General features: G+C 32.7%; 9 protein-coding genes and 2 pseudogenes across 9 annotated transcripts in view; 3 read left to right on the forward strand and 8 right to left on the reverse strand.

Moving 5' to 3' along the window:
* Window positions 1-1,959, forward strand: part of LOC108805897 (protein DETOXIFICATION 37) — a 3,543-nt gene extending 1,584 nt beyond the window's left edge. The window contains exons 3-7 of the mRNA XM_018577884.2: window positions 719-775; window positions 864-1,102; window positions 1,202-1,320; window positions 1,421-1,507; window positions 1,628-1,959. Coding sequence (XP_018433386.1) covers window positions 719-775; window positions 864-1,102; window positions 1,202-1,320; window positions 1,421-1,507; window positions 1,628-1,693 — 568 coding nt within the window. The 3' untranslated portion in view covers window positions 1,694-1,959. The remainder of the gene's footprint in view (window positions 1-718; window positions 776-863; window positions 1,103-1,201; window positions 1,321-1,420; window positions 1,508-1,627) is intronic.
* Window positions 1,960-9,911: 7,952 nt separating this feature from the next.
* Window positions 9,912-11,531, forward strand: LOC108805674 (pentatricopeptide repeat-containing protein At1g61870, mitochondrial). The gene has a single exon (XM_056989568.1). The coding sequence runs from the start codon at window positions 10,039-10,041 to the stop codon at window positions 11,269-11,271; it is 1,233 nt and encodes a 410-aa protein (XP_056845548.1). The 5' UTR covers window positions 9,912-10,038; the 3' UTR covers window positions 11,272-11,531.
* A 138-nt stretch (window positions 11,532-11,669) lies between these two features.
* LOC108807765 (probable serine/threonine-protein kinase PBL23) lies at window positions 11,670-13,756 on the forward strand. Its single transcript, XM_056989569.1, has 5 exons — window positions 11,670-12,164; window positions 12,250-12,431; window positions 12,511-12,700; window positions 12,796-13,187; window positions 13,284-13,756. Exons 1-5 carry the CDS (start codon window positions 12,020-12,022, stop codon window positions 13,566-13,568), a joined length of 1,194 nt encoding a protein of 397 aa, XP_056845549.1. The 5' UTR covers window positions 11,670-12,019; the 3' UTR covers window positions 13,569-13,756.
* A 1,859-nt stretch (window positions 13,757-15,615) lies between these two features.
* On the reverse strand, window positions 15,616-19,462 carry LOC108810030 (beta-glucosidase 45-like). The gene is made up of 12 exons (XM_018582160.2): window positions 19,290-19,462; window positions 19,092-19,161; window positions 18,705-18,763; window positions 18,538-18,613; window positions 17,517-17,591; window positions 17,332-17,419; window positions 16,995-17,247; window positions 16,788-16,903; window positions 16,433-16,691; window positions 16,253-16,355; window positions 16,057-16,165; window positions 15,616-15,904 (listed from the first exon to the last, which is right to left on the reverse strand). Exons 1-12 carry the CDS (start codon window positions 19,449-19,451, stop codon window positions 15,718-15,720), a joined length of 1,557 nt encoding a protein of 518 aa, XP_018437662.1. The 5' UTR covers window positions 19,452-19,462; the 3' UTR covers window positions 15,616-15,717.
* A 1,585-nt stretch (window positions 19,463-21,047) lies between these two features.
* LOC108806846 (beta-glucosidase 46) lies at window positions 21,048-32,244 on the reverse strand. Its single transcript, XM_018579046.2, has 13 exons — window positions 31,864-32,244; window positions 30,808-30,892; window positions 30,653-30,722; window positions 30,110-30,168; window positions 29,783-29,858; window positions 29,248-29,322; window positions 28,821-28,908; window positions 28,494-28,746; window positions 28,301-28,416; window positions 27,927-28,185; window positions 27,716-27,818; window positions 27,531-27,639; window positions 21,048-21,360 (listed from the first exon to the last, which is right to left on the reverse strand). Exons 1-13 carry the CDS (start codon window positions 32,124-32,126, stop codon window positions 21,162-21,164), a joined length of 1,755 nt encoding a protein of 584 aa, XP_018434548.1. The 5' UTR covers window positions 32,127-32,244; the 3' UTR covers window positions 21,048-21,161.
* A 1,897-nt stretch (window positions 32,245-34,141) lies between these two features.
* LOC130495500 (uncharacterized) lies at window positions 34,142-34,720 on the reverse strand. The gene has a single exon (XM_056986905.1). It carries the CDS (start codon window positions 34,718-34,720, stop codon window positions 34,142-34,144), a length of 579 nt encoding a protein of 192 aa, XP_056842885.1.
* A 374-nt stretch (window positions 34,721-35,094) lies between these two features.
* LOC108807766 (glutathione S-transferase T3-like) lies at window positions 35,095-35,769 on the reverse strand. The gene has a single exon (XM_018580012.2). It carries the CDS (start codon window positions 35,767-35,769, stop codon window positions 35,095-35,097), a length of 675 nt encoding a protein of 224 aa, XP_018435514.1.
* A 6,037-nt stretch (window positions 35,770-41,806) lies between these two features.
* Window positions 41,807-43,720, reverse strand: LOC108813685 (glucose-6-phosphate/phosphate translocator 2, chloroplastic). Its single transcript, XM_018586315.2, has 5 exons — window positions 43,119-43,720; window positions 42,783-43,008; window positions 42,478-42,700; window positions 42,176-42,389; window positions 41,807-42,083 (listed from the first exon to the last, which is right to left on the reverse strand). Exons 1-5 carry the CDS (start codon window positions 43,614-43,616, stop codon window positions 42,072-42,074), a joined length of 1,173 nt encoding a protein of 390 aa, XP_018441817.1. The 5' UTR covers window positions 43,617-43,720; the 3' UTR covers window positions 41,807-42,071.
* Window positions 43,721-53,114: 9,394 nt separating this feature from the next.
* Window positions 53,115-54,576, reverse strand: LOC108809691 (CRIB domain-containing protein RIC9). Its single transcript, XM_018581850.2, has 4 exons — window positions 54,256-54,576; window positions 53,842-53,939; window positions 53,667-53,727; window positions 53,115-53,475 (listed from the first exon to the last, which is right to left on the reverse strand). The coding sequence occupies exons 1-4, from the start codon at window positions 54,314-54,316 to the stop codon at window positions 53,312-53,314; spliced, it is 384 nt and encodes a 127-aa protein (XP_018437352.1). The 5' UTR covers window positions 54,317-54,576; the 3' UTR covers window positions 53,115-53,311.
* Window positions 54,577-69,269: 14,693 nt separating this feature from the next.
* On the reverse strand, window positions 69,270-70,432 carry LOC130496005 (probable dolichyl-diphosphooligosaccharide--protein glycosyltransferase subunit 3B; annotated as a pseudogene).
* A 700-nt stretch (window positions 70,433-71,132) lies between these two features.
* Window positions 71,133-71,166, reverse strand: part of LOC130497026 (chaperone protein dnaJ 50-like) — a 2,221-nt pseudogene continuing 2,187 nt past the window's right edge.

Genomic DNA, 71,166 nt, shown 5'->3' on the forward strand with positions numbered 1-71,166 from the left:
AATTCACTATTTTAATAACTTTAAATCAAATCATAATGTAACAATTTTTTTCATTTTTTATAAACTTAGCATTATTAATTAATAAAATTTATAAACTCCAAAAGTTATTTACAATTTTTTAGAAAAACATTTGTTTTTAGAAATGGAAAGAGTAGCATGTAGCAACAACTACGTTCTTAAATACAATGTTTCAGCTAAAACACGAATATTAAAGAAAGTTATTTTAAAAAAAATCCGCTGTAGCATATCGGTCAATTTCAACTAAGTCAAAAAGTTATCTAAAAATACAAACATCGGATATTGAAACATTTTTAAAACATCTTACATTTAAGAAAGGACGGATTACTGGTCAAGTGGATACTATTTAAATTATTTCCAAGTTCAGAAATTAACAATGAATCTAAACATAGGATAGGACATATAATTGGCCGCATTAAGGTGAGAAGTTGTAAATTGTAAATATGTAACCCTTGAGTTATTTTAAGTGCTCTATCGTCTATTTTCCTATGTGTGAGTCGAGAAAGACAACTCTCGTCACCACGTCATCTTCTTTTCAGTAAAGTCTAGACAAATCTCTTTAAGCTTTTGTCTCCACTTTTGTCGTTTTCTATTGAGTTTCCAACTCTACGTCGTTTCCGGTGAAGAAAGAAGCGGCATGCACTTTGCACAAACCAATTATAAATTTTACTCATCAATTTTTTTATAATTCTTTTTGCAGCATGTCAATTTCTGCAGTCTCGTTCATGGTTTCCGTTGGATTCAACGCAGCTGCAAGGTTTGTAACAAATAATTAGTCCGTTCATAAAAATATAAATAAATATTGTTTCATGTGGTTGCTAATAACAAAACGTTTTATTGGTTAGTGTGAGAGTAAGCAATGAATTAGGAGCTGGAAACCCAAGGGCTGCTGCCTTCTCCACGGTAGTGACAACAAGTGTATCATTCTTACTAGCGGTTTTCGAAGCCATCGTGGTCATGTCTTGGCGTAATGTCCTCAGCTACATGTTTACTGATAGTCCTATCGTAGCCGAGGCTGTTGCGGATTTATCCCCCTTTTTAGCCATCACTATTGTCCTCAACGGAATCCAGCCTGTTTTGTCAGGTAAAAAGAAACGCACAATTACATCAAATCAAGTTCTGTTTTCTATATACAACATTAATTTGAAGAGTTTACTAATTATTTTGATACAAATATTTTTAGGTGTGGCTGTTGGATGTGGCTGGCAAGCATTTGTGGCGTACGTTAACATTGGATGTTACTACGTGGTGGGGATTCCGATCGGTTTCGTACTTGGTTTCACCTATGATATGGGAGCAAAGGTAAATAAGTCAAAAACGCTTTTAAATTTATAGGCATAAATGTACATACTAAATCATAGATGGAGATAATAAATGAGTATGTAATGATTGATTGGTGCAGGGTATATGGACGGGGATGATTGGTGGAACATTAATGCAAACCATAATCTTAGTGGTTGTTACCTTGAGAACTGATTGGGATAAAGAGGTAATTTTTTTTTGAACAACATTTTATATGCTTTATGTGAAAAAGTTTAGGCAAAGATATCGAGTATGATTTAGGATTAGATATGGTACTTAAAAGCATTAATCTTTTTAAAACAATTAGGTGGAGAAAGCTTCGAGCCGATTGGACCAGTGGGAAGAGAGCCGTGAACGGCTTCTGAAGCAATAGAAAGAAGCAACAAGAATTTTCGTATAAAAGGTTTTGGGAATTTGAGGTCAAGCTGAAATCAATTTTTTTTGTTTCCCAAAATCTGTGGCCGAGTATCACATTCCAATTGATAAATCACTAATTTTTCAATCGAGAAATGAATGTTGTTTTGTTGTTGATTAATGACTCGAATGTGTATCGGCATTTCACATGAAAACCAGTCCTTACATTGGCTGTTCCTGAGAGTTTAATTTATTTTTAAAAAAATCAGCGAGGATTCTATGAAACTGTGATAAGGGAAAGCCGGCTTGATAGCTTGTCTTGAAGGCTTAGATAAGTTGTAGAGAATCAGATTCAAGGCCGATATTATTACAAATTCAATTCCAAATCATGACAATCAATTTGATTAAAACTGCTCTTAACGGGAGTTAGGTGTTAGGACCTGAAGATGGTTCAATCGTTTTCTGACATTAAAATGGAAAAAAAGAAAAGAAATGGTCCTATGAGTCTATGACTCCTATCCCTTCACCAAGGTGGAAGTTCTTGGCAAATAAATTCTTGTCAATTTTGGGTTTAACCGGTAACCACTAGAGAAACATTAAGAACGCGTAGGGAAAAAATGCAGAGGAAAAAATTAAAGGAATGAAAAAAAAACTATTCTTTATCAATTTCAGTGGTGAACAAATTTGTTCACTATTCCTTTGGAATAAAAATGAAAATCAATTCTTTATAAATGGTAAAATTAATTAGGAATAGTGAATAATGCATTATTTTTTGTATTTCTTGGTCACGGTTGAACTCTTTGAATCTTTTGAGATTCCACTTTTATTGGTTTGTTGATTTTAACAATCTTTGTAAAATCTATTGTTATTGGTTCGAGAATTTTTCAAAATTCATTAAATTTTTGTTGTTATTTAAAAAAATTAGTTATTGTTTATTCTTTAATTCTAAATAATATATTTTTACTGTGACATAAATTCTCTCTATTTTTACTCATAAGACATAACTTTCAAAATATCATGGTGTATATATGAGATTTATAAAATATATACTGTAGAAAAGTCAAGAAAACAAAATAATCATTCTTGCCAAATATATTTGTCCCTTTCAATCCAAATTATAACTCATTATATATATAATTAATTTATGAAATTAAAATTTTGTTTTGAAATTCTAAAATTATTTTTGAAAATATTTTTAAATTGTTAAAATTGAAGAATTTATTAATTAATTTTAAATTTTATTTCAAAATTTATTTTCTTAACCATATATTAAATTTACGAAACGACTGATAGAAAACAAACATCATAAATTCATGAAGTAGTCAAAATTTTATTTTGAAATTCTAAAATTTTTTGAAACTATTATTAAAAAAATATTTGTAAATAAGTATTTATTTATGTTCAAAATTAATTTTAAATTTTAGAATTTCTTAACCATATATTAATTTTACAAAATGAATGATAGAAAACAAGTAACATAAAGTCAAGAAGTATTAATTTACAAAATCATGATCAAATTTTGTAAATTAATGTATATATATTTTCTTAATCCAAATAGCTTTTAAAATCCATCAACTTTTACAAACTCTACACAAATTTAACTCCTAATAACCCCTTCCCCCTAAATTCAATGAATCCAACCATCATTGCAATGCTTCTGAATTTCAGGTATATCTCGTGTAATCATACTGATAATGATAACTTTTACTTTCATTCAATTTAAAAACTATTTGGTGGTTGTTTGCCTTATCTATAATTTTTTTTACAAAATAAGATTTAAAAATACCAGCTAAAAAATCATCTTTACCAACCAAAAGCTAGAAAAGGTACATTGATAGAAGTCATTTCTTATTTCATAATGGAGTAATGAACAAACAAAAATTAGATTATTCCACTTATGAAATAAATTTCATTATGGAGTAGGAAATAGAGTGGAGTTTGAGAATTTTTTACTCTATAATCACTTTTATTCTATTTTGAAAGAGAAAATGAAGTGGGGTTAGAAATGCCCTTAGAGGAAGTAGACCACTCATCAATAAATTGTTACATTGAAGCAAGCCTATCAAATCTTAACAGATTGTAAAATTTAGACCACCCATCAATAGATTCTTCCATTGAATCCAGCTCTGCACGATGTCTCAAAAACTCATGACAATTTTTATGCGGGTGAAGTTAATCTTCGTGTTTCATAAACCAGCTTTCATTTCTATATTTAAAGACAAAATAAATCTTTTGATAACATTTAGCGGGTTAGCCCCCACACACTTTCATATCATTTCCCTCTATGCAGACCGAAACAAAAAACCATAAATAGGATTTGAAGCCTTTCATAAACAAAAATCTTATCAGAGAGCCTAACAGAGGGCCAAAGCCTGACAATCAATTTTATTAAATCTGATATTAACATGAGTTAGGTGTTAGGAGTATGACCAATTGAAAATGGTCCATTCGTTCCTAACAAAAAAGGAGAAAAAAAATGAAGGTTACATTCCTTTAGTTAAATTTAGTGAATCCAACCATCATCACAATGATTTATGTGCTTCTGATTTTCAGTTACTTTTTTGGAATACCAGGAAGTTCGAGACCGAAACCTATAATCTTACCAAAACCAAAATCATACCATATAATATTAGTTTTGTCCCAGTAGTCATTTTAACTGGAGATTTCTAACCGTTAGGGTCTTTTCTGGTTGATAGTGATACTTTTACCAAGTTCGAAAAGCTATACTGAAACAAACCTATCAATCATGTATAATATAGATCAAGAAAGTAGCCACTCAAAGAAAGTAGCCACTCAATAAATAAAGGGTTTGTCAATAAATAAATGGGATTTAAAGTTAAGAAAAAGTAGCCACTCGTAAATATTTCTCAAAAACATAACATTTTTTCTTATGCGGCCGAAAATAATCTTCGTAATTCATAATACACCTCTAGTCCCCATGTAAAGACAACAAAATTCTTTTATACTAACATTTAGCCCCCCCAGACCCACCACACTTCCATATCATTTTCCGTAGGTTAAACCAACCAAACCCCATAAACAGGATTTGAAGTTTTTCATAAACAAAATGATTTATTATGCATCTGTTAAGTGTATAACTTTTCACATGAAAACCAGTCCTTACATTGGCTGTTCTTAAGATTTTAATTTATTTTAAAACAATCAGCGAGAATTCTATTAAACTCTGATAATTTTGAACTCGTATCTCTTTTTAGCAAAAAAAAACAAACTCTGATAAGTGAAAGTCTTCTTGATGGCTTAGTTGAGCTGTGGGGAATCAGATTCAAGGCAGATATTATTAAAATTCAATTCCAGATCCTGACAATCAATTTGATTAAAACTGCTATTAACGGGAAGTCGCTGTTCGGACCAACTAAAGATGATCCGATCGTTTCCGACATTAAAGTGAAAAAAACGAAGAAGATATACTTTTATAGGAATCTTCACATTTTTATAAATTTTATACATATCAAGTTAATTAAATTTTAATAGTATTTTATTTTGTTAATTAAAATTACTTTTTAATTTAATTTAATTTTTTAAACTTTTTGGCTAAATTGAAATTTTTATAAATAGTAATATTTTTAATAATTGTTTATTTAATTTAACATAGTTAATATATATACAAAGGAATATTTACATAGTTATTTGTATGTTTTTACTTTGATGCTGATTTCTATTTTGATTTCAAAGGATATATTTTATAGGAATCTATACATTTCTACAAATTGTATACATATCTAGTTACTTAATTTTTCATAATTTATTTTGTTAGTTTACTTAATTTGGAATTTTATTTTGTTTCAAAAGACAAAATTTGGAAATACTAATACTTTTATAAATAGTATATTAAAATTGTAATGTGGCATATTATGATTAGTTGTTTTAACTCATATGTGGACACTCATAATGACTTATAGCCACAAATTTTATATAATATATAAAATGTTTTTACAATTTTTATTATTATATAATTTTAAATTATTTTTCAAAATTTGTTTTTATTATCTAAGTGTATATATATTTTAATAATTGTACATATTTAAACACATGTAACAATATTAGAAGAAAAATTACTATCAAATCATCTTTTGCAATTATCTTTTATTTAGGATTTTAAAAATGGAAAATTATTATTAATATTACAATATTAGAAGAAAAATTACTATCAAATCATCTTTTGCAATTATCTTTTCTTTGGATTTTAAAAATGGAAACATTATTATTAATAATTTTGATAATTACTTTTTAAAATTCTTTTTTTGTTATTATTTTATTATATATTTTTAGTTATGAGATAAATTAACACATGTCACAATCTTAAATATATAATTACCATGTGTAGCAATCATGTTAATTAGTAAATTTGAAGAACCACACTTTATATAATGAACTAGATATGAGTCTGTGCGTTACAATGGGTTTTGTTTGATGTTTTAGTCTAATAAAGAATATAAAATAATAAATCATTTTATTATAGTTTATGATTGTTTTTGCATATATTGTGTGAGATTATTTAATAATTAAAACTCGTTTTCACACATAAATTCAAGTTAATATTTGCATTTTATAGTTATGATACATAGATGACTTGTTATCAACTTTGTACCTAGGGGTAGAGAAAATACTATACTTAAAGTGTAAGTTGAATCCAACCCTATATAAGAATTATAATGAAATGAGAATTTGAAAGTTAAATAACACCAATCGAGTAAATTACAACATTATACACTTTCTTATGTATTAATTGATGTTTTATTAAATAAGTTTTTAAATTCTTTTTTTTATAGGATTTTTTTTAAAAGGAAAACATTCTATTTTATAAATATTCTTTTTATTTATTTACAATTAAAAAAAATACTATTAATACTCTTTTACACTTTTGTTTGGATTTTAGAAATGAAAAATAATGTCATATAACATTTTACAACTTTAATACTATTTTAAAACTTTTTTAATTAAATAACTTTTAGTATCACGTTCATCATCAAATTCTATTTTTAAATATTATCTAATAAATTTTTACAATTTTGTTTTGGTTAGGACTTAAAAGAAATATGATGTAAATCTCTTTTGTTTAGGATTTGATTTTTTTTAAATAAAAAAAGATTATCAAATATTCTTTACAGTTTTTAGGGTCTTAGAAAAGGAAATTGTATTACACAATCTCTTATAATTATATTTTTTCTAGGATTTATAAAAATAAAATCACTATCAAATAAATATTTCCAGTTAAAGCAAAAGAAAATTGTGAAAAATTATTTGATAATATTTTTTAAAAAAGAATTTGATGTTGAACATGATATTAAAATTTCTTACTAAAAAATGAATTATAAGAATGGTAGTGATAGAAATTGTTAGAATATTAATTTTAAAACTATTTGATAGCAGTTTAGTTTTTCAGAAATTCTACATAGAAGACGGTTGTTAAAGATTCTATAATAGTAATTTTTCTTTTCTAAAATCCTAAACAAAAATGTAAAACAGCATCTGATAGTATTTTTCTTTTATTTTTAAAATTCGAAATAAAATAATATTTATAAAATAAAATTTTCCATATTAGGTAGATTTTAGTATCATGTTTATCATCAAATTCTTAAAAGAAATATTGAATAAAATTTTAATATTCTCCTTCATCAGAATTGTTTTTAAAAAGGAAAAACATTCTATGTATGTTAGGATTTAAAAAAAAAAGTAAAAATAATTTTAAAACCCTATTTTACTAGGAATTATTAAAATAAAATTATATCACATATTTCTTAAAAGTTTTTTAATTAATATGATCGTGACACATGACAATATATTATATATTTTAAGATTGTGACATGTGTTTAAATTTTTTTTTAAATCCTGAGCAGAAAAAAATTCATAATATTTTTTCTTAAAAAGAGTATTTGATGATGAACTTGATACTAAATATTCTTTAATTAACAAAACCAAATTGTAAAAACAATAGTGATATGAACTGTAAATAATAATTATAAAATATTTAGGAGTAACTTGAAATAATTATTTGATATTAATTTAATTTTCTTAAACTCTAAACATAAAATTTATCATAACAGACTATATGATAATATTTTTATTTTTAAAAAAATTCTAAATAAAAAGAAATTTATAAAATAGAATATTTTCCATTTTTTAAATCTTGACAAAAATAAAAATTTAGAAACTTATTGAAAGGAAAATAACTCTTATTTGCATGAGAACTATTATTCACTTCATTATCAGCCACACAGTTTTACTTCCACACAACAATAAAAACATCAAAGACTTCAAAAGAACAATAACAGTAAAGTTCAATACTTGAGTTAGAGCTAACATATTTAAACTCCAATCTACCGCTCCTAAGATTATAATAAAAAACATAATTAAGAATAACTTCCCTACATTTTGAGAACTGTTTATGTATTCTGAATTCAATTTTTATATTTTCGTCCAACTAACCAATAAAAAAGTTATTGCAAAAAATGCGTTGAAGAAAACCTATATGTGATTGCGGACATTACCCACGCTGCGGTTCCCTCCGGTCCGTTCTTGGATTGGGTTAGGGGAACTTCTTACACACTAAATAGTTTATATACATAGAAAATTTTACAATATTTAATATTCACACAACAAAATTAGTTGGACTTTAACCAAGAGCTTTTGGCCTAGTGGTAATGAAACTCCAGCTGGAGTGCCCGCCCTGGGTTCGAGTTGCCTTGGCCACCTTCCCGCCTATAACCGTGCGTGCTCGGATGGAAGGCCTCGTGGGGATTAGTCTGGGCTTACCGCCTGGGAACCCCCACGGTTATCAAAAAAAAATAAAATTAGTCGGACGGAGTATATAATGGCAACTATCCGTGCTATGCGCGGAAATCGACCTAGTAATATATAATATTCTAATAAAAAACAATGAAAACATTTGATTTTTAATAATGATATCTTTCGAAAAGCTATATTGAAACAAACGGTTCAGTCATGGTGTATAATAGATTAGAGAAAGTAGTCACACATCAATAGATCGTACCATTGAAACCAGCTCTGTACAATATTTCTCAAAAACACATAACATTTTTTCTTATACGGCTGAAAATTATTTTCGAAACCCATAATATACATCTAGTCCCGTTGACAAAAAAAAAAAATACATCTAGTCCCCATATAAAGAAGACAAACGATAAAACAAATCTTTGATGACAGTTTACCCCCACAGCCACTAGACATCCATATCATTTTCCCGAGGCCAACCCAACCAAAATCCACAAATAGGATTTGGTCTTTCATAAACAAAATGATTTATTACGTAGTGCCTTTTTTTTGTTCAGTTTTATTATTCAGTATCAAAACTTACTAATAATTATGGAAATCTAAAAGGGCAAATCTTCGAGATATCCCTTTTTAAGTTTTTGTCACAAAAATAGTACTCAAAAAATAAAATGACCAAAATAACACTGTTTTAAAAATGTTAATATTTTTTAAAAAATTGAACACATTCTTAAAAACCACCATTTAACTCTAAACCCTAAATCTTAGATTAATTGACCCAAAATTTATAAAGGTATATTTATCTTTCAATAAAACTTTTTTTGGTCATTTTTTTTTTTATCATGTTATCTTTGTGACAATAACTTAGTCTGGTGATATCTTGGTTTTTTTTCTCAATCTAAAATGTAAATAATCTTTTTTTTTGACATCATGTAAATAATCTCTTTAAACATTTTTTTACATGCAGAATGTGAATCGCTGATTTGGGCAATTGAATACATGAAGATCCTGCAGTTCTCAGATATGGTTTTTGCTACGGATTGTTTTTAATTGGTGAAGATGGTGTCCTCGTCTGAAGAATGACCAGCATTCACTATGTATATGGTGGAATTTCGCCGAAATAAGACTTTTTCTCTAATTTCACGATCCGACATATTCCAAGGACGTAAAATACAGTGGTGGACAAGTTTGCACATGGAGCAAGGAGTTCACCTTCAGCTATATTATATCGATTTGATACCTCCGATTTAACTTTCTAAACCGACGGAATCACGTTAAAGTAGCCTTGTCAAAAAAAAAAACATCTCTTTCCCCGATTTTCAATATTTATGTGCAATCCGTCACTGGATCCGTGGCCCAACGGTATCGAGTCTGACTCCAGTTCAGAAGGTTGCCTGTTCGATTAACGTCCAGTTCAAAACCCCCGGATCAAATAGGATCAAATTTTATTTAACTTTTAACTCATCTCAACCGTCCATAGCTTATGACTTTGAAAAACCCTTAACGGCTCAGATTATCCAAATCTCCTAATTCTCCCAAAACCCTTTCTTCTCCGTTTCGCCGTCTTCTCCTCCTTCTCCATTTCTTCTCCAACATCAAAAAACCCTAGAATCAATGGCGTTACTCTCTCGAATCCGCTCATCCGCCTCCCTCCTCCGTCACCTCAACCCCTCCCCTCAAATCCGCTCCCTCTCCTCCTCCTCCGCCTCATCGATCCTCTCACCCGACTCCAAAACCCCACTCACCAGCAAACAAAAGAGCAAAACCGCCCTCTCCCTCCTCAAAACCGAGAAAGATCCGAACCGCATCCTCGAGATCTGCCGCGCCGCTTCCCTCACTCCCGACTGCCACATCGACCGCCTCGCTTTCTCCGCCGCCGTCCAAAACCTAACCGAGAACAAACACTTCTCCGCCGTCACGGATCTCCTCGACGGATCCATCGAGAACCGCCCCGATCTCAGAACGGAGCGGTTCGCCGCCCACGCGATCGTCCTCTACGCCCAGGCCGACATGCTCGACCACTCGCTACGCGTCTTCGCCGACCTCGAGAGGCTCGAGATCCAGCGCACGGTGAGATCTCTCAACGCTCTCCTCTTCGCTTGCTTGGTGGCTAAGGATTACAAGGAAGCGAAACGCGTTTACATTGAGTTCCCTAAGATGTACAAGATCGAGCCTGATCTCGAGACTTACGACCGTATGATCAAAGTCTTCTGCGAGTCCGGCTCCGCGAGCTCGTCTTACTCCATCGTCGCGGAGATGGAGAGGAAAAGGATCAAGCCGACGAGCGCCACGTTCGGTTTGATGATTGCTGGATTTTACCGAGAGGATAAGAAGGAGGATGTGGGGAAAGTGTTGGCGATGATGAAAGAGCGCGGCGTTAGCGTGGGGGTATCGACTCATAACATTCGGATCCAGAGTTTGTGTAAGAGGAAGAGATCTGGGGAAGCAAAGGCTTTGCTTGATGGGATGTTGTCTTCGGGGATGAAGCCGAATGCTGTTACCTATGGTCATTTGATCCATGGGTTTTGTAGTGAAGGTGAGTTTGATGAGGCGAAGAAGTTGTTTAAGAGTATGGTGAACAGAGGGTGTAAGCCTGATAGTGAGTGTTACTTCACTTTGGTGTATTACTTGTGTAAGAGTGGAGACTTTGAGGCGGCTTTGAGTGTTTGTAAGGAGAGTATGGAGAAGAATTGGGTTCCGAGTTTTGGTATCATGAAGTCGCTTGTTAATGGACTAGCCAAGGATTCCAAAGTCGAAGAAGCTAAAGAGCTTATTGCTCAAGTTAAAGACAAGTTCACTAGAAACGTCGAGTTGTGGAATGAGGTTGAAGCGGCTTTGCCTCAGTGAATCAAAAGATAAGATAAGGCCTTGATATTTACATCCTTTCTCTTGTCAACGTTAAATAAGAGATATTGTTATCTTTTGAGCATTGATCTTGGCAGCTATAGACAACTCTGTTTTATGCTGGGTCATTATTGTTTTTTTCCAGACAGAATCATGAAATTGGTCATAGGTTTCTCTATTAGTTTTGGTTTCTGGATAAGTGATTTTAGCATTTATCTTATCTGTATGATTGGTCAAAGCATTCAAACGGTTTTAGCCTGTCACCACTCAACCGAATGCCACATATGTGTTTATATATTATATACTAGTATGAGGACCAGATATGTATAATAGATGTTTCTTCTAACATGCGTACCACGAACTATGTTTTCTGAGTAAGGAATTGATCTGAGGTTCGTTAGAAAGCAGACGCGTTGCCTTCTTCCAAATAAATTAACAGAGAGGACAACCCTAAAAATAAATCATTTTAATCCAAATTTGAGAGAATCCAAACATGGGAACATTCATATATAACAAGAGACATCAAGACTTTGTGATCCTCCCTCAAATTCTCTTGTCATGCAACATCATTTTCCTGGGAAAGGTCTGATCTTTCTTTCAGATTCATTTCACCCAGACAGGGTTTGGATCTGAAAGGATCGTTTGAAGAAACAAGATCATCTTTCCTTGGGGATTTCATTGAAAGGGTTTGTTTGTTTTGTCTGAGAATCAAGAACACAAAAGAAAAGAACAAGATATAAAAAAAAGAAAGATGATGAAGCTATGTCCTTGTTTTAGCAATCCACAACAACTCGGAGCTAACTCGCCTAGAGATTCATTTGATGAAGGTCTAACAGGTTATAGAGGCCATAGCAATAAGCTGTTTGCTCTCTTCACCTTTCGCTCACGTGGAAAAGGTAACTTAGTCTTCATACAAATCAATCTTCTCAAATTTTCGATCATCATTTTGGTTTATGAAAATGTTTTATGGAATAAATGTAGGAAGCTCTAGGCAAAAGTACATAACGGACGAGATAAAGAAATATGGTAACGTGAAAACAAGCGGCAAAATCTTCAAGTTCAAGGAACTAATAGCTGCAACAGACAATTTCAGCATGGAATGTATGATTGGTGAAGGCGGCTTTGGAAGAGTCTACAAAGGCTTTCTCACCAGCCTCAATCAGGTCCCTTTTCAATCATCTTATATACGTGTTGCATACGGAAGTGGTGAACAAGTTGCTAATATAATTTGCGTTTGATTAGGTGGTGGCTGTAAAAAGGCTTGACCGGAATGGGTTGCAAGGAACAAGAGAGTTCTTTGCAGAAGTGATGGTATTGAGTCTTGCTCAACATCAAAACCTTGTCAATCTCATTGGCTATTGTGTTGAAGACGACCAACGAGTCCTCGTTTATGAATTCATGCCTAATGGATCTTTGGAAGATCATTTATTTGGTAAAAAATTGTGACCCTTTTTCATGTTACATCACTGATGGTTGATAAGCTTATACATTGTAGTCTAAATTTTTTTTTTTTTTGGGTTATATTAGACTTACCGGAAGGGGCACCAAGTCTAGACTGGTTCACGAGAATGAAGATAGTGCACGGTGCAGCTAAAGGGCTCGAGTACTTGCATGACTACGCAGATCCTCCTGTGATCTACCGCGATTTCAAAGCTTCAAACATATTGCTACAATCTGATTTCAACTCGAAGCTATCGGATTTCGGGCTAGCTAGGCTTGGACCAACTGAAGGCAAAGATCATGTGTCCACTAGAGTCATGGGAACATATGGATACTGTGCTCCTGAATACGCGATGACCGGTCAACTCACTGCTAAATCTGATGTCTATAGTTTTGGCGTTGTCCTCCTTGAGGTTATATCAGGAAGACGAACTATTGATGGGGATAGACCAACCGAAGAACAAAACTTGATCTCTTGGGTACTAACTACATTGAGAGTCTTGTAAACACTTTTTGTTGTTTCTTGAGAAGCAAGAAACGTATTGAAGTTTGTTTTTGTTCGGTTTCTTTTGCAGGCTGAGCCGTTGTTGAAAGATCGGAGAATGTTTACACGGATTGTAGACCCGAATCTGAAAGGAAATTACCCATTAAAAGGATTGCATCAAGCTCTAGCGATTGCAACAATGTGTTTGCAAGAAGAAGCTGAGACTAGGCCATTCATGGGAGATGTGGTCACAGCACTTGAGTTCTTGGCTAAGCCTATAGAGGTTGGGGATGGTACTACTAATATTGACACTCCTGCTCCTGTTCCTGCTCCTGTTTCTGTTTCTGCTATTCAGACATCATCATCTGATTCCTAACGAGACCTAATTAAACCCTTCTAATCATTTATTTTTCTTTTGGTCTTATTTTAACGTCAATCCCAAGCAAATAATTAGGGGTAGAGTTTGATGCCAATTGGATGCAAACAATACTTTGTAACGTGGTGTAAAATATGGCATCGAGGGAGATCGCATCATTTGGTTTAAATTATTAAATCTCATACTAACTTTTTTGTCTAGTCCAACCGAATCCTGATTCCTTATACACGCTTTTTATTCCAAGATATCAATTCCTATCGTTTATCAAAATATATTGATGGACAAAAAGCAAAACATACACACGCCAATATAAGCTATCGTAATGAATCAACCAACAAATTATTTAAAATAATGAACCATAACACCAATATGTTTAACATTTTGAATATCATAAATTCACACCAAATCCTAATCTTTTTTTTTATATAATTATTTTAGATTAAAAATATTGGAGATAACCATTTTAATGACACATTAGATTTTGATCTGCTCTTTGAAAATGCGAGATAATATTTCAGCGAAGATTTAATATAATTATATTTTTTCTTTATTTAAAGTAGGCTCTGAGATAAAATTTGTAACCTGAATTCCGAATCGAAACTAAACAAAAAAAAATGATTTGTACTGTCTGAAATGTGAGAAATACCGGAATAGGGTTTGTAGGGTGGTATAAAACATATTGGAACGTCAAATGTTATTAATCGAACACGAACAAACGGATAACTCGAGAAAACAAAAAATATCTAAAAAATGATCCGAAGGTCCAAATTAATCGAAAATATAAATATTTGAAAATATTGTACTTCAAATATTCAATTGTATATTTATTTTGGATTGATATCTAAAATAAGTATTTAAATTTTAGATTTATTTTTGGATGTATCTGAATCGAATTAATATAAGCCGAATCCAATGATATATGGTTAATTTATGAGTTTTAGGATGTGATACAAATTAGAAAAAAAATCAATATGTTATATCTGAATCAGATCCATACTTACAAATTTATCAAAGACCTAGGATGTGATATAAATTAGAACCAAAATTTAAATTATCCAACCCTTATCCAACCAGGCACATGAACGCCCAAAAGTAATTTAGAAAGTGATTTATGCTTTATTAAATTATTTTTATGTTTGATAAATGTTTTACATGTTTGATGGACTGAACTGTAAAACTATATTTATAAAATATCAATTTAAAATAAAAATAATAATATCATACTAACGAACTAATATCTTTAACATAAATTTTAAAGAAAAAAATATTAACAAGCCTAATAAAAAACTCATATGTTAACAGTTGACTTAACATAAAAATTTAAATTGAATATGGAATGACCCAAACAACTTTGTTTAAAAAAACTTAAAATACAAAATTAACCAAATTACTTCATTTATGTATATATAATAGTTTGTATACAATTACATTACATATCTATAAATTTACAGATTGGATCCGATATCCAACTTTTTAAAAATAATATTTGTTGTTTATTTCTTATTTTACGGATGTCACATTTTTCCATTTGATTTGATTTGAAGAATTATGAATATCCATATTTGGATTAAATTAAATTTTACAGATAATATGCACTGACATAATTAGAATGGTGATAAACGAGGAAACATTACTATTTTTGTTACCTCAATATATCTACTAACAGAATCCACTACTGCTTCACCTAGAGTGGTGAAATAGTTTTTTCGCTGTACTGGTATTCCGTTTCCTTCTGAAACTATACCATTCTTCTAGATTATTAGATCAATCATTGGGCGACTTTTATCAAGTGGCAAATAGAGAATGTTGTGGCTGGCTAGTTTATTTTTTTTTGTCTTTAAACATTTATTTATCCACCAGAGATTTTGATAGCTTCCTTTCTCTTTATTATTTGTCAGTTTTTTCCCGGCCAAAATTTTACTGTAATTTGAAAACTTAATTATGATGATATCGTAGATGAAAAACATTAGTTGGCGAGAAAGAAACATGAGCTATGAAAATTTGAAATATGAAGATGTTAAAAAGATGTTGAACTGAAGTATTCGATTTCATTAGAGGAAAATCTAGAAAAAAGTCAGCTCAATTAGTACCAGAAGATGGTAAGAAGCTTCTTGTTGTATAAAAGCTAAAACAACGCAGACATTTATATCTAACAATATTTTGTTTTCATATGCTCCCTGATATAGTTTTTGTACCAAGAAGATGAAAGTTTCGGTGTCCTTTGGAGAGTTGTATAATCCACGTGGAATAACCCAAATCTAAGCTTGTAGCCATATAACCACTCAAAATTATCTAATAGAGACCACGCGAAATAGCCCTTCACATTTGCTCCATCTCTACACAAAATTCGGAAAAAAGTTATTTTACTGATAGAGTATGCATTATATATCTACGTAAATATCAGTTTGATATATAGATCAAGAAAATCAAAGGTTAACAAAATGCATTGAGATCCCATGCCTACAATCCATATAAATAGTCACTTTACCTCATTCCTGACTGCAAAGCATCCAAGTATCCACTCATGTATTTTATCCTCTTTGTGTCATTTAAAAGTTCTTTTAGTGTTGTCTCGGGTTTTTGCAGGTCTCCAAAACCTACAAGTATTGATGCGAAATGGGTCAATTTACTTTCCAAAAGTATGAACTTGACCTGAAAGTTGGTTAAGTCTTGAGGTCTTATACCGTTTTCGGTTATGAACATCGGTATGTTGTGATACCTAATCTTTAGGTAGTTCAATATTTTCCGGAACCCTTCAGGATGAATATGCTGCCAGTTTACATCGGTCTATCACAAAAACAAACAATTTGAAGGAAATTTCGAAGTACTAAATTATAAAAAAAGTGATTCAAAAATGTGCTTACAAGTTCTCCTATGGAAACATTGCCTCGTCGGTCTAACTTAAGTGCAAATCCTTGAGCTTTAGAAGCTCCATCTCCAGCATTACAAGTTGATAACAAGCAATCTTGAACGAAGTAACTTGTATAGTGATTAATGCCAATAAAATCTAATCTTGACTGTTTTAAGTTCTCCACTTCCCTTCTCGAAAATTGTGGCAAGGCAGACCCAAGTACATTTACCATTTCTTTTGGATATTTTCCGTATATAATTGGATCTAAAATCCTGATATATATATTGTAGCATGTAATATATGTAAGAATATATAGTATTTGAATTAAATATAAATTTATGTGAATTTTAGATCATAATAGAACATACCAATTAGAGTAAAATGATTGAGCTCTCTCTGAAGCTTCTCTATCTGCAATGGAATCGCTAATAGGTTCAAACCATGATGTTTGCACCACAATGCCAATAATTCCCCTTTGTTCTCCCTAAATCATGTCACACTTAGTTAGTATCGGTATTTGTACAAAATAACTATTAAGATTATATACATATCATATCAATTGGTATATTAATTACCTGATATTTACTTCTATAAATGTGAACCGCCTTTGCATGTGCGAGGATCGCGTTATGTGCAGCTATGAATGGTTCAGTTTCCGAGTTCCCCTGACTACAGTTTCCATACGGTAAGGAGCAGCGGGACGGCGGAAAGGTGCCTTTTAGATGGGTGAGGATTATTTGTTGGTTTGGTTCATTTAATGTGGTCCAGTGTTTAACTCGGTCACCAAAATGTTTAAAACATATATCAGCCAAGTACCCAAAATCATTCCTACAAACAGAAACGTGCAAGTAGGTAATATTAATATTTGGAAAAAGAAAATTAGTTTGTTAGAGATTTTATCAAACCACTTACTGCATCTCAGGGCTTAACCAACTTTGAAACTGGTTCTCGAGCTCTTGAGGATAGTCCAAATGGTTCAATGTCACGAATGGTTTAATACCTGGATACATTTAATCATCGCAAATCAGATTTTAAAATTTTGTTAGTTTAAACATCTAACAATTATACTTATTGATAATTAACTCCGAACATCATACCTCTACTAATAAGTGCATCGATTAATCTGTTGTAATACTGTATTCCCGAATAATTGATGCCTCCAAATCTTCCTCCTGTATCCCAAATAATAAACATTTATTCCTTACATTTCATATTAAGTGTCATTGTATAGTAAATTTTTCGTTACAAAATAAATATCGTTTTAGAATTTCAATGCAAATTTTGTTAATTTTATTTCTCGAATCTATTTTTCTATTTGGTGAAACATTGTTATGTGTATAGGTAATGATGGCTTTATTTTGAAAATATATAAAATTAAATAGTTTTTAATTTTTGTGCACAAATCTAAAATGATATTTAAAATGAAACGAGGGAGTATTAACTAAATTCGTTATTTCGGTAGTTGTTGATCAATACTCCATCCGTTCAAAAATATGCATATTTTAGAGAAAAAATTTGTTTCAAAAAGATATATTTTTATATTTTCAATGCAATTTTTGTCAACTAATAATGAAAAATTGTGAAGTTCAAAAACATTAATTGCATTTTCTAAAGTCTTATTGGTTAAAAATATAGAAAATATAAAATTACAGAAAACTATACATTTATTACTAAGTTTTAATATGTTTTATTAAAAAGTGTGAAAATTTTAAAACATGTACTCCCTCCGTTTCATAAAGATCCCTATTCTAGAAAAAAAAATTGTTTCAAAAAGATATATTTTACCTTTTCAATGTATTATTTAATAAAAAATTGCAAATTTCAAACAAAAAAATAATGGTGTTTATTGGATTTCTATTGGTTAAAAATTAAAGAAAATTGCTATTCACAAAAACAATAAATTTACAATCAAATTTTAATGTATTTTTTAAATATATGTGAAAAGTCTAAAATATATATCTTTTTGAAATAGAAAGAGTATTATTTTGAAACGGAAGGAGCAGTACATAATTATGTACCGACTGAGTAATACTAGGCATTTAAATTGTTTTACTAAACTAAATCTGCAATTAACTGACTTGTATCAGTTAATCATGATTTATAAAAATAATTTCTTACGTGGTAAAACCCTAGACCAAGAAACTGAAAATCTGTAACTGTTGACCCCAAGGGAAGTCATTAATTGGATGTCTTCCTGTCATAGTAAACAATTTAATAGGAAACACGTTTTCAAGTAGCAAAAAAAAAAAAAAAAATCAAAACTATTGTTAAGAGATTGCTTTGACCATAAACCGATGATATTGATCCACAGCCATGTCTCCATTGTTCTCATCACGTATTTTCCCTGGAATATATTGAAATTGTCAAGTATTAATATATTATATACTAACTAACATTGATATAAATACATATATGGTAGATCAGAAACATATATGTAATGTAACAAGTATAACACATACACATGTAAGTTAAACCTAAACCATAATTATATAATTTAAGAATTGAAAAAATGTTGTTGAGTTAATCTAAACCAGAATAAATTAATTTGGATTTAGATTATTTCTAAAAGAAGATTAATTTGGATTAGCTATATTTACATGTTGATGATTTTCTCATACCTTAACAATTTAAACCGGAACTAAACCGAATCAAAGTCAGGATTTAATGCATACCAGGGTTTTCATGAGTAAATATATCCCAATTGTTTAATCCTTTCCCTTCGGTTAAGAAAGCACCTTCATACTATTCACATCAAATAATAACCAAAAAGTCATAAATGTTCCTTTGGCCCTTTGTCCGGCCGGCAATAAAATCAATAAGAAGAAACACACATATTGATCACAAAAGATCCACAAGAGAAAAGAAAGTACCTGGTAAGCAGAAGAAGCTGTGCCAAAAAGGAAATCAGAAGGAAACGGAGATGAATCTTGTAATATATTGTGTGAAGAATTTTGATGGAGATATGAACTATTCACATTAAAGATTAAACTTTGTAATAAGATGCTAAATACGAAAATGGGTAAACTTTGCATTTTGACTGATTTTCTCGTGTTTGTGTTTTGTCTTCTCGGTTATGGTGGTCTTCTTATATATATTAGTTGAAACTAAAACTATCCATTCTGAATTCTGTATTAATTTATAGGATAGTCTTATTTTTTTAATATCAGGAATGATTTCGATTATAATGAAATAACTCTTTACATCGAAGAGAAATAATCAAAGAATGACATCAACAATGGAGAACTTGGAATTGATCAACTATTCAATTAAATATATTCTTTGAATGAGTTTTGTGTATTGAATTATATTTCAATATAAATATAAGTAATCTAGGAAATTTTAGTTGAAAACTATCCAAATGGAAACCAAGTAGATTTCATTTTACTTATAAGCTTATTTCTACATAATGTAAAAAAAAAAGTAAAGACCCCAAGTTTATTCATTTTTACTCGTGTAAAACTAACCGAATTACATGCTGAAATAATCATATGTTACCTTCCACGCGTAATACATATTTTTCAAATTAAAATGCTTTCAAGAGTAATTTTCAGTTTGGAGAATCAATCACATTATTCATTTTTTCTTTTTTTTTTTGTAAACTAATTATTCATTTTTTCTCTCTCTCAAAATATGAAGGAACCCATGACAGAATTTGTTGATTAATTAAAATAACCGGCATGAGAAACCAAAAACAACCCATTAACTAGGCAATATAGAGCAATGCTATGCTATAAATTTTTAGATGGAAATTTTATTTAATTTTCAATACATATATTGATAATCTGTATCATCAAAATATATATATATATATATATATATATATATATATTTGATAAACTACAAACAACGATAGATGTTTTTAGTTTTTATGGAATCCAATAAATTTACATTTGGACCCGGATTCCAATTTGAAGTAGTACCCAAAGCACGAGAAGGAAAAGACGGTACGAAGCGAGCTCAGCCTGGGTCTCGGCCTGGATTTAAAGGCTGATAATTAGGAGATTGCAATAAGCCTGTGTATGTTGACAAGACCAAGTCCAGTAAATATGCACTATGACTGCCAATATTCACGGTAACAATAGGCACTTTGAGATTGTCAGGATCACGATGAAGAAACTGAGGAGGAGATATAGGATGAGCATGAACAATAGCGAGTATAAAAAGCAGGGAGAGGGCAAGAGATAGAGGACATTGGGATACACACAATCGACATATCTCCCCCAAAACACCTAAGACCTTGTTGATCTTTTCTTTAGTTTTGATCTTGTTCTCCCTATAAAAAGTATAGTACTACTATATTCATCAATATATATATAATCAATTTTGTCAACTCGAACCAGTTTACATCATTGTTGTTGTAAGAAAACTATGTCCTAGTTCTTCCTTCCCTAATTGTAACATACAAACACTCATTATTAAAATTAATTATAATGCGGTGCATTTGAGGTTGAATTAGTAGTAGATCAGAAGATCATCATAACTTGGTGAATATAAAAAACAGCTTTAATGAATGGAAAACGACTGGCTGATCTTTTACGGAACTCAAAAACCAGATGTTCAATTATTTGATCATTTCAATATTCGAAACAAATCAAATAAATTAAAACTTCAATTTTTGAAATATGGGGGAGCTGAAATTTCTTATTATAGCATATTTTCCATATAATATTATGTTTAATGTACAATCCAAAACATTAATAATCAAAAGATTTTCAATTAAATCTTTCCTAATTTTGACATCTTTATTTTTTATCTGCAAGATTTCCTTTACTACCATGGTGTTCAATGAACTTCTTGTACCAATAAGCTGATTTCTTTGGCGTTCTTTTGAGAGCTGTGTAGTCCACGTGGAATAGTCCAAATCGAAGTTTGTATCCATACAACCACTCAAAATTATCTAATAGCGACCATGCGAGATAACCTTTCACATTTGCTCCATCGCTACAAAAGAGTTGGAATTAGGCTTAGAAAGAATTAGTAATTGGGTAATATTTTGCATTTGAATATCTATGTAATTAGTTTCCCTTGAGATAGTATGTTGAGATAATTCCTTAAACCAATTGACCGGTTTATATCTCGCTTGACTAATTTAACCTAGCACACTTCTTGTTGTTGTTTGAGGTTGTTAAAGACACAAGAGATTTTTTGACCCAGTTCCCTTTCGGTACATCTGGGGAGAGGACGGCACTCTCAACGATTCACTAGTATCAAGTGTTTACAAGAGCTTTCTTTACACAACAACCTTTGTGTCTCTCTATTCACCTAGAGACAACACAACAATGAGCTAAAGACTTAAGCTCACTGAACCTGTGTGTATAAGAGATGAAAAATCCACTCTCCTTGGAGAAGAAACAGCCTGAGACTCTTGACCGAATCTCCCTTGCCTTCTCCTTGTAGATACTCCTTCAATCTCTTCTCTTTGCTCTTGCTTCTTGCCTCTCTCCTTTGCTAATCTCTCCTTTAGACAAATGAGTGTTAGAGTGGCAAGAAATTAGGTTTAGGGACTATATAGGTGTCTCCCTAAACCTAATCACTAATGGGCTTTCGACCATAATAAGGCCCAGCTAATCATGACCAAATTGCTCACAATCAGCTTCTCAAGTCTTGTGCCCAATTCTCAAGTCTTGTGCTTTATTCTCAAGTCTTGTGCTTTATTCTCAAGTCTTGTGTAGATCATAATTCAACAATCTCCACCTTGAGCTTTTGGTCACTTGTACTTGTGAAATCTGTAACTGAAATACCATCTCTATGTCGATTTACCTCAACGTAAGATGAACCTGAGACTTCCGTCATAGTCTCAAACTAGTGAATCATTCCTGCAACCCTTCCAGCTCCACCACCAGAAATAAGCAGTCCTGTCACCTTTACCGGCAACCCACAGCACTAACAGATCAATCCTTGAACTCAACATGTACCGCCATCAGTAATAATGGAACACGCCGCCTAACACACTGCTAGGAAGACTTTCGACACAACCTCTTGTTCAACTTATTGAAAACTGTCCTTGACTTCCTTTTCAGAATTGACCATCTGAACCCTTTGTCGATTTCCCAGATTTGACCATCTGAACTTCTTGCTTCTGCGAGGTGATAACCGACAAACCATCTCGCGCTTCCGCTGTCTCAACTCAGTTGGTGACATTGAGTGTCACCAGACACCTCTCAAAGCTGTTGCCTGGTAAACTCTTTGTCAACATATCCGCAGGATTTAGAGAAGTATGAATCTTCTGCACCTTAGCTGAACCATCCTCCACCTTGTCCCTGATGAAATGCACTTTATTCTCAAAGTGCTTGGTCCTGTCATGATGAACTGGATTCTTTGCCAAACAGATTGCACTCTGCGAGTCACAATTCAACTTGAAACTCTCTGACTTAAACCCCAATTCACTGCAGAAAATCTTCAACCAAATTCCCTCTCTAGCTGCCTCTGTGAGTGCCATGTACTCTGCCTCAGTAGTTGAAAGAGCCACAACATGCTGAAGAGTAGACCTCCAACTCACAGTATTACCACCAACCTTGAAGACATAACCCGATATTGACCTTCTCCTGTCAAGATCTGCAGAGTAATCTGAATCACAAAACCCTTCAATCTCAAACTTGTCTGACTTCTTGAAGTTTAGACACACATCTGAAGCTCCCTTAAGATATCTCAAAATCCACTTAACCGCAGACCAATGACATCTTCCTGGATTTGCCATGAATCTACTGACCAAATCGACCGCATACGCTAAATCTGGACGAGTACCAATCATGCCATACATCAGACTTCCCACTGCACTTGCATATGGAACTGAACTCATCAACCGTGTCTCCTCAACCAACTCCTCAGGAGTCAAACTCTTAAGCTTGAACTGTGCATTAGATGGAGTTACAACAGCCCTGCAATCCTCCATGTTAAAAGTTCTCAACACCTGCTTAAGATACCTTTCCTGTGATAGCTTCAGAGTACCCTTCTTTCTATCCCTGATGATATCAATCCCGAGGATTCTAGATGCTGGCCCTAGATCCTTCATCTCAAACTTTTTCTTCAAACTTGCTTTCAGCGCTTTGATCTTCTCCATATCCTTTGCTGCTATAAGCATGTCATCAACATATAGTAAGAGATATACCATATCATCAATACTTGATCCCTTAGTGTAAACACATGGATCCTTCCTGCACCTCCGGAACTTTTGAGACTTCATAAAATCATCAAACTTTTTGTTCCACTGCCTAGGTGACTGCTTTAAACCATAGAGAGATTTCTTCAGAAGACAAACCTTGTCTTCATCTCCTTTCTCTATGAAACCTTCCGGCTGCTCCATGTAGATGACTTCATCAAGTGTACCGTGTAAGAAAGCAGTCTTGACATCCAGTTGCTCCAACTCCAGATCGAAGTTCACCACAATTGATAACATGATTCGAATAGAAGCATGCTTGACTACCGGAGCAAATATCTCATTGTAATCCACTCCCTCAACTTGTGTATACCCTTTAGCAACAAGTCTCGACTTATACCTGCGATCTTCCACTCCTGGAATACCTTCTTTAATCTTGTGAATCCATTTACACCCGATTATCCTCTGGTTTTCTGGCCTTGGGACGAGATCATAAGTATCATTCTCATCTAGAGATTGCTTCTCCTCTCCCATAGACTTGTACCACTTATCCCAGTCTCTACTTTTCCTAGCTTCTGCTAGTGACTTTGGTTCATCTATCTCCAAGCTTTCTGCTGTTGCCAAAGCATAAGCTACAAAATCAGATCCCTCAAACCTCGATGGTGGTCTGATGACTCTCCTTTCTCTGTCTCTTGCCAACAGATAATCATCAAAAGACTCCACGTGGCTCTGATTTTCCTCCTCTTCTTCCTCAGATTCCTCTTCCTCTTCTGATTCAGTTTCTGATTGTGAACTTCCCGAAGTATCTCCACCTTGACCAGTAGAATCCCCACTTCCTGAAGCCTCTCCACCTTGACCGGTAGACTCTTGAACTGAACCAGTTGTAGTCGGTCCTTGGATCAGATCAGTGCTAAAAGTGACTTTCTTCTTCTTCTTAGATTTAGTCGCTTCCTTCTGATCTCGATCTTTATACAGCTTCTCCTCATCAAAGACTACATTCCTGCTGATAGTACTCCTTTCCTCATCTTGTAACCACACCCTGTAACCTTTAGTACCCTGTGGATAACCCATGAAGAATCCTTTAACAGCTCTTGGACTTAGCTTGTCCTCTGTTCTGTGTACATAAGCAACACAACCAAACCGCCTGAGATGACTGTAATCAACCTTTGATCCTGACCACACTTCCTCTGGAATCTGAAACCTCAAAGATGCACTAGGAGACCTGTTTATCAGATAAACCGCAGTCGACGCTGCCTCAGCCCAGAACTTCTTCTCTAATCCGGTTTCTGCCAACATACACCTGATCTTATCCGCTATTGTCCTGTTCATCCTCTCAGCCACTCCATTTTGCTGTGGAGTATAAACGCAAGTCCTGTGCCGTTTAATCCCTGAGTCTTGACAAAGCTTATCCATCAGATTGTTGCAGAACTCCAATCCATTATCTGTCCTTAGACACTTGATCTTCTTCTTTGTTTGATTTTCCACAAGTGCCTTCCACTCTGAAAAATTCTCAAACACCTCATCTTTACTCCTTAAGAATCTGATCCAGACCTTCCTTGAGTAATCATCGATGAATGTAAGAAAGTATCTACATCCCGACAGAGTTGGTTCATTTGAAACTGAACCCCATAGATCACTGTGAATGTATTCAAGAATACCTTTAGTAGTGTGTTTCCCCTCTGGAAAGCTTTGCTTGTGGGACTTTCCAAGTACACACTCCTCACAGAAATCTAATGTGTGGACCTCCTTTGAGTCTAGATAACCTCCTTTGACCAGAAGATTCATGTTCTTCAGACTCATGTGTCCTAACCTTGAGTGCCATCTGTTCGTCAAGTTCACTTCAGCTCTGACTACAGACGCTTCTCCCTTTACCACTGATCCTTGCAGATAATACAATCCATCTTGATATTTCCCAGAAATCACCTTTTGACCATTCTTGTAGAAAGTAACTATGAAGTCTTCCCCTTCATACTTGCAACCGCTCTTTTCTAACTGGCCATAAGAGATGAGATTCCTGCTCATGGTTGGCATATATCTCACCTCAGTCAAGATAACTGTAGTTCCTTCTGAGTTTATGATCTTCAGCTTGCCAATACCTTTGACTTCACTTGAAGTATTGTTTCCCATCAATACCTTTCCACCTTCAAACTCCTTGAAATCAAATAAGGCATCTCTATCTGGTGTAATGTGGAATGTACAACCAGAATCCATGACCCACTCACTCTTGGGGTCCTTTTCACTTGCTGTCAAGATCATAGGAAACTCCTTTTCCTGAGCAACATTTGCAGAATCAGTTGCTCTCCCATTCTTCCTTTCAGGACAATCTTTCTTGAAGTGTCCTTCCTTCCCACATACCCAACACTCTCTAGCTTTCTGTTGATTCCTTGGCCTAGATTTAGACCTTGAATCCCTGCTCTTGGATCTTCCACTCGACTGACCAGAACTCTTCCTCTCAGGTCTACCCCTGGACACAACCAAACCTTCTGCATTTGACTTAGCCTTTCCAATGAGCCCCTTTTCCTTTAGCTCAACTTCCTTGGCATATGCAGAACTGGTTACTTCATTCAGAGTCAGTGTTTCCTTTCCATTACCGTATTTAAGTGTATGAACCAGTGAGTCGAACTGCCTTGGGAGACTAGACAAGACCTGGATAGCTTGGTCTTCATCACTCACATTAATGTTCAGACTTGCCAAATCGTCTACCAGTTTCAGAAACACATCAAGATTCTCCTCTATGCTTTTGTGCTCTTCCATCTTAAAGCTGGCAAACCTCTGCTTCAAATAAATTCGGTTAGGTAAGGACTTGGTTTGATAATCCCTTTCCAGAGCCTTCCACACTCCTAGAGCTGTTGTCTCCTTCATAACCTTCCGTAAGATCATGTTGCTAAGAGAAGAGCATATCAGATTCTTTGCTCTCTTATCCTTCTCCTTTTTCAGCGGATCAACCGGAGAACTCATAGCTTCTGTGACCTCACCTTCCTTTTCTTTCCCTTTAACAGAACCGCTGGACCCTTCTTCTTCAAGAACAAAATCCAGACCCTGAAGCTCAAGCTGCATTAGCATTTTAAACTTCCATAACCCAAAGTCTCCTTGACCGTCAAACTTCTCCACCTCAAATTTACCTTGAGCTGGCTCCATGACTCAAGACTTTAACCTCTGCTAAAGCTGAACACCCAAACCAGAAACCCCTTAACTTCTTCAAACAACTCCAACCGCTGAACAGAACCAGAAACCCCTGAACCTGTGCAGCCAAACACCAACAGCAGATCAGAAACTGAAACCGTAACCTCTCCTTGCTGAACCTGATGCTCTGATACCACTTGTTGAGATAATTCCTTAAACCAATTGACCGGTTTATATCTCGCTTGACTAATTTAACCTAGCACACTTCTTGTTGTTGTTTGAGGTTGTTAAAGACACAAGAGATTTTTTGACCCAGTTCCCTTTCGGTACATCTGGGGAGAGGACGGCACTCTCAACGATTCACTAGTATCAAGTGTTTACAAGAGCTTTCTTTACACAACAACCTTTGTGTCTCTCTATTCACCTAGAGACAACACAACAATGAGCTAAAGACTTAAGCTCACTGAACCTGTGTGTATAAGAGATGAAAAATCCACTCTCCTTGGAGAAGAAACAGCCTGAGACTCTTGACCGGATCTCCCTTGCCTTCTCCTTGTAGATACTCCTTCAATCTCTTCTCTTTGCTCTTGCTTCTTGCCTCTCTCCTTTGCTAATCTCTCCTTTAGACAAATGAGTGTTAGAGTGGCAAGAAATTAGGTTTAGGGACTATATAGGTGTCTCCCTAAACCTAATCACTAATGGGCTTTCGACCATAATAAGGCCCAGCTAATCATGACCAAATTGCTCACAATCAGCTTCTCAAGTCTTGTGCCCAATTCTCAAGTCTTGTGCTTTATTCTCAAGTCTTGTGCTTTATTCTCAAGTCTTGTGTAGATCATAATTCAACATAGTACGAGTTGTTTTAAGTACTGATTAATTGTAGTTATGGTACCTCATTGCTGCTCTCAAAGCACCCAAATATCCACTCATGTAGCGTACCCTTTTTGTATCATTTAGAAGTTCTTTTACAGTTGTCTCAGGTTTTTGTAACTCTCCGAGACCTGCAAAACATGACAGTAATTGTTCAAAATACATTCCAAAGATATGGATATAACTGAGAGTCTTAAGGCGTCGTACCATTTTCGGTGATGAAAATTGGTATGTTGGGGTATCTTTCTGTTAGATAGTTCAACATCTTTCGGAATCCTTCAGGATCGATGTTCAACCAACTTACGTCGGTCTATCAAACGCGAAAAATGAAGCATTTCAAAATAGTGTTATAAAACAATATATAACCAGGGAGTCCATAATGATAATTCTTTGGAAGTATAAATACAAATTTACTCACAACTTCTCCGATTGGAATATTGCCTTTCTGGATTAATTTCAGTGCGAATCCTTCACTTCTAGAAGCTCCATCTCCAGAATTACAAGCAGAGATTAAACAATCTTGGATGAAGTAACTTGTATAGTGATTAATGCCCAAAAAATCTGATTTATATCTTTTAAGGTTTTTAATTTCGTTTTTGGAAAATTGCGGCAAAGCTGATCCAAGTAGATTCACCATTTCTTCAGGATATTTCCCATATACAACGGGATCTAGAATCCTGTTATTTTAGTGCACAATACATAAATAAACATGAGTATATGAATAGTATATATCTTTTTATGAAATATTTTAATATGATATTTTGTCATCCACTCAGTAATCACACCACATACCAGTTAGAATAAAATGACTGAGCTCTCTCTGCAGCATTCTTATCTGCAATGGAATCGCTTATTGGTTCAAACCATGATGTTTGTACCACAATACCGATGCTTCCTTTTTGTTCTTTCTACAAACACATCATTTTTATATCGATAATATACACACAAATACATAAAAATAAATATATTATAATGCAAATATTACCTTATATTTGGTTTGGTATATTTGTACTGCCTTTGCGTGTGCCAGGATTGTGTTATGTGCAGCTATAAAAGGCTCAGTTTCTGAATTCCCCTGACTACAGTTTCCGAACGGCATAGAGCACCGGTTTGGTGGAAACACACCCTTTAGATAGCTTAAGATTATTTGTTGATTTGGTTCGTTTATCGTTATCCAGTGTTTAACTCGATCTCCAAAATGTTTGAAACATGTATCAGCTAAGTACCCGAATTCTCTCCTAGTGAAAGATAATTCACGAATTAGTTTTAGGTTGTTATATAGTTTAATCCATTAGGGACTTTAATCACTCACTGCATCTCAGGGCTTAACCAGCTTTTAAACTGGTTCTCAAGTTCTTGAGGATAGTCGAAATGGTTCAACGTCACAAATGGCGTAATCCCTACAAAATTTACATGAAAAATCAATTCTCTAGAATTATATAGTCACTCTGTTTCAATATATATGATATTCAGGTTAAAACATACAAAGGTTCAAAAATACTGTTCTTCAAAAATATTACAAAAATTATTCAATCAATTATAATTTTTTATAAAATATAATTATTCAATTTTTAATAAAGTTGAAACAGTTTTAAAATTAATGTTAACACAAAACGTCAAAATATTTTTGATTAAAAAACCTACAAAATTTCAAAAAAACCTTATGTTTTGAATAAAAAAAATATATTTTATTTATCAATAATTATAAATATACACTATAAAAATAGGGTCATTACTACCATTTCTAATGAGAGCGTCGATCAACATGTTGTAATGTTTTATGCCCAAATGGTTTAGGCCTCCAAGTCTCCCTTCTGTATTTTCAAATGCAAAGGTTTGTTTCTTGTTAATTAAGATAAAATACCAAACAAAAAGATAAATTAAACATTTCTATCTTTTTTTTTTACACATGTGACCCGTGATTCAGTTGACCAGCTCAATGCCTTGCTAAAATAGGCCAAATGAATAATTCGTTCTATTTTTGCCAAAAAGAGCAATTCATCTTATTTTCCCATTATCACCCACATTATATCATGGATTGTATCTTCTCACAGTTTATAATATAATTAGAAGTCAGAAACAACATTTCTAACAATTTTTTTCTTTATAAATTGAGGAATTTCAACCAAAATCATTTTCCTCAAATGATATTTCTAACCACATAAAATTGGCGTTAGCGACATCTCGTATATGAATGATTGTTCGATGGTAAACAAATAATTTTAACTATTAAAAACCATGATTTAGAAAGTGTTTACAAAAAAGAAGACTTACTAGGTAAGACTCTAGACCAAGATATTGAAAGTCTGTAACTGTTGACGCCAAGATATTTCATTGATTGGATATCCTCCTGTAAGCATAAGAAGTGAATAACTTAAACTACATTCAATCACTTTTTCTCAATGTATATTTTTTGTTCTCCAGTTTTTCGCAATATATAGATAAATATTCTGTTCCCAATTATTATAAGAAAGTTTTTTATTATCAGGTTTGAGTCTCAAGTAAATATGGGGAGGGAATTTAACAACGGTTTTGTTGCTGGCCCAAAAATATTTGAGTTTCGGCCCAAAATTTTTAACTTAACAGAAAAACTTAATTAACCATGTATCGATTATATTGATCAACAGCTATGTCTCCATTGCCCCCATCCATTATTCTCCCTGCATTTTACCATAAAATATTGTCAATGGAAGAAGCACGGGTTAGTGTGCGCACAAAAAGGTGCAGAAAAAGGGAATAGACACCGAATTTAAAAAACGATAACTTGCCGACAGAAATTAGAATAATTGTAACTATAAGTAGATTTAAGTATGCTATGCATCCATACATAAACGTATATAGAAGTTACAAAATAACATATAAACAACACACATGAGAAATCGAACAAGTTTTGAACCCACGCCACTATTTCATTTTAAAAAAAATGTTCGTGTAGCCTAATCTAAACCAAAATATATTTCACAAATAAACTAAATATAAAATCAAAGGACTAGGTAGTTTTTTTTTGTTCCGAAAAAGGTAGTTTAGTTTTTTTCTTTGAAAAGGACTAGGTTCTTTTTTTTCTCTTTCTAAAATGTTAATTTAGTTTCTACTTTTATTCAGACTGAACAAATGCAAAACGAATCCAAATAAACACATGCATACCAGGGTTTTCATGGCTAAAGACATCCCAATTGTTCAAACCTTTTCCATCGGTTAAGTACGCACCTTCATACTGAATACATCCAGAGAAAAACATCACGAAAGGATATAAGCAAGAAAAAAAAATTGGAATCATGAAAAGAAGAAAAGGGAAGTACCTGATAAGCAGAAGATGATGTGCCAAAGAGGAAATCAGAAGGAAATGGAGATGAATCATCTGAAGAATTTTGATGAAGACATGAACTGTAAGGAGGAAACAAGAAGCTTTGTAATAAAAATAGAGTTACGAAGTTGGCAGAACTTTTCATTTTCCTCTCTTGTTTTTTGTTTATCTTCTGCGATTTGCTGTAGTGTACGCTTATCTATATTGTCTATACTTATATGGAAATTATAGAATATTGTCGCTGCATGATTGGGATTTGGTGCACTCTTATCTAAAATATTCAAAAAGTCTCCAATTTCGACCTACTGAATATATTCGAAACTATTACTTATCATAAGCTATACATCAATTTGTTTACAAATATATAATACTAAATAGTATATATCCTCTCGTTTTCCTTTTACTTTTTTTTTGTCAACATCCTGTCATACTTCTACATATTATAACTAAAAGGTATGTGTATATATGCATCATCATAAAGTTCCCAAGAAAATCATCAAGTTTTAAAATATGAACGCCTACAACAACTCCGTATAACTCCGTTAATCTTCTTTTACAAAAAAAAATCTCCGTTAATCTTTTACTCGTTTTCTTAATATATAATTTATTTCGATATGTTTAGTTTCGATATGGGATTAGTTTAAAAAGAAAATGTCAAAAGATTGATGACGTCACAATTGAGAACAAGAATGATTAAAAATGTCTCACCAAACTTAAAACATGTTTTTATTATAACGTTATAAGTAAATAATTAATTAATTAACGTAGCAATAGTTTTATAACAATAGTATATTCATTAGTTTTTGTTAAATGCAATTTAACAAATATGGAAGGGAAGGAAGGGACCATACTTATGTTAATTGATTCAGACCACTATTTTCATTTGACCAGCCCAATTCTACGGAATTGGATAATTAAAAGTCCGTATTAAGTTAACGACTAATTCATATCAACACAAGTCGTATACTTCTTCTGAATTTCTTTAAGCATGCTAAGATTAGAGAGATCTAAATATAATTCAAAGATAAATAAAAGTAAAAATACAACTTACGATTTTGAACACGAAGTGGTGGTGCAGCGGAGAACTTTGACCGGTTTGGTAAATGGGTTGGTGTTGCGGCGGCTGAGGATAGGATTAGTGACCTGGCTGCTTCTAGCTTCATAGCTATCGTCGTAACTTTCGTATCTGAACTTACTTCTTTTGATGTTTCCAGTGTCTGAACAAACGTTGTTGAACAACGTTGCGTATACTGCAAGAAAGATGATAAAAACGAGAGAAACAGTGATGATACTCAAAAATTTGGTTAAAGGCATCTTCTTCTTCTTGTTCAACTCTCTCTCGCTACTTTTTCTTCAATCCACTATTTCTGTTTACTTTTCCAGGAATTTATAAAATGTAGAGGTTAATTAAGAGATGTCAGCGATGGAGTCCATACGATAATTTAAAATAAAATCATTTTTGAAAAATTTTAAATTATGAAGTTGATAAATACGAATGAATTTTTCATGACTATGACATTCATGCTATGGACGACGAAGATCTGCTTCTTTCACTTGATTTCGTTTTGAGTTATTCCACGTTTAACCAATTATGTGGCATGCTCTATTGCAAAAGGGCAATTTCTGGCCCTTGAACATTCTGTTCACGTTACTTAAATCGTCAAATTGAGTTTTATAAACACAAAGGTTATCATTGTATGTCAAAGAAGTTAACTTCTACATCTACTTACCTTTTTTTTTGGCACGAAACTTCTACTTACCTAGAAACGATCTTTTCGTGGACATACTAAAGGAAATCATCAACCACGCAACCATTTTTATATGTAATTGTTGAGCCCGACCCCACTTGTAAATATATTATTTATGTAATCATTTGTTCGTGTGTCTTTATCTTTAGACTGTTTAACGACTTATTGTGTATTAAAAATAACTTATGGTGTTATCTAGTTGTAAAGTACTAACTCTTAGTAGTTAGCAATATCTCACCATCGCTTAATTATCTTAAGATACGCATGTTTAGTCTAAAATACACTCTTTATATACTTACTGTGTCCATGAATTTTAAATTTCCGAGAACATAAGATTTGAGAGCATCATTATCCCTATAACCCCATTTGGGTTTCTTAATGACTTTTTTAATAATAAAAGTTGGTTAAGAAGCCCATAGATTTTGTGCTCCATTGGGAGTTTATTAGCTAAGGGCTCTTCAAAAAAAAAATTAAACATTGTTATATATTCATGAACTCCCCCACAATATCACACAACGAGTATTTCAATATCCTTGAATTTCAAACTAATACAACCTCTCAAACTAGTCCATAAGGGCATCAATATCCATAAGACTAATTTGGAGGCCCTTAGAGTATTTTAGTATTATAGTTAGGTTAAGGGTCATATTAAAAATTAAGATTATTGCAGGGACTTGCAAATGTCCCTTAAGTTATTTTTTTAAAGTAATTAAAAAAAAGAGTAGAGATTGAAAAAACATGAAACATTAATTTTTAATGGAGATACAAATTACAAAGTTGAAATACAAATTACAAAAAGGAAAAACAAATCACAAAGTTGAAATACAAATTACAAAAAGAAAAAACAAATTAGAAAAATGAAAAACAAATTACAAAATGGTAAAACAAATTACAAACATTTTATTGAAATCATGGAAGATGTCCAAATTTTTGCCAAATATGTTCGATCAAATCTTCTTTTAAATTTAGATGAATATTTGGATTCCGAACTTCTTTGCGAAGAGCAATTCTGCTGCCGTGTTTTGTGGTTTTTTTTATCACAAAAGTTTGATCGCCATCTTCAAATTCCTCGAGAATGTTTGAATCTCGTTCATCTTCGACAATCATATTATGGAGAATGATACAAGCTCTCATAATATTTCCTATCTTACTTTTATCCCATAATTTAGATGGATTTTTAACAATGGCGAACCTAGATTGGAGGACTCCAAAGGCACGCTCAACATCTTTTCGAACGGATTCTTGGGTTGTAGCAAATTTTGAATGTTTTGGAGTCTGTGGTAGTCGGATTGATTGAATAAAAGTCACCCACTTTGGATAAATACCATCTGTCAGATAGTAAGCCAAATTGTACTCTCTTCCGTTGACATAGAAATTAACTTCGGGAGCTTCTCCGTTAATTATATCATCAAAAACAGGTGATCGATCAAGAATATTGAGATCGTTCATAGTACCTGGAGCTCCAAAAAAAGAGTGCCATATCCAAAGGTCATACGAAGCAACCGCCTCCAACACAATTGTTGGTTTTTCGGATCCTCGAGAATAAATCCCTTTCCAAGCGGTGGGGCAGTTCTTCCACTCTCAATGCATACAGTCAATGCTTCCAATCATCCCGGGAAATCCACGTTCTTCACCTTTTAGCAGTAGTCTTTGTAGATCCTCCGGTGTGGGACGTCTTAGGTATTGATCGCCAAATAAGTCGATTATTCCGGCAGTGAAATTGTGCAAACAGTGTTGAGCTGTTGTTTCAGCAAGTCGTACATACTCGTCAACTGCATCAGAGGCACTACCATAGGCCAATTGACGAATTGCTGCGGTACATTTTTGGAGCGGAGTTAGACTCGACCGTCCGAGGGCATCTTCAGTTAGACGAAAATATTCAACTTCTGTAGAGAGACGATGCACAATTCTCAAGAACAAGCGCTTGTTCATTCGGAACCGTCGGCGGAATAAATTGTGCGGATATGTTGGAGTGTCCTTGAAATAATCATTCCACAGTTTTTTGTGTCCTTCTTCCCGGTTTCTCTCAATATAAATACGTTTTTTTCTCTCTTTTGGTTCCGGAATGAATTCGAGCTCTTCATAAAGATCATCAAAAACAGAATCAAATGCATCCTCCTCATCATTGTTGTGATAATGATAGTGAGAAGATGATGCCATGAAGCAATTCTGGATTTTTTTTTAAAAAAAGGCTGGATAATGTTAAGAGAAGAGGGATATGTTGGATGTTTGAAATGAGAGAACAAGGATGTTACTTATTATATAGATAAGGAAATGCATCTTCTATAAATCTCCCGTGATACTATAGTCTTTCTTTACTACAACTTGTGATTATTGGTAGAACTAAAAAAACATGTGTCTTTGGTGGGATGTCACTTATTGGTAGGAAGAAACTACACTTGTGATTTGTTGGTAGAAAGTAAAAAAACATGTGAATTTGGTGAGATCATGTGACTTATTGGTACAAACTGAATATAGAAATAAATGCAAGAGTACAAATTACAAATTCAAGAGTACAAATACAAGAGTACAGATTACAAAGTCAAGAATACAACGAAACCTTCAGTGGTAGAAGATTGGGTACTTGTCTCAGTGTTCTTCCTCTTCGAAACTGGTTTAGGTGTGTTAAGACTCATCCACTTCTGTTCATACTTGAGCATACACCACGCGTGTTCAAGGGTGAACTTGTGTCCATGATCAGAGTAGAAAATGTCATGCGCCTTCTTCAGAACGTCAGTGTCACTCTCACCACTCCTCTGTTGTCTCTCTGCTGCCGCGTATGCGCCACAGAACTTGTTTATCTCATCATTGATTCTGTGCCACCTCTTCTTGCAATGAACCCACTCTCTCACACCATCCTCTCTTCCGTGTGGACTTGATGCATAATAAGCAGCAACTCGGTTCCAAAAGGAACCCGCCTTATGGTCATTTGAAACTATAGGATCCTTAGAAGTGTTAAGCCAGCCACTTATCAGCACCTCGTCATCTATTGGGTTCCATTTGCGTCTCACAGCACGGGCCACTGGTGTCTCTGGAGGTGCGTCTTGAGTTTGTTGAGAACTGAAAGCCGGGATAGGTTCGGAATCTCCAAAGTTAACACTAGAATGAAAACTTTCATAAGGAAAGTTTTCATTGAAAGCACTAACATCTTGACTGTGAAGCAGTCCTACGTAACTAGAGGATTCAGCAGGATGATAATTTGGATCCATATCAGAAAGAAAAGAGATGAGAGATGTGGGAAAGTGGGTGTGTGTGTGTGTGTCTATTTAACCGAAGTGAGTTGGTGTTTAATATGCGGAAGTGAAGAGATATCAACCCACATAAATGACTAACCATTACCAAGAAGTGTCTAATCTGAAGTAATTACACAACTTAAAGCTATCAACCACCACTTAAAGCTATCAACCACCACTTAAAGCTATCCACTACAATGTAACTACAAGGAGTAACCATGACTTAAAGCTATCAACCAACAATACACCAGGACTTAAAGCTATCAACCAACAATACAATGATTCAATATATACAAAACAATGATTCAATATGATTCAATATGAAACGCAAGATATATACCACTTAGCAATGATTCAATTCGTTTTGGATTACTAAACTCAGATATCTAAACATATTTCATGTACCAAAACAGCAATGAGGTCAACTCGGTTACCTTTATCTCTACGATTGACGATACGGTCCTCGAAGGAGCTCTGGATAGGAACCGAACCGGCGCAGCTACGGAGATCGTTGACCTTTGGAACCGAACCGAACCGCCGCAGATGCCGTCTTCGATTGAACTCTGGAACCGAAACGAACCGCCACCGCCAACGACTTGAACAGATGAAAGAGATCGCAATCGATGAGTTGAAGAGACCCTTAGAGCATGCACCGCCGGAGATACTGGTTCAACATGCCGTCATCGATTGAGCTCTGGAACCGAAACGAACCGCCGCCGCCGACCACTTGAAGAGATCGAGATCGACGCAGACAGAGAGGATGGAAGAGATCGGAGAAGACGCAGATGGAGAGGATGAAACGGAGAAGATGGAAGAGAACGGAGATGATGAGATCGGAGATCGGAGATGATGAGAAGACGAGATCGGGGATAGAAGAGATCGTTTGGTCTCGATGAAATCGTCAAAGACAAAACAATGAAATCGTCAAAGACGAAACGAAGCATGCGAGGTTTGGTCTCGATATCATCGACCAGTAAAATGAAGACACGTCGCCTTAACGGACGCAACATTTCGGCCCTTATTTAAGGCCCGTTTGCTTCGGTCCTTATTGTTTTTGATTTAATTTTGACCCAAAAATTATATGGGACGGGCTTAGGGACGCTCCAAGGGCCCGGGATATTGATGCTCTAAGATAGGAAAACAGAGATAGGAAAAAGGGAGGAGATGAAAAGGTGGACGTAGTAACGAGCAACCCAGTCTTGTTATTGTAAACAACAATATACATGAGAGACAATGGAGGTTTGAGATTTCAAAACGCATCACAACTTAGGGTTTGTTCAACATCAACGGCTGCTGTATATCAAACCACAATAGCAGCCACAGATCTAATTCAAGAGACCGAAGTCGAACATGTATATGTTGTTACCTGAAAGATTTTGATTTCAGATTTAAATTTGTAGAGATTAGAATCTTGGAGCATTTCAATCTGCGCGCATACAGCCAAAAAGACAACAAAAGTTTTAATTGTTAGAATCATACATCTGACTAACCAGGGAAAAAAAACGTTTCTTCATATCCATAGTTATGTTCTCACAAAATCTAGATGTTGGTTTGTTTAGTGTCCTTTACTTGATCATAGAGTGACCATAGAATTTTCATTAACTAACACTAACAGAGATGTGACATTGGACGAAGCCTGAATTAAAACAGAAAGGCAGAGACTTACCCAACTTGGCTGAGAGACAATTTTATTCAACTTGGCGAGTAAGTGAAAGCCGTATCGTTACCGTATCTTGGTCAAGATCAGCTAACAACACTGCCTCTGCAAGTGGCTGTAGAGAGGAAAAAAAAGATTAATCAGCAAAGGACACAAAACAGAGACGCATGATAAGAAGAAACGAAGAGAGACAGAAGCACTATAGAGTACATGATGCCAAAACAAATGTATTAAGACCAAACAAAACAGTAAAGAAGCGTTATGTGAAGACTACACAACACTCCATAGGGGATTCAGACATATTTATATACCTAAGCCATCCTAACAAGAGAATCATAAACAGCAGTATCTTCATGGGGATGAAATTTACCAAGAACCTGTAGTAACCACAAACATTACTCAGAACCAAGCTCAGGCATCTGAAGAGGCAGAGGAAGAACATTTAGAAGAAGAAAATCACTTAACCGCTCCGACAACTCTTGCAGACTTCTTGTATGGTTTCGTGGAAGTCTAGAAGACTTCATGTGACATATACATCCAAGTGAAGACCGACAGAGTCGTCGATCGTCAGAGACGGAGAAGCCGAGAGAAGATGTGGTGGATTTCGATCCGTGGTGGGTTTCGATTGTTCCTCTGTGGCGGAGAAGACGAGAACCAAGACGGAGGATCGGTGGTGGAGGAGCGGTTGTGGGTTTCGATCGAGTCAACTTTTCCAGTACCCCTATTTCTCTACACACAATCTCCTATGGGCTCCCTTAGTCTTCTATACCCCTTTTTCATAATTCTATTTTTAATCAAAACACTAAATCCCTAATCAAATCTTCCTCCTTCTTCAAAACTAAACCCTAACCCCCCATGGATTAGTGAACCCATGGGCAAGTATTTAATTTTTATATTTTTCAAATTTGAAAAAAAATATTTTAAAAACATTTTTAAGTCTACTTTAATGATTTTCGTGAAAATATGAAAAACAGTTTTTTTTATTTTTAAAATATTTTTATCAAATTCTATAAATCAAATAAAAAATATTCACGTTTCCGATTTAATTTTATGATTTTTCGTTAGATATATAAAATTAAAAGAAGAAAACTGTCTAATAGAGATTGAAGAATGAGATATAAGGGCACAAGAAGAATTGCCTCGTTTCGATCGGCAGTCGGTGAGATCCCCTCTAGTTGTGGGTCTCTCCCATGGAAAAGACCAGACGACGAAAACTAGGTGACAAAAAGAAAAGAAAGAAATAAAGGAAAATAGAAAAAAAATATACTTTCTCTAGTTTGCTGACACGTGGATGGAAGAACCCCCTAATTATCGGTCATCAAACTCCCCCATTAAGGGTTTGATTGTAATGCAAAGATAGATGCAGTATAAATGCTGGATGAAATGATATGCAGATTGTTATGTATTTTGTCTCCATTCAACATAAAAAATGCAGAAAATATTATAATATTAAAAAATAAATAGAGCTGCATGGATGATAATTAATGTGATAAAAAGTTGATCTGCAGATTAGGACATCTCCAATGTATTACTCTAAATATTACTCCAAAATAATATAACTCCAATGGAATGATGTTTTGTTCTAATGTATTATTTCTTTTTTATTCAAAAATAGTTAATAATTGTTAATAATATCATATATTTACAAAAGTTTACCAATTAACCCTAACTATTTTATATTTGCAAAAATGCCTTAAAATATAATTTATTTAAATTAAACATTTATTATTAAAAGGTACACGAAATCATAAAAATAGAATAAAACATAAAAGATAAGTTGGTTCAATAACGAGTATTAGAATAGTTTATTTACAAATGATCAACTAATGCATTTCGTAATGAAAAATGAACTTCTTTATATTTGATATTTTTAAATCCAGAAAGAAATTTTCGAAATCGAACATTTTCATTTTTTGCAGTTTCGATCTATGGAGGTGGAGCTTCTCTTGCACTTCAATTGGTGCATCGACTTCACGCTTATCCTCAATTATCATGTTGTATAAAATTATATATGTAGTCATGTAACACATTTTTTACCAAAACGATCATGTCTTTTCAGAATAGCGAAGCGCGAAAGTCAAATTATTAAATAAAGAATTATCTTGTTTTTTATGTTATTATATCATTTAAAAATATTATTTAAGTAAAAAAACATTAAAGATTTAAAGGATCATTTAATAAATACAAAAAGTTCAACTCTAAAATGAAGTAATGTGTAAGATTACTCCATAAATTGAGTAACCCTAGCCATTACTCTATTTTGGAGTTGAAAATAGAGTGGGGGTTGGAGAGATTTTACCCCAAAATAATATTTAGAGTAGAAAATAGAATAGAGTTGGAAATGCTCGAAAAAAATGGACGGAACGAACACAGAGGACCAATAAATGCTTGTCTTCAATTTTTTTTATCAATGTTTGTCTTTACTTTTTTTTTAACAACCCACCTTTTCTTCTTTACCATTAAATATTTTATAATATTCCATTTCTTTCCTTAACAAATTAGAAATCCTTTTTAAGTGTAAGTTTTATTTATTTTATTTTTTGCGTATATCCTTTTTTATATCAGTCAAATTACTTTAAGGAGTGATTTATACTCTCTCAAATAAGAGGTCGAGTTGTAGTACTTATGGATTGAATCTACAGGGAGTTAGGGCATATACTAGATCTAAAAATTACTCCCTCCGTTTCAATATAGATGATGTTTTAGAAGAATTGTTTTGTTTCAATTTACATGAAGTTTTGAGATTTTAAGGTTACTTTAACTTTATTGGAAACTGTTCAACCAATTAAATTAATCTATCTTTTTTATAATTAGTCAACTGACTTTAAAATTATATATATAAAATATTTTTTTAGAGAAATGTAATTTTCTTAATCTTTGTGCATTGAGGCATAACATCAAGTATTATGAAACAGAGGGAGTATATGATTAAGTTAGGCTAATAGATTTTAAGACAGTAAATAAATAAAAGCAGTAAAATAGTAAACAAGTTGAACAAGACAATTATTTAACAAGGCAGAGAGTTGTTTGATGGAAGGATGGTTTGTTAGATCTAGGGTTTCCATTCAGGTTATCAAGATTATAATGGTATGAATGCTTATATGAGATGCTTGCATGATATTAAAAAACCCAACTAAGCAATAGCCCAACTGTCGTGGTGACTATCTATTACTAGAACCGATGAAACACCCCTTTGACGAGTCATAGATTAGAGCGTCGATCGGTGTGATGTCGCCGATGTCGATCGACATATGCTCCGCGTCTATCGAGTAATTACTCTATAGGAGTATCGATCGATGCGCTACTAGCAAGTTTTAAGCGTGTGATTGAATACAGTTTGCCAAGTAATTTACCAAGTCAGTTGTCGCTTGTTCCAGGTATATTACTAACTCAGAGAAGATAGATCCAAGGATTGATATCTCTGTGTTCATGTGTAGGTTAGCTACTCTTACACAAGCATTATGAATGATCTTCTAAGATGAATATCACTTGTTCAGGTATTCATATTTTGGGTTAATCCCACATAACCTATTTGAACCATAAATCTAACAGGCGGATTTATTCAGACATAAAGTTTGTCACAGAACTCATAGATAAATAAATGAAAAACATAAATAATATAAAACCAAAATCAATGGAGTTCCAAGAGTTCTCCTGGAATAATTCTTCCCTTCTCAACATCATTTTTGATATAACATATTATATTTATCTAGTGAAATTGATTGTGCAGAAGATATCTGTCAAAATTATTTTACAAATAATGTATAGAGGATGCATATACAACCGGATCCAGATATACAAATTTTGAAGATTATATAAACTTCAATTATTATTTTTTTAATTAAAGTTCTTACTAGTTATCTATGCCCCCTTCAAGATCTCAGATCTGACCCTGCATATAAAGGGCGTGCAGCTTAAGAATTAGTGCTTAACTAAGGCTTTAGAGCTTGAGATTTTTTGTAACAGAGCAAGTTTGCCTCTAGGTTTTTGGTTAATTTCACCATGATATTAATACTTTATTTATCTTTTAGATGTCTTTCTTTTTTTGGGATGGTGTTTTCATCCTTGCGGATATTATCCATTGCCTTTTTTTAACTCTTTACAGAAAGCAATACTAATTCTAAGTTACGTATTTTTTCTTTGTCAACTGCTATAGTGCTATATATCTTCCAAGCAATTCGTATTTTCTCGCATGGATCATACTGTCAAATATATGTGGCTAATCATCTTGGAGAAACGAAAGCACAAACAATGCCCAAACTTAATTAAAAAAAAAAACGACATCTTTGATTTTCTGTATATTAAAAATTCACCAGATTGATAGCTATCTCAAGAATAATTCAGTAGATGGTCTGATTCAACAAAGCTACTCTGATTTGTTTTATTAGCATCACCCCAAAAAAAAGACACAAAAGAGAAAGAATTATACTATGATATTATAGAATATCTACCTGGTCTTATACAGAGTGTAACATGATACACACAATATAAAGAAAGTGAAACAAATACTCGAATGAAAACTCCAGTTTTTTTTTCATATCCATTGAGACAAGGAAACACTTTTCGATGTTGTTACTAGTTCTTATCAAAATCCTCTACGGCTACTCGTCCGAAACCATCCTTACATCTTAGCCTGGTCAAGGATTGTAAAAGTTCATTAGACCTACAGAGATATCAAGAAAGGGGCGATTTCTGCTAGACAAGAAACAAAGATCGTTTGCTTACCTGTGAGTACAGGAAAGTTCCTAGAATGGCAATGGCAGCACCGAGTGCATTAACTGGTTGAACGGGGGTATGGAAAATGATGATTGAAGCAACAATGACAGAGATCCTCTTCATCGTATTACCGATACTGAATGTCAACGGTGAAATCTGGTCTAAGGACATGTATGAGACTTGATTATACAAATGGTAGAACACACTCTGTGCCACTACCCACCTGTAACCACACACAAAGTTTAGATTCTCAATATGGAATTAAAAATCAGAAGAAAAAAAAGATTACCGGTTTGGTTTATAGTTCATACCAGACAAAGTTTGGTCCGATTTGAGAAACTGCGTTTTCCCAACCAGCAGCCCACATTTTAGGACCTTCTACAGCTACTGCAAATGGTGTGAGGATCAAAAGAGACATCATCGATAAGCAAGCGTAGTAATTCATTCCGCTCACGGACTTCCCTTTCATCCCTTTCTTTGAAAATATGTTCCGAAACACAAATGCTAAATTCGATATCATCGCTCCCATAAACCCTGCCAAAAAAAAACCCCCAAAACTTTAGATAAATGTCACAAATGTAAGGTTACAAAACCAGTTGTGAGTTTAATGCTTTACCAATCATGTTGAAGTTAAGCTCGGTGACTGCGGCAAGAGCGCAGCCTCCGATGATGGGTAAGAGAGAGAGATAAACTGGAAGAGGGAAAGTCTCTCCCAAGAAGAATCTTGAGACCAAGACACTGAAAGCTGGTTCACCACTTTTGATGATGTGTGTGAAGGAAACTGCTACTTTCGACATACTCACTGTTGCTGCCACATGTCCGATTGTGTGCGCCACAGCGACCTGATGAAACGAAGAAACATTAAACACACATACACATGTCTTTATCAGACAACCAAATCAAGATTAGTTCAAAACAGAGTTGTGCAATAAAACCTTTGATTTTTTCTTACCGGGAACAGAGTTTTCCAGAAATCGAGATCAGTTTTAGGAGCTTCGGCGATTCTAGTGGCCCAAGAAACGAGCATCATGAGAGAGCCACAAGCGAGAGACAAGGTCGAAGTTAGCCACGGGTAAGGAAAAGCGTTGAGGACTTTCTTGTTGTAGATGTTGAAGACAACGTTGAGTGCCCACCAAGTCGCGAAGTAGATTCCTATTTTCAGCTTCTGCGCTGATTGTTCGTCTGGAAGCTCGATGTTGATGTCGAGGGGACGAGACCGATCTGCCTCGTAGGCTTCGACTCTGACCTCACGCTTGAAGCTAGAAAAGTTCTGGGTAGATGAAATGTGGAGAGGCTTTTGATAGGAGACGTTGGAGTTTATGAAGATTTGGTTATGGCAGCTTCTGATTACGTGTAAAGGAGAAAACTGGAGCTTCGTCGGAAATGACCGTCTGACGCCGGTGGAGGTGGCGGAGAAGGATGATGGAGTTGGTTTAACTGAAGAGATCATTGTCTTTTGTAAAGTTGAGAAGATGTTCCCGAGGTGGGTTCAAAATTTTCTTGGCAAGAGAGAGAACAGAGCCGTTTGTTTTCTTGGTGTTAGTGGAAGAGGTAGAAGAAGAGAGAATTTATAGGAGATTTTGAGGAGGTTTAAGAACAGAGGAGGGAAAGGTAACGACAAAACATAATTTAGATATTTTCTTAAATTACAAAATTAGCCTTTATTGTGGACAGTTTAGTGGTTAGAGTATGGTATGGGTATTTCCCTCAGACTACCGAAGAGGCAGTCCGTTTGAGCCTTCTCCGTTGAAACATTGATTTTCCATAACGTTGTTTAAATGATGTCTTCACAGAATCTAAAATCTATATGAGACCAAGAAGAAACCAAATCTTTACTCTTTGCGTCTTAAGGAAGCAAATATCAACTTTGAAATAGCATAACTTTCTTGCACGGTATACCAAGTATTTTTTTTTTTTTGAAAAAAAATGGTTTTAATAAAAAAAAAGTATTTTCTTGGTACTTATCCTCATGTTTTAATAAAACCACTTTAAAAAAAAATAAACGTTCATTTTTTTTCTTTTTGGAACTTAACGTTCATCTTTTCCTTTGCCTCATATGTTCAGAAACCATGATACAAATTTTTTTAACAACAATATTGAACTTATCTAGACTACGGCCACCATGGTACAATCTGAGTGTATCATTTTTACATTAAACCATTCTTTTCATTTACATATGAACTGATCATATATGTAGTTTTCCATCAACCGTTAAAATATGTACATATTTTTTTTTAAACTTATTTTAAGTTTTGGATATCAATAAAGAAAATTTGCTATTTATTTTTTTCGTTATATATTATACTGAAAATAATTTTTACTTTCTCCTCCTTTGTGGACTAAAAAACGTTTTCGACCTTGATTTTTATTTTCTTGCCGTCTATTGTCAAGACTCAGAGGTAAACGTGACCAAATACCAATCAATATGTAAATGTTAGTTATGATATTTAATGAAATAAAATAATTTTTTATCTTTTATACTTTTTATCAATTTTTAGGGAAAATGACTTACATTTTATTCATTATAAAATCTGCAAGTTTTTTAATTTTATTTGTTCTTACTTATATATGGATTTATAATAATGTAGTGTTTTTAATCTTTAGTTTAATCACCAAATTGTGGTTCTATATTATTTTGTTCCATGAATTGCCAATAAAGAAAATTATTCTGTCCTTTTGAAAATCAGAATGCATGTTTTATTCTCTTATAATTAAATTATATTGAGATACTAGGAAAAATCATTTTGGCATGAATACTTTCTTTTATTTGAGAAAGATTTAATAATTTTGTAAATAATGTAGTGTTCTAGTTTAACTAATAGGCATTATTAATACTTTTGTAGTAGTACTTTTAACAATCATTTTTCCATGCATAACAGGGGCCATAATACTAGTAACCAGATAAATCGTGTACAGGAATCCAAAATAATAACAAAAACTGTAAAAGAAATGAGTTTTCTTGCCATTCATGTGGAATCACAATTAAATAAAATATTTGAACAATTAACAAAACTAACATATTATATTTATTATGGCTATGTTTAGTTAAATTAACAGGAAGTTAGTTTTGGATTGGTCATCGAGTGGTATATAATCAGTTTAAGAAGGTTGTATGTAAGAAACTCATTAGAACCATCCGCAGACAAGTCTTTGAAATATGTGTTGTTCGTGTCATATACGTATATCATATATACGTGTGTATGTGTGTTTATGTAACATTAATTTGGACCGTTGAAATGAAAGAGGATCTAGTCACATGTGGGACGTACAGCTTCAACATTGATGTAACTGCAAATTGAATTCTCACCGCAAAAAATATCTCAAAGGAAAACTACAAAACATAACAAAGTTGTTGAACACATGCAACTGTGATTACACGACAAACTCTCTCTTCACCAACACACTAGTTCAGACAATACATGTGTCCTTTGCATGTATGTGTATGTGTGTGTTTATAGGTCAGGTAAACTTTGTTCGTTTTCGACGGCTAGAAATGTTCCTAGGAAAGTTCGTAATCAGAAAACTTGATTTCCAATAGCTCACTTGATTGATTTTTCTGCGCGTTTGAGTCGTTGATTAATTTAATAATTATATATTAAATTATCATGAATTGGTAACCAACAGAATCAAATGTGAATCTAGGGACCAGTCAAAATAAAACAAATGAAAGAGTAAAACAAACTTCAAACTCTAAATTTACACCATCGTAAACACTAACCAAGTTTTTTTAAATAAAAATGCTTTTGTATTTAAGTTTTTGTTTCTTTTTTACAATACGGCTAGAACTAAACCGAAAATAAACCATAAACTAAATCACAATAGACCGGACAACTTTAAAATCCTGATAACAAATCGGAAAGAGGACAAAAAGAAAGAGTCGCCACAAAAAAAAACCCGCTGGAACCAACTCCGAAAAAAATGCTATGTCAGCTAACAATTACCGTTGGAACTTCCATGAAAACTTCACCGAATCGAAGGAGAAACTTCCAACGAGAAAAATACACCGGCCTCACAGAGAATGAGTCATGGACGACCGCCAAAAATATAAAAAGAGAAACCTCGTTCAAAAAATATGAAAAGAAGAGAAAAGTGAAGGGTTTGGAGAAGCTACCAAAACTGCACTACTTGGCTGGTTCAGAACCATGAACAGAATAGACCGAGGCCACTTCTATCAACCGGCTTGCTTCCACCACCACCAAATAGACTCTAATCTCAGCTCTGTCCACCGTTCTCAAAGCAAACAGAAAGCATAGACGAGAAAACGAGAAAACACTGAGGTTTTGGAAGAGGCTGTAAAAAATGTGGAGAGCCATTTTTATTCTTACAGTCTTCTTTTGAAACAATCATGTTTTAATTTTAAAACTGAATCTACAGCCAAAACTAAAAGAAAATATGTTAGCTTTAAAAATCAATTTTTCTAGAGTTTTTATTCAGTGTTTTGAAAAATTTCTACAGCTAAAACAATTTAAAATCATATCTAAAAATCTAAAGTCTAAATCTTAGAACAAAAAACATAAATCACAGCATCAATCAATTAAACCCATTATCTCTAAGTTTTTTTTGGAACGCATAATATAATATCTCTAAGTTATTTTCATCTAATAACATTAACAGTAATTCTAAGTTATTTATCAAAAGAAAAACACTAAACTATTTAAGTCTTAACTATTTAAGTCTTGAGACGTAAATATAGTATCTACTCTCACATGTCTCTATACGATGGTTTACCATCTCTATTATCAAAAGAGAAGTACACTTATGAAATGCCACTGAGTTTTCAATGTTAATTACACTTACATGTCACTGACCCTATTAATAACATTCTTAAAAAAATGCTTGTCTTAACCAGTTTATTAAATGTGTCTTTATCACTCTCTTATTTATAGATAGTCTATATTTTAATGTTTGTCTTTTTCAGTTTAGTTAATGTGTTGTCCTAAAACAAAATTTAACTTTTCTTGTATTAAATAAATTCCGAAATTATTTATTTGTTATCAAAAAAAAATCTAGGATATTAGTTTCGAAATTATTTATTGTCGTAAAATAAAATTTAACTTCCATTTTCTATTAAATATAAGATTAAGTATTGCCTATATTCTTGCTAACTACATTATTTTTAGGAAACAATTGATTTGCTTTATAAATGTTATAGACATTTATTAATTAACTAGGTGTAACTAGACATGCAAACAATATACTTTGAAACATAATGAAAAATAAACCAATTATTTCAAAAGAGATTTAAATACTCCATACCTTGATTCGTAAAGAAAAAACATCAGATTCACAAATATCAAACATTAGACCCTCGATTAATGAGTTTTGAAATCGTCATCGCCATGAGAGAACACCGAAAATCGAGATATTTCTTTTTTCATTCTTCACAATTTTTTTCTAAACACCGAACGGTTACAAAACAAAATTTTCGGTCAGAATAAGAGAGGAGAGTCATGAGTCACTAGACCAACTTAATTTGATCTAAAACACTATGGCCCTAACAAAAAATGTAATAACAATGAGCCGATTAAATTGATTTATATATGACTCAAAGTCAATTATTTCAATGTATTTTAAATTAACTAAATTGATTTATATATTTCATATATAATCTATCATTGTTCACTTTAAGCTTTCTTTATAATAAAAAAATATTTTTCACAGATTTGATTGTTTTTTTTTAAATTCAAAAAGAACTCAATGTATCCAATAACGGACCCATCAATTTTTTTTACATGTGTCATGATATACAAAATTTTAAAAATATGATAACAAAAATATAATTTAGAGATGTGAACCCAGATTTAGGTGTGTCATTACATACACTAATACTATTTTAGCTGCTGATTTTTTTTGGCTTTCTATGTAAAACCAATTATTTCATAATTAAACATGTGTCAACTGAACCTCCTAATCCTATAGTAGGTCCGCCTCTGAATGTATCACAAGTAACTATTAACAAATACATTATTTAGTGTAAATCAAAAATTAAATAAATACCCGCCCGGTCGGGCGGCCCATGGTCTAGTTCAATATTTATAACCGCAAATGTTTCAAATGTTAATAATATCTTTGGATTGCGTTGTTTCTTTAGAGGGACTTTTCTTGGCTACCGTAATATTTTGAGGTTTACTATGATCGAACCTAAAACAATAAAAGAAAATGTTCAATAATCGGTAAACGAACCTCATGGGTCCTGAACAACACTAACGATTTATATTGAATCTCAAGTCGTTTTCGGTTTGCGCTGTTCACAATTTTATAGAAGTTATTTGATTTTCATTTTGCTAAAATATTTTATTAATATTTTATTAGTATTTCCTACAACTTGTTGTCTTGTTTTCTTCTCTCTGTCTTCAAGGCGGAGAAACTTATTGAAAAAAAAAAAAATTGTATTGGTCATTATGACAATGTATCATACTTGTCTTCAATAAGCTACTGCATTTTATAATTTTTTGGGAACTCGGTGACGCTACTAGTTTCCAATTCGTTACTTCCTAAAAATGTAGTGATACTAGTAGTTGTAAGAAACGGGCTGGAACTATATATTTTAAACGAATAGCCCATGGGAACGAAGTGTCGAAGCGTTTATATGCCCATTCCAGTATCAGCATAAGAACATACACACCTCCAAGGATAACTTTAGTGACCATTTCGTTATATATTGACTCTTACAAACACAGATCGATCCAATCATATCCATTTCCTTTTTAATTAGCTTAGAGTTTAAAGACACACTACTCCGACTCAAACCAAAACTAATCCTGAAGATGTAAGTTGGAGAGCCTGAGGCTGCATACATTAGTCGTTAATACAAGAGGCATATGGAATGGTAGAAACCATGTGGTTGTAAGATGCTGTAGCTGGAGAAGGATATATTTGAGAGCTTTTTTTGACGAAGTCGCTGAAGTAGTTGCCGATACAGTGTGTTAGAAAATGCACCAGGAGACATACAGAATGGTGGAGATCATATGAATGCAAGATGCTGAACTGGCGTGAGATGAATTTGGAGAGCCTCTTTACACCATGGAAAAAAGAAAAGAAATTAAACTTTGGGAGTAAATTTGTGCAATGAAAGAAAATGGATAAGTGCATTTCCATGAAAAGAAAAGTGTACTTATTAATATGGAAGTTATCCATATCTATGGTTCTTTGGACAATAATTTTGGGAATATGGAGATCACTATAAAATGCATATGGAATCGTGTCTATTCTATAAGACGTTGGGACTATTATTATAGAGGAATGGTGAAAATCTCTTAAGAGTGTTCTTGCGTCATAATGAAGCAAACGCTGAATCATACGACGATGGAAAAAAGTTTTTGGATAGATTAAGAATCTTTCAGTATCAGTGGTTATGATGTTAACAAGTTATGTAAAACTTATTAAGCAAGTCTTATATAGATTGTTTACACGATTTCTAATAAAGAAAAAAAGTGTTTACTAATTCTCATTATCTCTTGATTTATATTCTGTATTACTCTATTGTGGTTGCATCTTTACACTTACAAATCCAGTGCGCAAGTGATTGGACCAATCCAATTTAAAATCGATCCATATGAAATTGATCCAGATAATGTACCGATAGTTTTTTGATGAATATAATTTTACATTCTTATAGAAGGAATTTAAGTAACCATCTACGATATCTAAATTTGGCATAGTTCATACATTCCATGGCTTTTTGTTTGTCAAAGTGTTAATTGCACGCGAAGATGGATAGGTAAGAACCTTGACCCCAACTGATTCTTCGTTGTCGGCGAACATCATATCGGGCACAAAGACATTAGTTTATTTTACTAGATTTTCAGGAAACTCAACAAATCGAGAAACAACTATTTTGATCTCTATAACAAAACTTGATTGTGGAGAGCCTAGAAATTTAGAAAGAGATAACTTATATTGAAACAAGCGATAAGTTCATTTTTTTTTTGTTTTTTTTTCATTAAACTGAAAGTATTGTCGGTTGCGATTTCAAAGAAATTCATCATTATTACGGAAGGTGTTTGTGTGAATAGCAAAAAATTGTGTCAGTTCTATAGGTGTCTCTAGATGTAAGGTTGAATATGGTTATTTTCTGTATTAGTAAACAATACACAATGACATGTCCATTTAGCTAATAAAATTTGTTCCTGTATTTTTTTTGGCAACAAACGGATATTCTAAAAAGGGAAATTGGACTCTACACCCTTCAAACAAATTATAATTAACCCAATAACTAAAAGCCCTGATTTATCGATACATACTGTGCTCAATATACATAATTGCCATACTGCCTCTCTCAACTTACCGGGAAATCATTTCATTTTTTAAATAAAAATAAAAAACGCCCAACTGTTCACTATATGTCGTGTCCTTTCGGTTTTCACCCAATTAAATATTATTACACTTTACTTTCTCTTTTATTGGTTACAGTGAAAATTAAATAGTAGTGTCTTCTTCATCAACTTCATCGTCTGCGGCTACAGTAAACCAAACATCATTTCCCTTTCTGATTTCTCTGTTCTCTCCCCCCACATTTGTTACATATCTTTTCGCAAGTTGGTGAAGGCGGTGGAGAGGAGAGATTTCATTAAACGCTGATTTCTCTGTTTTCGAACAGCTCCGTCGTCGGCGTTATCAAGTAAGTTAGCATCTACTTCTTTATAGGAATGAAATTCTTGTTGTTTACAAGATAAAGACAATTGATTTTGTGTGTACGGTAGTTAATTGTTTTCAATTTCGAGTAACCAGGTTTACATCTTACACCGAATTAGTTAGGTTTCGATTTTCCTTCTCCCCTGTACAGGTGCTCAAATTTTTTTTTAGAAATACTTCAAATTTTTAGAATCTACTTACTATGTCATAGAATCTCACTGTATATATTCTATACCATTTCGAAATCATTGCTTATATGACATTTGATTGTTCTATTTCGAACAGTATTAGTTTTACACCGTATGCAAAATCTACTTACTATGACATAATACTCGTATTATCCATGTAGAGTACTATATTTCATAATTATATCGTACTGTTTGTAGTATACTATATTGGGTTACTGTATTATATAGTATACTATTTGAGATAGAATCTCTCTGTATATAGTATACTATGTGACAAGTAGCGATATTGATCTACCTCTTTCATTTTGCAGATGTAGTAGGGTTCTCGGCTGTTTCTGCCATTATACTTCTTGAAATGGCCGCTGCTGGGGAGCCTTTGAACTCAATTTCTTTGACTGAAGCAGAAGTACGAATAGCAGCAGAGAACTATGCAATTGCGGCATTGTCAATGGGTTAGGTTGGAGTGTCTTTATGTTGTTTATCACCAATTTGTTAAGACCATAATACATTGTTACTTCCATATCTCTTCGCTTTGAATTTGAATATTCCGTTATGTCGCTTTATGAAATTGCTACTATTTCTTAAGACGTAAACAATGTGTGCTTTTATAACTATTTGCATTGTACTACCATGTTACCATTTGGTATGTGACCATATTATATGTCATAGTACTTCTAGTGATCCTATTTGATGTATATGGAATAGTACAACAATTGACGATAAGACTGGTGTGAATATAAGAAAATATATGGGGGATCGGCCCGAGCAATGGTGATATACATGTTATAGTTATCATTATGAGTTATATTTATTTAAATATGTTCCCGTTGCTTATGGAAAGTTTATGAAATATGAACACATACTATACTATATGGAATATTAGTCCATTCTTGATAAGAAAGTAAAACTAGAGCTGAGTGGCGTGAAACATATTATTAGTAGACTTTATATGTATACGGAATGATGGGGTGGATTTGGGTTTATAGATCCAAATTAGGGTATAGTGATCCATTTTATTGTTTATTGATCCATATTAGGGTTTATTGATCCATTTTTGGGTATATTTACCCATTTTAGTGTATATTGATCCATTTAGGGTATACTGATCCATTTAAGGGTATATTGATCCAATTTAAGGAAAAGTTATACAAATTAGGGTATATATTTATATTTCTGAAATCTGTTGACTATCAACAAAGATTACTCCGAATTCGGATTTAGGGTATAGTGCTCAAAATATGGTATATATTTATGGACATAACCATCGTTAATGAATGTTTTTGTTTAATGTTTCCATACTATACTATGTAGAATAGTATTCTATTACATTTTTAAAATATAAAAATGGCGGTGAGTGGTAGAAACCATATTATTGTAAGATTATATCTGTATACGTAATCAAGGTAATGATAGGATTGATTTGGGTATAGAGATCCAAATTATGGTAAATATTTATTTAAATATTGTTACACATCCTTCTGGCAAGTGTATGAACAATGTAAACATACTATACTATATGGAATAGTATTCCATTCTTGTTAATAAAGTGAAACTAAAGCTAAGTGGCGTGAACCATATTATTAGTAGACTATATATGTATACGTAATCAAGGTAATGATGGGGTGGATTTGGGTTGATAGATCCAAACTAGGGTATAGTGTTCCATTTTATTGTTTATTGATACATATTAAATGTATTCAGTAAATCGTATGCGGTGAGTATTTAGTGTGACGTGGTTGATTTTGTTCCTTCATATTTGTACAGTGCATGGTAAATTAAGACCATAGTTATTTCCCACTACGTGGACTTACCTTCTTCCTTTTACTGTCTACTTGTTGGCGCAAGAGTTATAACCGGAGGAAAGTGTACACAAATGTTAGTTTATTAATTTAGTCAAAATCAATGATCTCCACCTAATAAATTTAGCAAAGTTAGACATTTCGCAAATAAGTCCATCTAAAAATTTGTTCCTATATATATCGCGAATAAATCAGTTTTGAATATTTTCAAAATTAATCAGTTTACCATCCAACAATTAAGTAATGCTTATTTTGTGGAACAACTATAGACGGATACTAAATTCAGGCAAAGGAAAAACTATGTGTGTTTTAAAAACATCATAAGAAAATAAAAATACCAAACCTCAATTTACTAAAAAGGCACTTGGTAAAACGATTCCAAGATCATTGCAAATACAGTTTGAATATTAATTTGTTCACACTTCTGACATATCTCAAACGGAACATATTAAAGATTGATATATCTCACTATATTATCTATATTATTTTATAAACAATGGTATGGAAAATTAAAATGAAAATATTTACGCAAGGAACTTGCGTGATCTTGAGAATCTTGGTGACCATGGATTACACAATAGATAGGCTTTTGAACAGAACTTCTTCTTCAGGTTTTGTTGTGTTGATTCTCTTTCCAATTCTTTGCTGCTCTCAACTTCTCCAAATGCTTCCATGGTTAATTTTAACTCTATATTTATTCAAAATAAACATTTAGAATTTATGTAATTATATATATATATATTATTGGGCCGGCTTAAATAATTTATTTCTTGATAGAATTTTTCAACGAATAGTATTAATGTATAGAAATCGTTTGTTTCATTGACATATGCACAAAAAGAATTATAGAAATATAATTATTTATTTAAAAAAACTTGCCTTGAAACGGCCATGATGAATTTGGCTCTAACACGTTGTTGCTCGTCTTGAATTCATGTAGCTACAATATTTAATTAAGCGGCTTAGACTTGACCAAGATCGATGAACGTTGTAAGCTTGTGATTGAAAGGAAAACTATAAATGTCAATGGTTACAAGAAAATAAAATGTCTTACCCAACTCGGTGCACTACTTGGTGAACTATCCCAACCGATATGCGAGACGTGTCGAACATCTGTAGGATGTCCAATTTCCATCTCATCCTCTTTCTCATCTATATGAATACATTTGTAATCATTAACAATTACTCATTCCTTTTCATATTAAGTTTCGTTTTAGAGAATTTTTTTCGTTGCAAAATAAGTGTCGTTTTAGAGTTTCAATGCAAAATTTATTAACTTTATTCTCCATTCTATTTTTCTATTGGTTGAATTGTATCGGTAATGATGTTTTTATATTGAAAATATACAAAATTAAATGCTTTCTTAATCCGTGTGCACAAGTTTAAAACGACACTTATAATTAGACAGAAGGAGTACTATTTATGTCCATTTTAATTTAGCAAAACAAGATGGTTTCAATCTATTTACCGAAAACGTCGGAGAAACACTTGAAGCTCTTCTGATAAATCCCTTTGAATCTTGTAGCCATGCTCAATTCGGAGACACTTCGACGGTGGTGTTAGAAAAGAACAAAGAACATTTGGTTAACGAAAGAATTGCCTTAAGCAGAAAATAACCAGAAATGATTGAAAATGAAGATAAAGATGAAAGAAGAAAGAAGAAAGAAGAAAAAGAAAAGAGACAAAATGCTTCTTTGTTCAAGGTAGGAATGATATTTAAGAAAAAAAAATGAAAACTGGCAGGAGACATGAAAGAGTGGTGGTGGTGCTGTTAAGTAAGTATATTATTAATCAACTAAGATATAACATGTTGACAAAAAAAAACTAAGATATAACATTTGTATATTATCAACGGTAAACAGAAAAACGAATATCTCATCCGATAAAGACAAGGCGAATGTTTTTCTTTCAAGATGTTATGTAATATGTTTAAATAGTTAAAGGTTATGTAAGTCCATTCCACGAGTTTTAGTTCAACTACTAATTGCCCCGATAACTAATTTTTCATCCACTTGTGTTACAAAAGAAAAACTAGTTTTTCATCAACTCAATTACATAATTTAAGTTTTTGAACAATAAGTTCGTCGTCACATACTAAGGCTTCAATCCTTAACTGTAAATATTGTACTGAAAAGATATAGTGTTTACGGTTATTAGAGCCAGAAAACATATGATAAGCGACCTCAGCTCTTATCTATTCACCGGAGATGTTCTTTGATTGAGATTGTTTTACATAAAGTGAAAACGTCAAAAGCCTACAAGAAAAAGAATAAGAAGGTTTCCCTTTTGAAATTGATGTCTAAATTAGTCGCTGAAAGTGGTATGCTCAGAAAAATATATAATGGTCAAGGAAGAAGTCCCCTGGCCCGGTGTCCATGGATCATAAATCCCACATGCTATAGATGTTTGGCTATCACCTACAAACGATTAAAAAGTGTTTTTCCAATTGTCAACTTCATCTAGATAATCCATCAGAATGAATTTACATAAAAGCTAATGTTATTCGAAACTATTCGTTTCTTCATTCAGATGGTTCCATTTAAATGAATTTACATAAAAGATAAAAAAAATATATTCCATTGTTTTGATTTAATTATATTTTATTTTATTAATTTTTATTATTAATTTAACTATATTAATTTTTATTATTTATCTAAAATATAAGTATTTTAAAATACTATTTTGGTGAGAAGATATAATATGGTGAGAAGATATAATTTGCGATCTTTGTAGGAAAATATAACTTTTACAGTTTAGGCAGAATTTTTTTTTGCATTTTAAAGGAAAATGTATTTTTCCGGTTTTGGCAGAAGACGCGATTTGTAGTTTTGACTAGAAAAAAATAAAATTTTGTGGTTTTAACAGAAAAATATGATTTTGTGATTTTGGCAAGTAAAATATAATTTTCCCATTTTGGTGATAAAATGTAGTTTTACGGTTTTAAAGGGACATGCGTGCTCGGGGTTTTGGCGAAAACTTAAACTTTGCGGTTTGGCGGAAAATATGTTTTTACGGGAAAATATAACTTTGCGTTTTTGGCGGGAAAATATATTTTTCAGTTTTGACGAGAAAATTTGGTTTTACGGTTGTTGCGGGAAAAATGTAATTTTTTTATTTTGCGAAAAATGCATTTTCGTTTTTGATGAGAAAATGTGTTTTTGCAGTTTTGGTTGGAAAAAACATTTTGGCGGTTTGGCAGTAAAATGTTTTTACAGTTTAAAAAAAATATATGTTGTTTTATCAAAGAAAAATATTTGAAAAGTTTTGCGGAAAATATATTTTTTTGCATTTTTGGTGAGAAAATATATCATAATAATTTGACTAAACTTAAATTCAAATACTATAAAAATAAAGATAAATTTATCATTTGTTTTAGATAAGATCATCATGGAGATACTCCAATTAAACTCATTGGATAAGTCATGTGGATGAATCTCATTTTAGCCTAAATTTTTTAACTCATTTGAATGGATTATTTGGATGATTCTCTTTTTAACACAAAACAAATATCATTTTTTATCTTTATCTAGATGGATAAAGGAACATAACCAAAGTAGTCAAAGGAATAGAGGTGATACACTTTCGTGTAAATGGGGTAAACTGTTTGTTAGGATCGTGGGAGTCCATGTCCAGTTCTATGTTATTTGATTAGTACGATCTTGTCTACTTTGGGTTTAATAGACAAGCCCGCATGAACTTACTTTTGGAATCCTTCTAAAGGATCTCGTACTAATTAGAGTTTGATATTTCTTTATATATTAGACACTCTTGTATAATTCTTCAATGTGGAACTTAGATTACATTTTTTATTCTTCCTTCAAACTAAAGACTACATTCATCTTGAGTTATTTTTTCAGCGAATTGAGGATGATGCTTCTTTTCCCACAACATCACAGGTTCCATGATCTCATGTTTCGTTTTTACCACAGATCTCCTCTTCCACCTTGAAGAGTCTTCTACTCGAAGGATATTTTGGCCTTTTTGTAGATCTTCGTCAAACCGTTCTGATACCAATTGTTAGGATTGTTAAGGTCCATGTCCAACTCTCTATTCTCCGATTACTACGATATTGTCCACGTTAAACTTAAGAGGCGAATCAACATGGATTTACTTTTGGTTTCTTTTCCAAAAAGCTTTGTACTAATAGAATTAAACTATTTTTTAAATATTAGACACTCGTTGTCTAATTATCAAATGTAGAACTTAATTTGATATTTCACACTGTTTTCATTTTTATTATGGTGTAAAGGCTTACTCTCATACCTCTCTATAATATCTAACATATTACTTCCTGCAATACAACCTTTTCAGTTTTCACCCAATGAAGAATTGAAAAATTCGTTAATCCAGAGGTTGTTGTATCGAAAGTTGGAGGAGAGTTAAAGCTACATAAAAAGAGAATTGCCAAAGTGACCTGCACAAACAATTATATGAAGGAATAGCAGATATGCGATCTGCAGGAGGATTTGGCAACGACTAAAATACACCCGCACAAACAATTATTAGCTATGTTTAGAGGAGAGAAAAGTTTGTTCTCTAATGAATAAGAGGACAAACCAACTGTCGCTCAAGAGATCCTAATAGCTTCGTTCAATGTTTTCTATGTATCGGTTTTGAAATTTACATGTAAACTAGGAGTTTTCCTACGCCATGCGCAGATATAAAAATTTTAAAAATATTTTTATACAAACAAATATTCAATTTTCAGTATTTAAATTTAAATTTTATTAGTTAAAAATTAAAACCACAATGCAATTTTTCTATTTTGATTTATTCAAGTTTACTTTAAATTTTTAATTTTATTTTATTTAAATTGTAATAATAATAATTAAAAATTTGTAGAGTTGTTTTATTCAAATTATATTTTATTCAGTTAACTTTTATTTTAAATTAGTTCTAATAAATATATACATTAATATAAATAACATATATAAGTTGATAATATATAATTATAATTACACTTATTTTGATAATAAAAATATGATTCATAAATTGATGAAAAAAAATAATTTCGTAATTATTATTTATATATATAATTATAATATTTTAATAGATATAGAAAAGTTATTAGTATTACCATATTTCTAAATCTTACCAAAATGGATACTTGTAGAAAAATAATATTTTTTATATAAAATTTATTACTTATTATTGTATTACGAAACTTTGCAAAAAATATGAATCCGTATATAGAAAATAGTCATTACCATATTTAAGAAATCTTAACAAAAACATAAATCTTAATATAGAAAATTTTACATATCACAATTAGATCGATGCCATGTCATATTTCTTTTAAGCCATGTCATCATTTTTTTGTTGAGAGTAATTGTATTGATGACACATGTACAAATCACTTCTCAAATATAGTTTAGGAGATTTTATTCATATTATATTTTATTCAGTTAACTTTTATTTTAAATTAGTTCTAATAAATATATACATTAATATAAATAAAATATATAAGTTGATAAATATATAATTAGAATTACACTTATTTTGATAATAAAAATATGATTCATAAATTGATAAAAAATTAATTTCGCAATTATTATTTATATATATAATTATAATATTTTATTAGATTTAGAAAAGTTATTAGTATTACCATATTTCTATAATCTTACCAAAATGGATACTTGTAGAAAAATAATATTTTTGATATAAAATTTATTACTTATTACTATATTACGAAACTTTGCCAAAAAAAATATATATATATACATTAATATAAATAACATATATAAGTTGATAAATATATAATTATAATTACACTTATTTTGATAATAAATATATGATTCATAAATTGATGAAAAATTAATTTCGTAATTATTATTATATATATAATTATAATATTTTATTAGATATAGAAAAATTATTAGTATTACCATATTTCTAAAATCTTACCAAAATGGATACTTGTAGAAAAATAATATTTTTGATATAAAATTTATTACTTATTACTATATTACGAAACTTTGCCAAAAATATGAATCCGTATATAGAAAATAGTCATTACCATATTTAAGAAATCTTACCAAAAACATAAATCTTACTATAGAAAATTTTACATGTCACAATTAGATCGATGCCATGTCATATTTTTTTAAGTCATGTCATCATTTTTTTGTTGAGAGTAATTATAGTGATGACACATGTACAAATCACTTCTCAAATATAGTCTAAAATACAGCAAAAACAATAGCAATAATAGTAATAATAACTTAAAAAAAGACACACCCAAATCATTCACATATGAATGTGTGTTATTTAAATTCTGATATATCAATTTCCGAAAACATGCCTCTCAAGTCTCAAAAACAATTGTGCAATTTTACTCATCGATTCTCTTTGCTTATTAGTATCAAATTAGATTACTTTCGCATTAAGAAAGCTGTATTTAGTATTATACTATTATCACGAGTATTATAGTAAGTATAAAAATGCAAAATCATCCAGCGGTTCATTATCCTTTCATTTTATAAAATGTTTTTCATTAGAATAATCTTTCATCCACTAAAAATTTAATAAACGAATATTTCACTTTCAAATTTGAGAATACACTATTTACCTTCTTAAAATATAATTCACCTCCTCAAAATACAATTCATTTTGCCACTTTAGTCTTTTAATTTTATATATGTTTACTAACTGGGTTTCATGAATAATTATTATATAATATTTTAGTACATCGTTACATTTTTCTTATAAATATTTTACTTGTAAATATTTTATTAACATTTTTATATTATTCTGTATTTTCAAATATTTTATTTTAATAATTTAAAATAGTATTTTTTATAAATTTGTAAAAATAGTAATTATTGTTAATTGTTGATAAAATGGAAAACTTAAAATGTAAATATCAATTTAAAAAAATTAAGTTGAAGGTGGACACAAGACAAGTATTTCCTATTTTAATTATACTTGTTACCCGACTTATCTCGTTCGAATATTGTTTGTTTTGCTTTGTTACTTGACTTGTTCGACGCAAGTACTTGATCCCTTATGTACCTGTCCGGAAATATAATAACTTGTTATTGCTTTCTTTGACTTGCTACCATATGATATGGATCAAAACCAAAAAACTTAAAACTGGTTTTATGTATACCTACTAGGTATTTTCTTCACCATATGTAATGATAAAATTTTAATTTTAAATTATATTTTAAAATAAAATGTATTTACTTTTCAGATTTTATTATTTCCTTACTAATATTTTAACTGGGCGTAAATTAAAATAAAATATTTTTTATTTTAAGAATAGATATATAATATTTAAAATTATAATCTTAAATAGACTTTTTCTATCTTTTGATAAAATATATTAAATCAACTTGTAAAAGATTAAGAGAAACTGATATAAAGTTGTATAGTTATCAAAAATAAAAATAAACATTATTTCTAAAATTTGATAGATATATAAAAAAGTCAATAATATTACTATATGAAATTATAATTTAAAAAAATGTAAAAGATTTTGAAAGTTGCTTTAGTAATAAATTGTATAATTATTTAAAATATATAAATAAATAATATTTCGAAATTTATAAAATATAATTATATTTTGTTATATTATTATTTAATATCATATTTTAATAGTTTTACTTTAATGATAGTGTATATTTACTACCATATTCTAAAGAATTTACCAAAAATATAAATAAACATTAAATATAATTGTCAATTTCGCATTTAACTCTAAGTCATGTCATCATTATAGCATGTCGTATCACATTTATTTGTTGAAAATGATTGTAAAGAAGACATTTGCCAAAATCATTTTGCAAATAATGTTTAATAGAAGATCTCTAATTTTTGAGTAAAATAAATTTGAGCATATATATAAAGGTGAAGAAGTCATTGTATTTTTTTTTTTTTTTTTTTTTTTTTTTTTTTTTTTAAGTGTAGGTTAAAAAGATCTTAAATTTATTTCCCAACGTGGGAGTACTACTGTAGAATAAAACAAAAATATTCATGCATACACTAATTGTTATAGATTTTTATCTCAAACTCATTAGTTATATACAATTCTACGGACTCATTAGTTATGCATACACTAATATATATATACATATATATATATATATCACTGAAAAAAAACATTTTACAGAAATCTAAATAGAATTAAGTATTTTTTATGAGTGCCAAGTATTAATAAGGGAAGTACTAACTTTTTCTACTATTTATTACCTGACCCGTTTTTTTGGGTAATATATTTTTACTTGACTTAATAACCATTAGATTTTGACCCGTTTTTAGAAAGTATAGATTTTTTTTTACTATTTTAATAAAATGTAAATATATTTACCAAATTTTGATATAAAGACATCTTATTTATAAATTTTATATCATAGTGCTATAGTCTATTGTGTAAATCCTATTTTTATTTTTATATGTGTTGTTATCCCAAAATATGTGTTTTGTATTTTGGTAAATATCTTAAATTTAGTGTTTTGTAGATTGTTGTTTCACTTGAACCGAATGTTTTTATAGATTTTTTATTAGAAAACACATAATATTAAAGTTTGATACGGTAATGTTCAATCTCAGTTGTGGAGCATGTATTAATTTGTATTGTTTATTACATAGTTAAATATATTTAATATTGCTGGTCTTGAAATGTTGTTTGAGCTCTTACAAAAAAAATTGTTTGAGTTGAACAATTTTTATTGAATGGCCAAGTATTGGAAACAAATATATAAATAATTTATCTTTGTATATTTCAAAATTTGCAAATGTTTTTTTTTAAATTATAATATTACTAAACTTAGTAATTTGGTTAATGTATTGTGCTTCTTAGTATGGGCAAGAGCACGTACACAATGACACATGTTTTGTTAGTTAGGATAAATCCATTTGTAAACAATGAAGATATATAATGTTGTCACTGCTGTGTTCTTATGGAACTTGTATTGTTCTTTGGAACTTGTATTATTTGGAACTTCAATTGTTCTTCAGGACCAAATAATTCAAAAAGGAAGGAGCAAGTTGAACAAAAAAAGAAAGCAATCAAAGTGATTTCATTAACGAAGTCCCAATAAAAGGTACACAATATTCTTCTCAGCCACAATTACTAAACCGACCCAAGAGGTAGACGCCATATCCGTTTTCTGAGTTCGTTGTTTCATCCCTGGACTGGAGGAGAAATATATTTTCTTTATAAAGGGATCTGTTGGAAATTGTAGAATGTTTATGCTGTCCAATAACCGTTATGGTTTTGTCCTCCAATTGCAGAGATAGTTTAATTCCGATGGAGATTGAAATCCTTAGTTCATATATTCAACTGGTTTTTTTGGTACAGAGGAACCTAACTGATAAATATAGAAAGTGGTTAATGTTTTCATAGAAAGAGATATAATTATAAGAAATCAGTTTTTTTTTTTAAGTTGGTCTAGTGGCAAAAAAAAAGGTAATATGCCAAATAATAGTAAAAACAACTATTATCAATGATTCTAAATTAATAATATTGATGATACTTATATTTTTCAAAAGAGGCAAGTAGCAGGTACATGACAAGTACCAAGTAATTTTACCCAACCGTACCTCAAACTCTGATTTTAAAGACGTTTCCCTTCAGAATGAGCTGATTGTTAGTAACCACTAACTACCAACAATTAATATTTATACAAGGTGCAACAGAAAATATTTTGCGGTCCAATTAAATAATTAGACTTAAGCTTTTACTGTATTTATAAATTCTGAAAGCTTCACATGTTGAGACATTTGTTGTGGCCTTCACGTTTAAGATATGTAATTGTCATTGTCTTGAGTTGTAAATTTGTGACAACATACAATCTGACTAGGTGACACAGCTGTGCTTTTTTGTTTATATAGGTCAAAAATTGTGCTAAGTCATTTTCAAGACAACTATTGCATTTGGGTTAAATCAATTTCAGATTTGAAAATTGATTTTAATTTTTAAAAATATTTCATTTTTAATTTAGTAAACAAGTATACTAAAAGAAGCTGTAAATCTAAATGTTTGTAGTATATGTATTGTTTTTGTTTTGTTAGTTTAGTAACCAAGAGAAGAAATAAAGTGCGAACATAATATGCCATTTAAACTAATACCACATTTGTTGACAAAAAAGAAAAAAAACTTATACCACATTTGTCTTTGACAGCGAAAAAATAAAAAAATTATATCACCTTTCTACATTTAAGTACACATATTCTTTTTCTAATAAATTATATAAATGTATAGATTAACCAATATTTTAAAAAAAAAATTAAAAATTAAAAAGTTGAAATCTAGATTGATCTTTTGGTTCAAACTTTATTTTATTTTTAATTGGTAATTATAAAAAGTTCATGCATCCACAACCGAAGAGTTTACCAAATCACGAAAGGCCGATTTGACTAATCAGCTAGAGTATTTCACACATATGGAACAAAATGAAAGACACAAAACTAAAGGAACTATAAATATTTTGGAAATAAATGGATTCTTTGAATTCAAACATGATTTATTTTACTGAAAGAAGGTTAATGAGCATTTTCGAGTATGCAAAGATTTGGAGGTATAGGACGCTATAGATAGCTGTGCTAAAACTGCAGCTTTTAATTCTAGGCATGTGCTATAAGGGTATAGGGGACGAACCAGCGTCTTGAAGAGAACTTGTATGCTGGATTATATGATACTCTGTCTAATGCTAACCTAGACTGCGGTTTCCAGTTGAGGTATCCCAACCTGAATCTAAAAACTCTACCCAGGTGATGACCTGTAAAAACAGAGGCATGAGGCAGTAGTGCATCATGCATATCAGATTTAATATGATCTACATTAGATGGCACTTTTTGCATTTGAATGGAGTCATTAGCTCCTTTGCTAGTGTGAGCATCTTGGATTTTGTTCTTTTGTCTTTTTTATATTTCCTCTGTCCGTCTTCCAGCTGAGATAGACTATTGTTTTGAGCGATTTCCAAGTGTTTTGGGTTCCTTTTAAGCCCTCTCTTCATACGACAAAAATAGGTATTTGAAGCAATATTTTTACATATTTTAATACTTAAGTTTCACTTGTTTAATTTTTCTCGATGAAAGGTGGATATTGCGGGTCATTTTCAATGGATCAAAGCCACTAATAAGCACTCAGACTTGCGTCTGGTTTGAAAGAAAATCCGCTACCAGACTCAGTTTTTTTTTTCTTATAGCTTTATTCGTTTTCTTTGTCCAATAGTGGAAAGGAATGCCATAGACTTGTATTGAAAATGTAAGTAGGCTGGAAACATTTTTGAGATTACTGGCTCTCATCGCTGGATGAGGAACATCCATTTCGTAAAATTGAAGGAGATTTGTTGAGGATAATAAGGATGCCACTTTCATTATTGAAACGGACGGATGGCATGTAGTGCCCATATCTCTTTATGTGAATCTCTTTGTGACGTTCTAGTGTTAAAGAAAGAACTCAACTAGAGTCTTAATTTTTGGATGCTGGGATTGTAACTCTCCCATTATAAGGTAAATTTCTTTTCTCTACTGGAGCAGCAATGTCTAATTTTGGGATACAGACCGATGGTTTTTGTCTACGGTGATTGGGAGCCTCTGTCCATTTCCTCTTCTTTTTTTTCTCTCTGGTGTAATGGTGATTCATGAGGGTAAGCACCTAAGGTGCAGCAAAATATTGAAAGGAAGAAAACTTCAAACAAAATGTACCAAGATAAAAGACCACTAACCGGTATGCAATAGATGAAAACAAATAAAATTTCACTACAAAGTCAGGGGCGGTCCAAAGCATAGTGAAATGAAACATTGGCTTAAGGCCCTAATTTAATTTTTTTCTAAAAAATTACATTGAAAAAAGCTCACGAATTTGTAAAAAAAAATCTGTTAAAAACTTACTAAAAATGTTTATGGCCTTCAACATCTCAGGGACGTCTCTGTACAAAGTATAAGACCAAAGCAGAGATCTCAATGAATAGCAATAGTAAACGTATTAGAAAGAGGATCTAAAAACATCTTAGGAGGGAGGTAACAGTAGTAGAAACCACTTAATCATCGACACTACCACAAGCCCCCATTTAACTCAGTAGGAGGGATGAGAGGGAACGAAAGGAACTCAGGGCGAGAGGGTTGACATGCAGAGAAAGGTTGGTCGGAGGTGGGAATGTGATAACAAGTATTTGTCAGGGGTGATTTGGATTTGGAAATTTTACCAAAAGTAGTAAAAATGGATAGATAAATTTTACTATGGACAAAAGAGAAAACAAAAATTACCTAGGAGAATGTGCATGGAAAAAAAATTTGGTATAATTTTTCATCATATATATATATATTTGAAATCTAAATTTATATAAATAAATTTTGAGTTGAAATCATAACATGAATTTAATGTTGAGACAAACACAAATCGATCCAATCGATAATGAAATCAACCGAATTCAACCCATCAAATCAAAGTATGTTGAAAATCCTACATCAATATAATATATATATATATATATAACATAAACATTACATAAATTATATGAATTGATTTGCTCACATTAAATAATTTAAGTTGGAGTTTTATATAGAATTCATTATAGAGTGTTAGGGATATTAATCAAGGACCTGGACCGTGGGCCTGGTCCGTAAAGGTTTTATGTGGTGCGGAATTAGACCTTCATTTGGTAAGCCCGTAAAATTGCGGGCCTTACGGGATGGGCTAGAAACCACTTAATCATCGACATTACCACAAGTCCCTTATTACTATGGACAAAAGAGAAAAAAAAATTACCTAGGAGAATGTGCATGGAAAAAAAATTTGGTTTAATTTTTCATCAGATATATATATTTGAAATCTAAATTTATATAAATAAATTTTGAGTTGAAATCATAACATAAATTTAATGTTAAGACAAACACAAGTCGATCCAATCGATAATGAAATCAACCGAATTCAACCCATCGAATCAAAGTATGTTGAAAATCCTACATCAATATAATATATATATATATATAACATAAACATTACATAAATTATATGAATTGATTTGCTCACATTAAATAATTTAAGTTGGAGTTTTATATAGAATTCATTATAGAGTGTTAGGGATGTTAATCAAAGACCTGGACCATAATTAATAAAATGATTTTAGCCCGAAAAAAAAAATCAAGGACCTGGACCGTGGGCATAGTCCGTAAAAGCTTTATGTGGTGCGGCATTAGACCTTCATTTGGTAAGCCCGTAAAATTGCGGGCCTTACGGGATGGGCTAAAAATGGAGAGAGAGAGGGGGAGAGAGAGAGAGAGAGAGAGAGGAAATAAGGCGATTCAGCGTTATGGAACTCCGGTGACGGTGGTTTCAGGGTCGATGATACTTCTGGTCTCCTAAACGCCTTCGATCTGACACTGGTGGAGCTTCTTCGAGCCTTCAGAAGAACTTTGCGAACTCACTTTCCACCGAAGAACAAAATCTAGCTCCGGCCATGGGTTATTCATCGGCGGTGCATGGTTCTAGGCTCTCATGCGCTCCATGCATGTCACAGGTAAGAAAAGATTCTTGCTCTCCTGCGCTCCATGCATTGTCGGCTCTAACCAATTATTTCAGCTTTCAGGCAGGTTTTCTTCTTAAATCCAGCACCGGAGCTTCTCCTTCGCTGCATACATGGTCGTCCGACAATGAATCATGTCACCACTTCCTCCTGAATCATGTTTTAAAGTGTCCATGAGCCATATGCCCGTTTGTAATTTTATGTCCCGATATCCAATCCGCAAAGGCCTACATATTTTGTTGTATGGGTTTGGTCAGCCATTTTAAAGACCGCAGTCCGCGCGAACTAGATCCGCTGTGACCCGCTCGAAGACGAGCTCGCTGCAGTAAAAAAGTGTTCTAAATTATAAGAAAAGTTCATATGAATAAAGTGACAAGAAAGTTTTTGTTTTTTTTTTTTGAAAAACAGTTGTTTAATTTATGCTTGAAATGGGTACTGATTGAATGAAGTAAGTCGACTATGCAATCCATTCCAAAGTGCAAAACGAAGAGGATTATTTACCAACCATTTGATTGGACCTAAACCTAATCAAAAGTTATTTTCAAATAAGTGGGCTTCAATTGTTTCAAATATTAGGGGTGTTATTGGTTTATGTACTTTAGTGGATTTGAAAATTTAATCCAAATTCAGTGTTATTGGTTATATGATTTTAAAATCCATATTTGAATCCATTGTTATTGGTTTTATGATTTATAAATAAATTTTAAAATCAAGTGTTATTCAATAGCAATGATTTCTGTATGGATTTAATTTGAAATTGTATTTGATTGGATTTTAAGGATAAAAATACAAATGAACAAATATTGAACATAACCTTGATATTTTGATTGGATTTGTATTTTTGGTTTTTTCCATTATTTTACGTATGGCATGACAAGATGAACATCAAAGCTGCTTTGATGGTTTCTTGCTGGGTTTTATGGTTCTTTTTGGTGATGATGTTGCTGTATCCTGTAGGAGCTCTTATCTGTGTATCTCTGTTGCAACGGTTCAGTTACTATAGTCACCGTCTCTAATCTATATGTCTCGGCAGTGATTCTCGGCTCCATTCAAAGGATTTGGAAGCTTTGGCTCTTCCTTCTGCATCACTTCGTTGGAAGTCACAGGGTAATATCAATGTCTATCCTCGTTTTCCTGGTTTTTCCCTCCACCGGTTCAACCCTTGGCCTTGGCTCTTCCACGCATAATGAATTCTGGTTTGTGCTGCAAGCCTGCAACCTCAATAAAGTCCAGCTTATGATGTGTCTCTGTTATTCTCCTTTGGTTCACAGTGACTTTCATCTCTTCAAGTGTTCGGTCTTATAATCTGTGTTCTGTTTTTATTGTACTTAAGCTATTTGTATATCAGTTAGTTTCCAGAGGTCACTTTTGTCTTCCGGGTTCTGGTTCCAGAGACTATTTCTTTGTTTGCTGGGTTTGACTCTATAAATTATGTGTATAACTCAGCTAGCTGTGGTTTCAAATCATGTGTACTCATGTGTACTCATTGTCATAAACACGTGCATGACAATTTCTCTACCTGTCAATATCTCATGTAGACATCTATTTGATCAACATCTCGAACAGATGTTAAATTACATTGGCCAATATCTCATTTCTATGATAGCCTTAGAAGATAATTGAGAAAATTTAGCCAATTCATAATGCTAACTCAATGCCTAACTTGCTTACGGTTTGAGATTATTATAACAAATTTTCCAGACGCAAGCATCTTCTCTCCTAAACTCGTAGGTCTAACTTATAAATCCATTTTGATTCATCTATAACAATTCAGTTATTTTGATTTTGCAATTCATATCAGTAAATTCTCAAATCCACTTGTTTGATTTGAAAATCATTAGATTTATAGAAGATTTCTAAATCTAATGAGGATTTATAAATCCATTAAACTACCAGAACCAATAACCCCCACTTAGTTTCAATGTTTGGCTTCAGAAAAACAAAATCATCCGCTTTTAATATGAAAGACCAAGTTTTCTACAAGAAAAGAAAAGTTTACATTGCAAATTACAAATCAAAAGAAAAATTGTGTGTTCTACATTTTACTTGTACTAAACAACAAACTATTGGGACCAACACTTTCACAATCTCCCATCAAGGGATTGTTGAACCTAATTGATCACATGGAGATTAAAATACAGAACACAAGCGGTGTTTGCTGGATTTGAAGGCAAGAGAAGGGTAATGCAATTTGTTTTGTTATGAGAACAGTCCCGACAGAGATCTCTCAACTTATGACGGAGAATTTGGTTTATGGTAGGCTATGTAGAGTATCAAAGGAATCTGGGATATACGATGGTTGTCATGAAGGTAGGTGTGAAGAAGCTGATCAAGATGTCTGGCTTTTAACTTTTATCTCTATCATATTAGATTGTACAAAGAACTCATACTCGCAAACAAATCTCGACTCAGACTGATTCTTCAAACCGATAGTAACATGAGAATGGGATGAGAATACATTTTCAGAGAAATGAAACCACAAAGGAGAAGAGGAAGATAAAAAACATAGCAAAAGATCCGATAGTGCTACATCTTCTTCTATCAGATTCAGAAAAATCATTTTTCTACGAAAGACTAGATGCACATATAAACTCTACGTGATAATGTAAGGGAGCTGCTGCTTCTTTGCATTTACGTTTCAGTGTGATGATAAATAGAATATTATAACATGGAAATAAACTATCAGGAATGATAAGTGAAATGTTATACTAATAACTATCTTAAGAATGATAGACTCTATATTTCACTTATCCTAACAATTTGGCAATATGCAGATAGACAGCCCAAAAGTATCTGAATTTCTGAATATGGTTCCTCTTATACATAGCCTACAGAGCAGTGAGCAATGGTTGTCACTGACTAGAGAGTAACAACGAACTAGGAAAACAGTAATAAGTTTAAACCATCTGAAATTGTACTACACTGATTCAAAGTAGTAGAGAATCAAAACACAAAAAAACGTCCAACATATCATATCTCAGTTCAAGAAAACGTCTTGAAAACTAAACCCAACGAGGTGAAATCACTGCCAACTCGAAGGCCAATAGGGATGAATCCATAACCAGTCTTCCAATTATCCAAGTAAACAACCTGCTTCACAGCCCAGGATGACACAACCAGAGCCACAAGCATCACCAACCTCTGAACATTAACGTTCCCAACTCGAACAAGCACGTTAGTAACAAACGCCAAGAGCAACCCAACCACAGTGTACAAAACCCCACAGCGAACCCCTCAGCTCCAAGCTGCATCCCTGATCCTTGGTAGAAGAAAACAAGCTTGTTCGGATCGTTACGATCCTGGAGAAACATAGGCATCTTCCTGATGATGTTGTGCATCGTCCGGCCACGCTGAAGAAGTAGACGAAGATGGCGCCGATAGCCAAAGCCTGTGGTCATGGAGAAGAGTCTCTCCTCTCAGGATCCGTTTGACGACGAACGGAGCAGCGACGACGATCATCGCTACGATGACGCTGATCTGGGGCTTGGAGAGAAGCGGCGGGCGCTGGATCGGACCTACGGTGAGTTTGGTTCGCTGCTCGACGAACTCGGCCATTGATTCGGCTAACCTAGAGAAATCGGATTGATCCATTTGTCCGGACTCGTCGGTTAGTTTCGACGTCGAGGCGGTTACGAGACGGATGTGAGGGAGAGCGTTGACGTTGAATCGCTTGAAGGAGGATTGGGACTGGGAGAACTCGATCTCGCAGAAGAAGAGTTTGTTTAGATCGGATCCGTTGTTGTTAGCGGCGAGGAAGGTGGCGGAGAGGAGGTGGAATTCGCGGCGGAGCTCTTGGAGACGGAGCTCGGTTTTGCTGTGGAGCTGAGTGGCGTCGAAGAAGACGAGGATGGAGTAAGGGCGTGGAGTTGGGGAGGAGATGAGGAATTTGGAGATTCCATGGTCGTCGAGATGGATTACGCCTGATTCGGAGTTTGATCTGAGGGAGACGAGCTCGTTGGTGAGATCTGAATCGGAATCGGGATCTGAGAAAGATGATGATGATAATGCGATTGATGATAGGGAGGATACGAGGAGTAGAAGAGATAAGAGTTTTTTATTGATCGCCATTGTCTTGTCCTCTAGGGTGAGTTCGGATTCGGAAGGAGAAGAGAAAGGTGAAAGAGGAGGTATTGCCGTTTACCAGAGAGCCTCTAGTTGGAGAAGAGGGTCTACGAAGCTCTTCATTTTGCCATCTCGCTGGTTATCCACGATGGATGGTTTTTATTGGCTAACGTATCCACGTGGGAAATTTTAATTCGTGGTCAGAATCTGCAGCTTAAGAGTTTCTCATCTTAGCTTACCACGCGGTCAAGTTTAATTAGTCGGCCATTTGATTTTCTACATCTTACCTCTCTAATTAGACTAAATATTGTCACACATGCGCCTATAGCAAAGGTATTAGTAATTACATCTAATTAGATTGCCATATAATGGAACAACTCAATAAGTCATGAAATTGGCCTTTCCATTCATGGTTGTGCAGGATTGTGTGCAATGTGTGGAAAGCAAGTGTTGGACACTAAGATGTATAAGCAAAGCAATGTATAACCAAATCTTTTAGCTTTCACATGTTTTAGTTTCATTCCCTTTGATGTCAACTTGGGACGACTTGTCTTGTGTTATCTTGTGGTTCCTTAACGATCTCAGTGATGTACTACTATTCTCTGTTCCTGTCCGTTCCTTTTCTAGTAATAACAAAAAAAAGCTTCCCTCTTGTGTGGTGAATGGTGATCAATTAACTACGAACTGGGGTTAATGATGGTCTAATGTTTCCTATTAGCTACGTTTCTTGGGTGATCAATAATCATGATTCGTGAAGTTATATTTCGTGTAAGAAATAGATCTGAACATACAACTTCGATAAACAAAATTTGAGAGTCAAAACCGGAACATGCCCATTATCA

This window comes from Raphanus sativus, chromosome 6 (assembly GCF_000801105.2).
Source record: "Raphanus sativus cultivar WK10039 chromosome 6, ASM80110v3, whole genome shotgun sequence".
NCBI lineage: Eukaryota > Viridiplantae > Streptophyta > Magnoliopsida > Brassicales > Brassicaceae > Raphanus > Raphanus sativus.

Excerpts from the sequence above, each read along its gene's own strand:
- LOC108805674 (XM_056989568.1), top strand. The coding sequence starts at position 10,039 with ATGGCGTTACTCTCTCGAATCCGCTCATCCGCCTCCCTCCTCCGTCAC.
- LOC108807765 (XM_056989569.1), top strand. The coding sequence starts at position 12,020 with ATGATGAAGCTATGTCCTTGTTTTAGCAATCCACAACAACTCGGAGCT. Across the intron at positions 12,432-12,510 it reads TTCTCACCAGCCTCAATCAG|GTGGTGGCTGTAAAAAGGCT; the intron begins GTCCCTTTTCAA and ends GCGTTTGATTAG. Across the intron at positions 12,701-12,795 it reads TTTGGAAGATCATTTATTTG|ACTTACCGGAAGGGGCACCA; the intron begins GTAAAAAATTGT and ends GGGTTATATTAG.
- LOC108810030 (XM_018582160.2), bottom strand. The coding sequence starts at position 19,451 with ATGCAAAGTTTACCCATTTTCGTATTTAGCATCTTATTACAAAGTTTA. Across the intron at positions 19,162-19,289 it reads CAGCTTCTTCTGCTTACCAG|TATGAAGGTGCTTTCTTAAC; the intron begins GTACTTTCTTTT and ends TGATGTGAATAG. Across the intron at positions 15,905-16,056 it reads GCTTTGCAGTCAGGAATGAG|AGATGGAGCAAATGTGAAGG; the intron begins GTAAAGTGACTA and ends AATTTTGTGTAG.
- LOC108806846 (XM_018579046.2), bottom strand. The coding sequence starts at position 32,126 with ATGCCTTTAACCAAATTTTTGAGTATCATCACTGTTTCTCTCGTTTTT. Across the intron at positions 30,893-31,863 it reads ACCACTTCGTGTTCAAAATC|TTCATGTCTTCATCAAAATT; the intron begins GTAAGTTGTATT and ends TCCTCCTTACAG. Across the intron at positions 29,859-30,109 it reads ATCAATATAATCGATACATG|GAGGATATCCAATCAATGAA; the intron begins GTTAATTAAGTT and ends TTATGCTTACAG.
- LOC130495500 (XM_056986905.1), bottom strand. The coding sequence starts at position 34,720 with ATGGCATCATCTTCTCACTATCATTATCACAACAATGATGAGGAGGAT.
- LOC108807766 (XM_018580012.2), bottom strand. The coding sequence starts at position 35,769 with ATGGATCCAAATTATCATCCTGCTGAATCCTCTAGTTACGTAGGACTG.
- LOC108813685 (XM_018586315.2), bottom strand. The coding sequence starts at position 43,616 with ATGATCTCTTCAGTTAAACCAACTCCATCATCCTTCTCCGCCACCTCC. Across the intron at positions 43,009-43,118 it reads TCTGGAAAACTCTGTTCCCG|GTCGCTGTGGCGCACACAAT; the intron begins GTAAGAAAAAAT and ends TCGTTTCATCAG. Across the intron at positions 42,390-42,477 it reads ATCGGACCAAACTTTGTCTG|GTGGGTAGTGGCACAGAGTG; the intron begins GTATGAACTATA and ends GTGTGGTTACAG.
- LOC108809691 (XM_018581850.2), bottom strand. The coding sequence starts at position 54,316 with ATGGCTACAAGATTCAAAGGGATTTATCAGAAGAGCTTCAAGTGTTTC. Across the intron at positions 53,940-54,255 it reads GTGTTTCTCCGACGTTTTCG|ATGAGAAAGAGGATGAGATG; the intron begins GTAAATAGATTG and ends GTATTCATATAG. Across the intron at positions 53,728-53,841 it reads CAAGTAGTGCACCGAGTTGG|CTACATGAATTCAAGACGAG; the intron begins GTAAGACATTTT and ends TAAATATTGTAG.